Source organism: Nuphar pumila, chromosome 9 (genome assembly GCF_984573655.1).
Source record: "Nuphar pumila chromosome 9, dmNupPumi1.hap1.1, whole genome shotgun sequence".
Taxonomy (NCBI): Eukaryota; Viridiplantae; Streptophyta; class Magnoliopsida; order Nymphaeales; family Nymphaeaceae; genus Nuphar; species Nuphar pumila.
Window position 1 is genome coordinate 6,697,416 of NC_143257.1, and position 72,089 is coordinate 6,769,504.

The following is a 72,089-nucleotide window of genomic DNA, read 5'->3' on the forward strand; positions in this document are numbered from 1 at the left end:
CAGAATAAAAAAGGGGTTCAGGTAGGTGTGTCAACGGGTCGGGTTTAGCCGGACTCGATCCGAACCAAACCCTATAGGGTCCAAATATGGTGACAAAGAAGAAGACCTGATTAAGACCCGGGTCCTGACCCGAAGGTCCGATTGATACATGGACCCGGGTATAGTTTGTGAAATTTTATACCAAACTTGGGCCCACCCGAGTTCTGATTAAGACATGCAATTTTTCAATGTAAAAATGATAAAAAATAATATTTTAACAGGTATGGTCCGGTCTGGTTCATATAGTTCTTATCGGGTCTGAATATGGTTTCTCTTATAGTAGACCTGATTAGACTCGGGTCTAGACCCGATACCATATCCAAAAATCTGGTCCAAGTCTGGTTCCACCTGGGTCCAAACCAAACCCGACCCGTTGGCACCCCTAGGTTCATGTCGGGTTCGAGTCAGTTCGGGTTTACAATATGGAGAACCATTTGGGTCGTGTAAAAAAGAGTCAGGTCCAATTGGGTTCGGTCTTCATTTGTAATACCCAAGACCCAACTTATTTTCATTACATGTGTATATTTTGAACTTGACCCGAACCCATGAGTCTACTAAAATCAGATGGGGTCAAGTATATCAGTTTGGGATGTTGGGTCAGGTCAAATATACTCCAATTACACTCTTATTAACTATGATAACAAAAGCAGCATACATACACCATAACTACTTGAAGCAATGTTGTCAATATGGTCTTGGACCTAGAATCGTTTTCCAAACAATTCATGTGAATCGGGCAATACCAATTTGGAGGTGAATCTGATGCGTTCCTAGGCTCAGGTTTAAGAATTTTGGGCAGGGGTAAGCCTAGTTAGGTAAAGGTTTAGATCAAAAGGTCAAAATGGGTGAACAAGGTGCAGGTACAAGGTTTGGTAGAAAAATCAGTGCCCAAACGGCATTACAGAAAAATCTCAAATTTTAAGAGATGATTCAGAGCAACTTGAACTAGGTATGGTTGAAATTTTAGGGGCAGTCAACACAGGAACAAGGGGATGACTCAGACAAGTGGCGAGATAAATAGGACAGGACATGGACAAACTGGGTTTTGAGAACAGACAAGCTAACTTGTAAAATCGAGTTTTCTTTGCATAGAGCTCAATAAATCTTGATTTTAGGTTAAGAGAAAGGCTTAGGGTGAGTTACTGAAGTTGGGTGACTCAACTAAGGTCTGCTACAGAAGCTGGTTTAGCTGGGAGAGGCAAGGGCTTTATGGGATCAACTTAGGACATGTGAGACCGCAGGGACTCGGGTTCGAACTACCAAATGGAGGTGGGCCTTGGCTACAACCTTGGTTCATTGAAGTGAGCTGGCCCACTAGGGATCAATTACACCAAATGAGGGTAGGGGCTAACCCTTGAGAGAGAGAGAGAGAGAGAAAGAGAGAGAGACGAGTCAAGGGGTAGGAACCTATGAGAAAGAAAGAATTGAGTCAAGAGAGAGGAACTCGAGCTAAAGAGAGAGATGAGCTTGAAAGGGATCAAGTTCTAATTTATTTTTTAATTTCATAATTCTCAAGCTCAAACAAGACCTCTATATATATAGGCCAAAGAGGGACACTTATTGCTTTACACAATTTCCAAGCAAACCATAAATGAAAACATAAAACTCGATAAAACCTAAATAGCCAAAAACTAAATTTAGATAAACCTATTTTGACCAAGCCAAAATTAGGGTCATCATCTCTAAAAATAGATTTGTCTTTTGACTTCCCTTTTCCTTTCTTAGAGAGGCCTTCAAAGCCCCTTGCATTTTTTTTAGGAGACTCCAGAGACAGGGAAAGACACTCCCATAGTGGGTCCCACTTGGCTCCTCTATAATTCTAGATCTCTCATTTTTAGAGACACCAAAAAATGGAGTCTTCCCTTGATTTCTCTTGACTACTTTTAAACAGAGCCTTCAAGAGGGGTACATGACTTTCATAGAGCTCTATTTATGGAGGATATGTCCCACAGGTGGATTCCACTTGCTCTTCAAAATTGGGCTGATGAGGTGGCACCTCAGGGAAGGGTCCCACAAGCTCAAGTATTTGGAGCATTGGATCAAAATTTGTGTTTTCAAAATTTAGATCTGCACCAGAATCAATCTGAATTGCGTAACTTTTATCCAAAGAAAGACATGTCAAAAATTATTAAAATAATATTTTAAAAAATACTGCAAAGCTATTTTGACCATTTTTTACTTTTTTTAAAATTGACTGGTTCAGGTTATTTTTGTTTCAATTTTTCGCCAATATTACACATATTGGGCAATTCAGCCTGATTTAGGGTGATACTGACAACATTAACTTGAAGCCTTGAAAGCACATTTGTCAAGAAGTTGAATGGGAAGCATGATCTACAAGCTTCTTTCGGGATTTTGAAGTATTAGTAAAAACCATGCCTTAAAAAAACAAAATGAGACAAAAATCTTATTTTTCTCATAAGAAAACAAACTTACCTTATATATGATAATGTCGCTTTGTAAAAAGAAACATGTTTTTAAACAGAAAATGATTGTGATGTCCTTGCAAAAATGACACGCTTCTCAAAATACCTACCAATTTGCCAAAATCTCCTGAATATCCAAAATCTCTTATTCTTGACATTTTGGATATTTTTTTCCTTCGCACATGCAAACCTGCTGAGGTTCACGCGATATATTAGTATGTTGTAGGAAGTTCGCAACCTTTTAACAAATAGAGGATTCACATAATCATTCTAAGAACCTCATGAATTTTGCATAAACAAATTTGTGAACCTAGCTAACTTTCATCTCAACAAAGGAGATTCATATATCAAGTGCACACATCTTCTCAGGTTCGCAACTGCCATTGTGAACCTTTTCTAATTGAAAGGTTCTAGCTTGTCAGGTTCGCCTCATGCATTTATAGCAGTCCCAAAATTCGTGTGTACGTTATGCGAACCTCTGTTAACTGAAAGCCCGATAACCTCAGCAAATATAATATGACATTCACAAATATAGTACGATATTTGCAAATATTCCTTGCAAACCTCTGTTAAGTAAATACTCTTCAAGGAGCTTCACAAATTTGTGTTGACATTCGCAGTCACATATTAAGAATGTCCCTGATGTTTGCACTGTAATTCGATCTTCATAAATATAGTACTACATGCCCAAATATAGTATGACCTTCGTGAAGAAACCTATGAACCTCCTTTAACTAAATACTCCTCACGTACATTCACAAATTTTTGTTGCAAATGTTCATACCTTTGCATGCTTTCAAGGCACCCCAACCATCTCCGGCTGCAGCACAACCAACCCCTACTTGGCGCCATCCCTAGCAGACTTGGCAGCCAGTCTATCCACCTTGAAGCACCTCCTTCAAGAGCTCTTCCAACATCTCCACGGCAAGATCGAGTAGCTTCAACTACCCCATCCATCTCCACCTCCAGCCTCACCCTCACAAGAGCTGCAATCTTCAAACTCCAGCATAGCAGCAGTCCTGACCATGTTCCCTCTCTCATTTGTGGTGATTTATTTGAAATCATCTGACAACATTCTGTCGAAGTTGTGACATCCTTTTGGTCAATTTATCTGTATTCCGCTTAGATCGAAAGCAAGTTTCATATATATATATATATATATATATATATATATAATACATCCTTGTAGTACTTGTGTTTGGTTGTTGTCATGGATGATTTATGAACATTTGCTTGTATTTTATTTAATATTTGGTACCAAATTTCTGTTTGAGGTTTTTTTTCATGAAAATATATTTGTCAGTATTGTAGATGATCTATGATTGTTTTCTTGCCATTTATTATCATGAATGATTTATGCATGTTTCTTTGTATTTTATTTAATATTTGATACCAAATTTTCTATTTAGGGTTTTTTTATATATATATATATATTGGTGTTGTAGATGATTTATGTTTGTTTTTTATCTTTTATTTTGATATTTGGTGGTTTTGTCTTGGGGTAATGGGGTTAGGCTTGACTCTGTACAAGTATCCAATTAGTGTGATGGAGTTGGGGTTGATTCTGCCCAAACATTCATTAGGGATTAGGTTTTTATATGTAGGTTTTTAGAGTAGTTATTGTAGGTAGGTATGTTAATTGAATGTATAAAGGATATATGGATGACCTTTTTGTCATATGTTATTTTTATTAGATGAATGATATGTTGTATGGTTAGTGTAGGTAATTAATGATGGCCTCTGAAAGGGTTAAAGTATAATAATGTAGTATTGATTACTCTAATTGGAGATCTATATTGGTCTTCTGAAATATTAGCTATAAAATATTTATGGTTTTGATTTTTCATAAAAACCGGATATACAACAGAGTTATTGAGCCTTCGGTATAGTTATTCTCCAAACGTAGATAGCGAACAAATATGGATAGATGTTTTGGACGAAATATAGAATCAATGTGATTTAGTGGTGATGTTTACTTGGATGCTTGCAAAGCTAAACAAAGAGCAGTTGAAAGTGATGTACAAAAATCAGTTCATAATAAAAATGATGGGAATCCTATGAAGAATGTGCATCTATTTCAGGTGTCATTTATTGAGCTCAGTCCTTTGGCGAACATCCAATTGTTTCAAATCGTGGACGATATTGATATTCTTAACATGCATGAGAAAGACATGCAATTGTTCGAACCAATTAGGGATATAAATGTTTAACATGCAAACAATAAAGAACTTTTATAAACAATTGATGTTTTACATGACCAGAGGATCATTGCAGAGGATATGAAACTACATCAACAAACTAATGTTAGCAATCTTCACTGTAGTAATTTGGATAAAATCCAGCCTTCCAAAGCATATGACATAACTAGGTACAAGTTGATAGACTTTATAATTTATGCTTGAGATATATGTGTGATGATGAATGTGTTATTTTTATGGTTAATCTTGAAAGTTTAAAATGCACAAATGATATATGCATGGAAGCAAATGAAGAGATAAATAATATAACATTTGATTTAGTTTATACATCTAAACAATCAATTAGTGGTAGGAGTGATCATGTAAAGAGTGGAGAATTGGATGATGATGATGATTATACCATCTCAGATGAGGATGACACAAAAACAATAAGAAATGACTAAGACACTAATGACATGGGTCAATTAATGGTGGATTCAAATGCATGATGCACAAATGAAAATTAGAAAGTTGAACCCTTAGTATGTTGTACAAGCTGTATGAGCATTTATTGGGCAATAGAATTATTTTTTATTTTTATACTAATGAGACATGATTGAATATGTTATCGTTTAATGGATTCAAGCAATTAAAAATCATTGAAGCAAAGGCATCTTAGTTGATTGATGAGTTGCGTAACGAAAAACTTAATGATCATGAATCTTTTCAGTGGCTAACAACAAGCTCAAATGATGGAGACATTATTGTCAGCCAAAGGTTTAATGATCTAAAGTATTGTCATGAGTTTTTGAGAGACCATGTGATTATGAATAACTATAAAACAAAATTCTTGATGAGCAACAATAATAGAGTGACTATCATATACATAAAAAAAAAACTCACAAACTATGAGGTATTTCTCCTAAAACATTTATTGCATAAAAGTACGTGGAGCAACATTCTTTCAAAAGAAAAAGTATGAAAGAGAGCATATATGTGGTAGATCATTAAAAAAAAAACTTTGAATGAAAAAACACATGCTATGTGAATGGAATGTATTATTTATAAATGCCTGCATAATAACCTAAAGATGTCTCAAAAAAAAAATCAATAATGGCATTAGTCGTGAGAAAGGTATGGAGATTAGTTACAAACAAGCATGGCGTGAACATGAATACATGAAAAAGGGCTATATGGTTTATATAAAGACTCCTTCAAGATGATTTCTACATATTTGGATCATCTGATAGCTTCAAACCCAGGAACATCAAGGTTCATTAAGATTGATAAGAGAGATCGATTTAAGTACATGTGTTTATCCTTTTATGTCTGTGCATCAATGGCTTTTTAAAAGGGCACCCTTCAGTTTTTATGGCAGATGATACATTCCTAAAAGGAAAATACATGGGTATATTATTGATCCTTGTGATTGACTATTTTTTGTAGCATTTACAATTGTAGATAAGGAATCCAAGGAGTCATGGGCATGGTTTTTGGAGTGTTTGAATAATGAATTTATACACTTTAATGAGTTTGAGAGAACCGAATTGACTATTATCTCATACAAAAAACAAGGGTTATTATATGTCACCCCCTACACTTTTCTATATGTCATGTTGGATATTACATAAAGCACTTGATAGAGAAATTTTCTAAAAAATTTAATTCACAACTCAGTGCACTTTGGTGGAGCGTAACTTAAGCAACTACAAACCACAATACACATATTTTCTTTAGAAAATCCGAAAGCAAGATATAACTATATATGATTATATTATCACCAACGTGAAACTACAGTTTTAGGCTACATCTCACTTTTTAGGAAAAAGATATGGGTGCTTGACATCTAATATATCAGAGTGCTTTAATTTATGGATTCTCACTTTTTAGGAAAAAGAACCCTTGCTCTCCTTTTTTGACTGCGGACCATCAACATCAATCTTCACCTCAATATCTTCACCTTTTATCTTCTCCATAATTTCTTTTACTTCAACTTTGGCATCCTCCTCTTGCTGAGGTACCTCCTTTGCTCTTCCCACCCTCACGATATTCATACTCTCCCTTTTCACCTCACCACTGCCACTGCAGTTGGCCACATCTTCTGCTTTCTCTAACTGCTCATTGAGGTTAGCAACAACCTTAGATTTAGTTAATGGCTCTTTAAACTTCTTCACCATTGACTGCACACATGAATCCCCTTCTTTAGATGCTTTCGAGATATGAGACATGATTTTGGAAACTACTCTCTCAACCTTTTGTGCAACATCAAGAACTCTTCTTGTTGTCATTGTAGGTGTTTGTTGCTTCTTATTTGAATATAATTTTCTCATCTTTCACTTAGTGGTGATATATTTTTTATAGAATATGTTAGAAATCCATGCTTTTGGCCATGTAGAAGGTTGCCTTACTATTCACGTGTCAGGCCTATTCTGCACTTCATAGTAGGATTGATCAACTAATGAGTAATGTTTCACTTGCTTTTCTTACTCTTTTTCATTAATAAGTAATTGTGTAGGTGTTGTTGCCTCCATAACAGTCTCTTTAATCATCATTTTGTAATAAATAAATGAATAATTTTTTACAAAAATAAAATAAAGAAATTGGTGATCCATATAAAATTCATGTTCACAATGAAGCAAGAATTTTCTACAGGCATAAACCATTTACAATGAAGTAAGCACAATTATTCATGTTTTACAAAAAAGTTATACTTTGTAACATAATATATGGCCATAGTGATGAAATTGGTATTGGTAAGCAAGAGTAGTTTTAAAAAATGATTGAATCATACTAAAAATTTCAAAAAATAGTTGATTTCATGGTTAAAGATGTGCTTACCAGAATCTCTCACTATCGATGATGTCCTCAATATTTAAAAAGTCATTAATAAAGTACAACCACACGACAAAGAGCAAGCATTGGCATCCTTCACCTTAACCTTGGCATCCTCCTATTGCTGAGGTACCTCTTTAGCCCTTCCTACCCTCACGATGTTTATACTCTCCCTTTTCATCTCACCATTGCCATTGTAGTTGGCCATGTCTTTTGCTTCCTCTAACTGCTCGTTAAGGTTAGCAATAACTTCAGATTCAGCTAATGGCTCTTTCAACTTCTTTATCACTGAATGTATACATAAATCTCTCTCCTTAGATGCTTTTGGGATATGAGACATGATTTTGGAAACAACCCCCTCAACCTTTTGTGCAACATCAACAACTTTTCTTGTTGTCATTGTAGGTGTTTGTTGCTTCTTATTTGAATGCAATTTTCTCATTTTTCCCTTAGTGATGCTGCATTTTTTTTAGAATATGTTAGAAATCCATGATTTTGTCCATGGAGAAGGTTTTCTTACTATCCACATGTCCAGCCTACTTTGTACTTCATAGTAGGATTGATCAATTAATTGCTAATGTTTTGCTTGCTCTTTTCTATCCATATATATTTGTTTAGATGTCATTGCCTTCATGGCAGTCTCTTCAATCATCATTTTATAATAAATAAATAAATATTTTTTTTACAAAAATAAAATAAAGAAATTGGTGATCCATTTAGAATTCATGTTTACAATGAAGAAAGAATTTCCTAGAGACAAGAACCATTCACAACGAACCAAGAGTAATTATTCAGATTTCACAAAAAAGTTGCACTTCATAACATAATATATGGCCACAATGATGAAATTGGTACTTGTAAGCAAGAGTAGTTTTAAAAAATGACTGCATCGTACTAAAAACTTCAAAAAATAACTGATTTTATGGTTAAAGATGTGATTACCAGGATCTCTCATTGCCAATGATGTTATGAACACTCAAAAAGTCACTGATTAATGAAGAGAAAGCAATAGTGTTGAAGATTCAGGCTAAAATTTTGCCCGGAGAAACTTGTTGGAGACCATAAGTTGGGGACCACAAAAACCTTAGTTTATGCGAAAATAGCCCTCAAATGCGAACAATGTCGTTTGAAATACCAAAGCATTGCATTTAATGCTTGTACGAAGATTCACAACAAGATGAGGAGATTCACACTAACGTGAGGAAAAAAATTATGAATCTCATATCAATTCTGAGAATGTTTGGCATATTCACAAATGTGTGACAACATCGACATGTGAAGGTCAAGACATTCACACTCTAGTTATATTTAGTTAAATGAGGTGCACATAGTTTGAGGACATTCACACACATTATTTGTGAAGGTCATACTGTATTTGCAAAAGCATTTCATAAAATATAGATAATGGAGGTTCCCACAGTTTGGGGACATTCACACATTATTTGTAAAGGTCATACTATATTTGCATACATACTTCATGAAATGTATTTAACAAAGGTTCATACATTTTGGATGACATTCGCAAAAATGATGTGTGAAAGTCATGGTATATTTGCGGATCTACATCGAGTGTTTAGCTAAAGGAGGTTCACACAGGTTGTGAATATTCACACACATTATTTGCGAAGGTTGTATTATATTTGCGGATGTACTTTGTGAAATATTGTTAATGAAAGTTCGGACAATTTGGGTGACATTTGCAAAATTGATGTGTAAAGATCATACTATATTTGCAGATGTACGATGAGAGTATATAGTTAAAAGAGTTTCACACATTTTGGGTGATAATCACAAAAATGATTTGTGACAATCATACCATATTTGTGAAAGGGCAAAAGTATCCAAAAAAATTAGGAATCAGAGATTTTTGAATATGCAAGCATCTCGGGAAGCATGCCATTTTGCAATGACAATACAGTCTTTTTTAGTTTTTTAAATGGTTTAAAGTTTATTAAAGTAAAAAAACATAGATTTTGACTATATTTTATGTTGTTTCCTACTTATTTACATTGTTGTTACTTATTCTACCTTTGTTGCGGAAGTGCATTCCACGTGAAACATACTCTCCCATGAAAATGTGTTTTCATATTGGATTGGGAGTTTTCTTATCTTCCTACATGCTTCGTGTTTCGCCCATAGTACCAAAAAATGAAATGGATACCAGAAGCGATGTGTGAAGCAAAAGTGGAGAAGCGAGTGTGAAAAACCAATATGAATCATAATGCAAGATACAATTATAAAGCGATTATGAAAGTTCATGACAAAAATGAAAAGACAATATGAAGCACGACAAGAAGCAAATAAGAAATGATGTGAATATAAATACAAAACAATTTAAAATCAACATGCACGCTTGTTATAAAAAAATTATAATTTTCTAATATAAAAACATAGGAAGTGAGTGAGAAGTAACAAGAAGCAAGAGGAAAACTTTGAAGAAGCAAAAGTAAATTGATTTGAAAACAAAGAGGAAACAGGCTTCTCATTAAAAGGAATCAAGTTTTCCATATTTTTGAAATGGGTTTCCCAAAAGCATTTCCTCCTTTTGGAGAAGCGTTTTCTGTTTTCAAAGTGAACTTCAGGAGAAACGAGTTTCCCTGTATAGCAAGAATCTTCTGGTAACTATGATTTGTTGAGCTATGGTGCAATTAAGCATCAAAAAACCCTTCATCAACTAAAGAGTATCGAACTCTCTACTTCTAACTTGCTTCTTCTAAGCCAATCCACTTAGCTAAAGTCTTGGATAGGAAAGGAAAATAGCAATAAGGAATGGTCTCTCAATTTTTTTTACAAAAACATGCCTAACTTTTGGTCTATTTACAGACACATGCTTAACTTTTGAAATATTATAAATACAAGCCTAACTTTTGAGAATTGCTTTGTTGATTTTGCGTGTAGGGGTGGGCATCAGGCCGGGCCAACCTAGCCCGTTTCCTAATGAAATGAGTTTTGGCCTTGTTCTTAACTGATTCGGGTTTTAAGAGAAGCCCATATGCCCAATGGGACAATGTGAAGCTTGGGTCCTTCTCAAACCCATTTATTTATTTATTTTCATGATACGACAAGAAAACCTAATTTTTAATTAGTATAACTAATTAGGTAAATAATAATAATTAACGAACAACAAGTTCTCATGCAACTAATTAGGTAAATAGTAATAGTTATCCAAGTTACTATGTAATAATTAATTTTTAAAAAAATTATATTATTAAAAAATTTAATAAATAACTCATGACCATCAAGCCAGCAGCCAGCAGGCCGGCCTGGGCTCGGCCCACGTATGTAACGGGCTGGGTTTTTGCCCAATACCTAACGGACCCGACCCTAAAATCATGGCTCTAAACCCGGCTCATGACTGGCCGGTGGCTGCCCGGCAAGTTGCCCACCCCTATTTGGGTAAATTCATAATATTTCAAAAGTTAGATGTATGTCTATTAATAGGTCAAAAGTTGGGCTTGTTTTTATAAATATTTTTTTAAAGAAAAAAAGGTGAGAAAAGGGAATTAATACCAAGGCTAAGAAGAGAAAGGCCATGACTATTTTATTATTATTTTATAATAAAAAATTCACTGAAAATCAGGTCTGGGCATGCTTCCCTGCCAAGTAAAACTCTCGATTGAGAACACGACCACCTAGCCTTGGTCAGGGGTTCGGCCAATGCCGTTCTTGCTGCAACTAACGGCATGCAACGACCATGGTTATGATCGATGCCGTCCATTTAGACCATCAACGGTTCTGAAAATGTTTGTAGGTCCCACTGACGGTATTGCCGCCCCACCTGAAGAGCATATCAAGTGATCTGCCAAATCATTAAAAAAAGTAATTTAGCATCCTCACCGTCCACAATGTACACAAGGACCAGGAGGTCCTTGTGAGATGAAGCAATGGACGGTGAAGATGACAGTTCACATGATCTGCTCTCCCGCACCTGATCTTCTCTCGCCCGGGGAAGGATCGGCACTTTGAACAGAGAAAGAATTTATTTAAAAAAGAAAAGAAAAAAAGGTGGGACCCATTTACGCTGCCGGCCTTTTTGAATCGAGTCGTGTCTTGTTGTGCTGGTGGGCCCCACTGATGAGCACTGAAGCAAGTGGAGAGGCTAGAGAGAGAATAAACTCGGTAGAACAACCGAATACGGAAACTATTCCCTCACTTCTGATCGATCGCGAGAGCTCTCTCTCTCTGTCCATCTCAGATGGCTGCAGAAATCTCCCGCATTCTACACCAGAGCTTCTCCTTCCCAATGCCTGATGTAAAGCATCGCAGCAAGGTCTCTCTCTCTCTCTCTGTTTCTCTCTCTCATGTGCTTCGATCTTTATGAGGGGTTTTCTCGCAGATGAGGTCGATAATTAGGGCTTCTGCATCAGTTAATGACTCAGCGGCGAACTACATACCTGCGTCTCCCATCGTCCTCCCCGAAGGCCCTTGGAAACAGGTCGAAGGATCTCTCCTCTTCTTCGTTGCTCGAGTTTCGTCGCGAATTTTGATGTGTATGCGGTTTTCTTAGATATAATTTTGTCTATTGTGGATCGATCTTGTTGTTACGGGAAGTACGAGAGGAATGTGATTCGGTAAATCGTGTTCAAGGAGTTTGGACGTGTTTCTGAGCTTCTTTGAATGTAAAACGTGAGGAATTTTAGCTATGGAGTGCTGCGGACTAGATCAGGCTGCATTGTGCTTCGTACCTGGCAATTGTGTTTGAAACCTTGAATTTTTCAATCGGTTTGGATTGATTTTGGTGTCTGGATGAATCTGATCGAGTCGATATCGAGGGAAATGGTTGAAAACCATTAAGCTTTGACTTTACGGCAATTCGGAGCTCTTTCTGTGATGCTCGAGTCTTCCTCTGAATTGGTATATGGACGATTTGAATTGATGCAAATCCGCATCATGAATGCTGCTTGGTTGTTGCAGATTCCCGGAGGAGTCACTGCGGCAAAGGGATTCAAAGCCGCCGGCATATATGGTGGCCTGCGAGCTAAAGGAGAGAAGCCGGATCTTGCTCTGGTCACCTGCGACGTCGATTCAGTCGCCGCAGGTGCATACATGTTTGAGTTTACTGTCCTTATACGCACGACTACTGAAAAAACTGAAACATGCCACAAGATTTTGTGCACTCTTAATGCAATAACGTGATAGTGGGTAAATGATGGAGTTCTTTTCTTTTCTCTTTTCTCCTCACCAGGTGCATTCACGACGAATGTTGTTGCAGCAGCACCTGTTCTGTACTCTCGACATATTTTGAATAATTCAAGAACTGTATGTCAGTTATTCAGCTTATTTGTGTCCTTATGCTTTTTTTCGCTCCCTTCCTTTTCCTCATGCAATTTCCTTTGCTTTCTCACTAATACTGGCCAACACAATTTTCTGTCAAATGTTATGTTGAGAGACAACTATTAACTTATTAAGTACACCAAATGACAATGATGCAGGCCCGTGCTGTATTGATAAATGCTGGCCAAGCGAATGCTGCAACGGTAATCATCAGACTATGGTTTGTTGAATCATCATGTTCAGGATGCTTCATATTTCAATACTTATAATTTACTCATGCCTGATTCTTGATCTGACGGTTATTGTCGTTTTGTTCATATATCGATAGCTGTTTTTGTTGTTGATGATGATATAAAACTAGTGTAGATTAAGGTGTGGTACTACGGCTGCTAAAATAAGCTTCCATTAAATCTCAGGGTGATGCAGGTTACCAGGATGTCATAGAATGTGCTGCAGCAGTTGCTAAGGTATTATTTCCAACGAGTGTAGAACCCTCAATTTTTGTTAGTTTGAGAGGACGACCATGGACTTCACTTCATGCTTGAGCATTGAATTTGGGTTGATTTTGCAGCTTCTCCAAGTTAAACCAGAAGAAGTGTTGATTGAGTCAACTGGTGTAATTGGTCAAAGGATAAAGAAGGTATTCAAAATAAATGATAAATTCCCATATTTCATGTTGCACCTATGAAGGATATTCTGGATCAATAAATAATCTATTTCACCTAATTATAGCCAAATTACCTTTTCCAGAATTCTGCCACTTCAAAAACTTTTAACCTTGGTTAACATAAATTTCACCACATATTTATCATACACAGATACACTCTAAGAACGTGACATTGCTTGAACCCCCCCCCCCCCCTTCCCCCACCCACATCTAAATTTATCTTTCTGTGCAGGAAGCGCTTTTGAAGTCACTTCCAAAGCTGGTCAGTTCAGTGTCATCAACTATAAAGGGGTAATTAACTCACATATGTTTGTGACTATTGATTAGAAAGTTTATGTTGCTATTTCTTCCTTAAAAAACATTCTTTGGTTGCCAAGAGATTATACCGTACAATGGCGCAGCTGTAGGCCATAATTTAGTTTTGATTTTGCTTTATTTTCATTCTTTCTTCAGGCCTTGGAATTATATGCAAAGAAATATACATCTGTATTGGCTACTTTTCTTTTTTCTTTTCTCCTCCTAGGGTATGGAAACAGGAGGAGATCACAACAGTGGCGTTCTAACCCAAGATCCCTTGGTCAAGATGCCACAGATCTGGCCATTTTTCATCAAATTCAACCTAACCTAACTGCTTCCTTTGCCCAAATACAATTGATGTTTTGAAATATGTTAATCTACCTACACCTGAGTATTGATGATTCATGTTAACATTCTATATTTCCTGTTATGTTTCTTAAATATACACTGCTAAAATCCTGTTTATCCATTCAGTGGAGATTCTGCTGCTGTGGCCATTACAACAACTGACCTTGTGAGCAAGAGTGTGGCTATGGAAACAGAGGTGTAGATATTGATTATTGTCTCTGCTACGTGAGATTCTTTTAGGTTATTTATATATTAGCAATTGAAATAAAGGAACAAGAGTCATTCTTTTCAGGCTTGATAATTTATCTGTTTTGCATCTTGTGGCTTACGGAATTTGTTTTGTTGAATTATGTTATTGTTCCAATAGATTGGAGGGGCCTGTATCAAGATTGGGGGAATGGCCAAAGGTTCTGGAATGATTCATCCCAATATGGCAACCTTGCTTGGTGTAAGCATCAACAAATCTTTTCACTCTCCTATACTTGTTTTACAGAGATCAGCTTTTTTGTGTAACTTATTAGTTGTATGTTAAGCTATTGATGCTTCAATGGTTCATGATTCCAGGTTATAACAACTGATGCGCTGGTTGCAAGTGATGTTTGGAAAAAAATGGTACAACTTGCAGTCAATAGGAGTTTCAACCAAATAACGGTAAGGATATATTTGGCATGGTATTGCATACATTAAAGTTAAACATTTGAATATTTGGAGGTACCACTCTGGTGCACTACTAGGGGAAAATATCCTCTAGTTGCAGCTGCATATTGGCGATAATAAATAGATGTCTGGAAAAGTGGTTGCTGCCTACCACTTTTTTGGCTTACCGCCAGCCTACTGCAAGAGATTGGATGTTTTCAGGTTGTTTTTTCTCAAATCTGAGCCTTTAGGTGTGTTCGGCATGGTCGATTTACTAGGAAATAATATTTGGATCATGCTTTTACATGAATTTTTGAGTCTTGAATATTTATGGAAATCTTAGACCGTTGATTTTGAAACCTTATAAAAACCTACCTGTGTCGGAATCAGACGATCCAAAAGTTAAATCCTATAAAATCAAGCATATAAAACACATCTGTATGGTCAGATTTGATGAAATCATAGGAAAACCCTTCAAAAGCCCGGTAGGCTGGTGGTGGGACAGAAAAGTGATAGGCTGCTACCACTTACTCATAGATGTCTACTCATATTAGATAGAGTTGACATACTGTAAAGGAGAAAAGAAAGATGAAAATAGTCCAATGCCCTAGAGAAGTATGATATGATTATCTATCTACGGGTTTCAGAATCAAGAGGGACCTGGATTGAGATCAATCATCAGACAGCTGGACCCACTGCCTTGATTTTCGAATAGACCAGCAAAAATAAAGCATGATCCGGAAGCAAGTAAATCAAAGATTTGATTCCAAACAAATCTTGGGATTTGTCAAACATGTACATCAGAGCTACTACTACTATTCTAACTTCACAAGAAATCTCCCTGTGTCTTAAAGTTAAAATTCAATCTGTTATTGGGACGAGAAGAAGAGAAACCAAAAAACTATAGAAAAGTTCTACCCTATATTTTGTAGATTTAGTTGAACGCACAATTGTGTAGTGATTTGCTCTTAGATGCTGTCAGTGACTGTTAAAGCTCTTGGTTTACATGTCCATTTATGCCTAAAAGTAAAAATTCAGTCTATAATTGAAACCAGAAGAAAAGAAACAAGAAAACTTAAAAAACAAATGGTCCATCCTATATATCATGCCAGTTAGATCTAGTTTAATGCACATTTATACAGCAATTTGCTCTTAGATACTGATTGGTTCCTGTTAAATCTCTGGGTTTGTATATCTAGAGTGGTCTAAATGCAATTCATGTTCCAGGAAAACTAAATCCATAAGAAAATGGATCCCAAAAGGATGAGCCAACCACACTGCCCCTCCTAGTCTCATTCTCTTTGTTATCTTTTAGAACACAAATACCCATCCTCGCACACCCTTGGGATGCATATCCTAGGACATGAATGCTTATCCATCTGAACACACCCTTGGGAATCCATTTTTTATCCTTAGAGCCTTTTGGTAAAATTTGGCTTGAGATTGTTCAGTTAAAATCCTAGATGGTGCGGTCTTGATTTGGCATGGTTCAGTCTAGACTCATCATAATATATATATATATATATATATATATATATATATATATATATATATATATATAATTGAAACTTCCTGTGAATTGTTTGACTCACATATATAATTTGAAACAACGAAATCCGGCATTTTACATAGAGGAAAAGTTTCCTCTATTATTGACACCATTGTGGAGCTAACTATAGAGGAAAATAGGCTTAAGAAGAATACTCCAAAGAATGAAGACGATTCCAATATAGTCGTATCTAGACCGGAAATTTATATGTGAGCTTATAAACCGCCTCATTTTGGTAGACAAATTAATGATAATGATAAAAGAAAAGTCATTTGCCACCATTGTCATGAACCGGGACATTATAGACCTGAGTGTCCTAAATTAAAGATAAGAGAATAAAAGAAGGTTGCATACATTGGTTCATCACAAGAATCAAAAGATCAGATCAATCAAGATGCACCTGTATTCATGACTCAATTAATGAAAATCCTTCAACATCTTCTCAAATGAGCATCTTCCCCAACTAAAGCCTTAACCGAAACTAATATCTCATCTTTCTCCGATCCCGATAACTTTCCTTGGCTCCTTGACTCTGGTGTTTCTTTTCATATGACTCTAAACATCAATAATTTGTCTGAATGTCTTAACAATAACTCAAGTGTGTCAAATGTTTTCACAGTTGATGGTATATCTCTTGAAATAAAAGAACTAGGAAATTTTGAAAATCTTCGAAATTTTTTTTTATTCCAAAAGTTAGATATATTCCCAAACTAAATCTAAATCTAAATCTAAATCTTTTATCTGTCTTTCAAATATCTGATTATAGGTGTAACATCTCCTCTTTTCATGGTTGTTGGGTATAGGATTGTCAGTCAGGGAAGCTGATTGGGGAAGGCCATTGAGAAGGACTCTATTATATGGATTTTTTGAAATTACCCAAGAATGCCTTTTGTTATAATGTTCAAAAACTAGAGTTGAATCTATAATACAAAAGACTTGGCCATTCTCGTATATCTAAAATCCAACACTTTTCAAGTTTAGAAAAAATTTGTAATTCTGAAAGTTTTGCTTGTAAAGATTATATTCTTGGTAAAATGAAAAGATTATCATTTCATGATAGAACTTTTGTTTTATCTAGATCACTTGAGTTAATACATTCGGATGTTTGGGGTCTTGCACCGGTCATGTCAAAAGGCGGATATGCATATTATGTAATTTTTGTTGATAACTTTTTTAGGCATACTTGGATTTACTTAAGCATAAATCTGAGGTTTTTTCATATTTTCAAACATTTCACAAAATGGCTAAAAACAAATTTCAAAATGATATTTCTATTTTTCACACTGATTCAGGGAAAGAATTTATGTCAAAAGAATTTAAAGACTATCTCAATTTACATGGCATCATACATCAAAGATCTTGTCCACACACACCACAAAAAAATGGTTTGGCCAAATGAAAATATCGATACATTATGAAAACCACTAAGACTTTATTAATAGCAAATCAAGTTTCAAAAGAGTTTTGGGCAGAAGCAGTCTTAATGCTACCTATTTCATTAAGCGAATGCCATCTTCTTCTTTGAAGAATATAACTCCAATTGAAAAACTTGTCAAATTATTTCCTAATTACTCTAGATTAAGAGTTTTTGGTTGCAAATGTTTTGTTTTCACCAACAAAAATGACAAATTCTCCTCCCCTCCCCGTGCCATTCCTTGTGCCTTATTAGGTTATGCAAATAATCAAAACGGCTATAGGTGTTTTGATTTTTAAAATGGAAAATTGTATGTATCAAGAAATGCATCCTTATTGGAACAAGATTTTTTTTTTTGAAAAAAACAAGTAACCGAATATTCTTTTTTAATAGCTTTGACTTTGAAATATGATGAATGTGACCATGAATACGATTTAGACGATGGTCAAGGTACTATTGATTCTGAACATAATGTTGCTAGTGAAGAGCAAACCCATAGGGACACTAGTTTACAATACTCATGACGTAGAAAATATAATCTTCTATGTGCATTGAAAAAATATTCTGAAGCACAAACGAGAAGGTTATCCAGAATTTCTAAACCTCCCCAAAAAATTGTCATTTTCACCCACATATAAAGCATTTATTGCATCAATACACTCATATGTAGAACCTTCATCCTATACTCAAGCCAAAAACCATACAGAATGGGTAGAAGTAATCAAGGCAGAATTGGAAGCATTAGAAAAGGTTAACACTTGGACTATTCAAGATATTCCACAAGGAAAGAAACCTATAGGTTGTAGGTGGGTTTATAAAGTTAAAACCAAGAGTGACAAAACTCTTGAAAGGTATAAAGTCATATTAGTGGCCAAGGGGTATTCTCAAGAGTATGGCATCGATTACGAAGAAACTTTTGCTCCAGTTGCCTGGATGACCACCGTCAGGACACTAATAGCCTTAGCCTCTATTAGAAAATGACTCATATTTGAAATGGATGTCAAGAATGTTTTTCTCAATGGAAACCTAGTTGAAGAAGTTCATATATAAGCACCACCTTGTATTAGTATTCCTAAGGGTAAAACTCTTCGTTTAGAAAAGGCTCTTTACAGTCTTAAACAAGCACCAAAAGCCTAGTATGATTAGTCGTATTATGCTTGATATTGAATTTAGAACTTGTTTGATTGACACTGCTTTATTTATTAAGATTTATGATGCAAGGATTCTTCTTCTTCTTCTTTATGTGGATGACATGATCATCACCGGAGGCGACAAACAAGGAGTTAAAAACATTAAAAAGCTTCTTAAAAATCATTTTGAAATGATTGATATATTTTTTAGGAATTGAAGTTGCTTATTTCTCTCAAAGATATTTATTATCTCAATCTAAATTTGCTTTTGATATTATTTCTAGGTCTGAAATTGCATATGATAAGAAAGTGGATACTCCAAAAGTTTTTAACATCAAAATGAGAATCGACAATGGAGAACCTCTTGATGATCTCACTCCTTATAGATAGCTTATTGGAGTACTTTCCTATATTTTCATTATTAGACCTGATATAGCACACACTGTACACACAACTAGCAACTAGTTTGTTTCAGCACACTCCCACTTCTGTTCACATGGGAGCAGTTTTGCATAGTGTTAGATGCATTAAGTCCACCCTCTCACGAGGCCTCTTATTGTCGCTTCATCTTCATTAGATTTAATTGTTTATACTGATGTTGACTGGGGAGGTGATCCCAATAACAAGCACTCAACCACTAGTGTTTTCTTAAGTGAATCCTTGATTTCGTAGCAGTGCAAAAAGTAGTAGAAGGTTTCTCTTTCATCCACCGAAGCTGAATATCGAGTCATGACCACCACAACAATGGAGGTAGTTTGGCTCAAACAACTGATGGCTGACATGGGAGTTGAAATGTCACAAGCTTCACACATGTGCTATGACAACAAGAGTGTGATCTATATTGTCAGCAATCAAATATTTTATGAATGCACCAAACATATTAAAATGGATCGTCACTATGTCAAAGTGGAATATCTACATGGAACCATTGATCTGCCGTATGTGTCGTATGTTACATCAGAATATCAATTAGCAAATTTCTTCACCAAACCTCTTGTTGCTCCTAGATATCATTTCCTCTTAAACAAATTTTCGCTCATTGTACCGTAAGTTTGAGGAAGAGTGTTAAAAATATAAAAATGTAATTATATATAATATAATAATATAATATTTTATTTATTTATTTATTTATTTATTTATTTTGTTTTTGTTTTTTTTTTGTTTTTGTTTTTTTATTTTTGTCTAATTCGATTTGAACTAGACTTTTAAACTAGTCAAGATCCAACTAGATCTTGACTAGTTGTATAGCCGTTGGAGCTAGTCCAATGGCTACAAATAGAACCGTTGGACTAGCTCCAACGACTCCCTATGTGAGCTCCTTAAGAGCTCTTCTCTCCCACTCTCTCCTTGTATATAAATAGGGGTGATCCCCTCTCCTTTGTATCAATGCTTCTTAAGCATTTTCATATGAAATAAAAGTTTATTATTTTATCTTTGTGTTATTCTTTTTATACCCTTTCGTGGGTTATGATTGTAGTGTCTTTAATAGACATGGAGTTCTTCTTAAAGATTCAATGCCATATCGACAACTGATCGAATCTCTAACCTATTTATCAATTATAAAGTTGAATATAGCTCATGTCGTTAATTTAGCAAGCCAATTTCAACATGCACCGACAACAATGCATATAAGTATAGTTTTAAGGATCATCAGATATATTAAAAATTCAATTACTATGGGGCTTTTTTTATTGTCCTTTTCTTTGGAATTAATTGCTTATATTGATACAGACGGGAGAGGAAATCCTAATGATAGCCAACTATTGGTTTTTGTGTATTTTTAGGTCTCTCATTTCTTGAAAGTGAAAGAAGCAACAAAAGGTCTCTTCTTCAACGGAAGCGGAATATTGTGTCATGACAACGACAACTATAGAGATCATCTAGTTGAGAAGCCTTCTCAAAGATATGAGAGTCATCATCTCCAATCGTTCGAAGATGTATTGCGACAATAAAAGTATTATCTACGTTGCTAGCAACCACATTTTCCATGAATGAACAAAACATATAGAGATAGACTGTCACTATATTAGAGAAAAGTATTTGAGAGAAACGGTAGAGTTGCCTGTGTCTTCCGAATATAAACTTTCAGATATTTTCACTAAGGCCTTGCCCTCACTTCGGTTCATTTTTCTCCTTAACAAACTTTCAGTTATCACACCGTAAGTTTGAGGGGGAGTGTTAAAATATATGGTTTTTGTATTCGTGTATATATATATATATATATATATATATATATATATATAGTTTGTAAACTAGGGTTGTTATGGATGTAATTTTTCTTTTTCTCTTTGTATTTATTATTATTTTTATTTTGTAATGAGCCATGCCCATTAGGGGCATTTTTGTATATTTTCCTTTTTTATTTATACCTAGTCCCAACGGCTAGTTGTGCTAGCCCTCTTCCTCTCTCACTCTTGTATATATATGGGATCTCTCCCATATTTTATGTATGCTTTTCTTAAGCATTTTTATATTTTGTGCTTGCCCATTAGTGGCTATTGTGAGTATGTTTTGGACTCTTATATTTTCCCTCAAGTGGCTTGTGTATGGACCTATAATGGGTTACTGTGTGTGCACATTGTTGTCTTTTGATTGCCTTTAGTGGTCATGTTATTGTATTCTTCTTTGTTTCATTATAGATATTTCTTATTTTATATGTTCTAAGTATTTATTTTATTCTTTGCGTTTTATATTTTAAAAAAATCTATTTATTATATGTTTTTATTTCTTTCCTTTTTTATATTCCAAAAACTTTTCTAACTGTTTCTTTATATTTTATAAGTAAATAATAATAAAACCTATTATTAATTTTTTTTTCTTTTTTTTAAATTTTTTTTAAAACTTCCAATATTTTTCCAAGGAAAACCACTTTTTAGAAAAAGTCTCAAGAATAACCCTAATTGAGAACGATATTATCTGTGATTGTGTTCATTGCAAATTTTAGTCTAAGGATCAATTCCTTTAATTAAACTCTCCAGCTATATCAGCATGATCGATCAATTGAGCTAATACTATGTTTCATGTTTGTTTTTTATTCTTGTAAAGATGACTCGCTTGTCATGAATGGAATTGTTGCAGGTAGATGGTGACACAAGTACTAACGATGGTGTAATTGCACTAGCTAGTGGGATATCTGGACCAGCTGAAATTTCTTCGATGGACATATCTGAGGCTCGACAACTGCAAGCTTGTCTTGACACGGTCAGTTTTCTCCTACCAAATCACACTGTCCTATCCTATGTACAAACCAGTCATTTCAACATGGTAATATAATCCAAATCTTGATGTGCATGTAGAAGTAATTCTTCTCTAGTTAGAATTTGTTAACTTTATTTTGCATCAATTAGCAAAAAATTAGAAAAAAAGTGATAGGGTCTTTAGTTAGTTTAACTGCACTTCTTAGTCTAGTTCTGACTGCCAGTCAGGACATCCTTTGGCAGATAGAGGGTGTATGGGTTATTTGGGTTTGATTTTACTTTTGGATTGGAGCTGGACCCAAACCCAGGACCTATAAGGATCAAGTTAACTTTGCACCCAACTTCTAGAATGCTATTATGTACTGATGCATCTAACTCATAGATTTTGATGTTAAACTTTATCTGTTGTTTGATACTTCACGCTGGTGAAAATTGGATTTTACTTGGGGTAGTTTGGAACTTTGGAGGACATGTAGAAAAACCTAGTTTTGATAAAATCTGGTGATGAGAAAAATATGGAGTAAAACCTAGTTTCTGACAACTCTGAAAACTTGGTGTACTGTTTAGATACAAGCAGTTAAGAAACTGTTTAACCTAGTTTCTCATCATTGCTGTTTGGATGACAATTAACTGGGCTTCAAAATTCTCACGAGGATATTTTTTAAGTAATCAAATTAAGTTCTCATGTAAATTAATCTCTCTCTCTCAATGAAATAAATCACTCAACTGGGAATCCAAAGATTAAGGACCAAACTCCAACTCTACATGAGCCAATCCAAGAGCAATCAATACCTGGGCAAACAATGGCCACCCAACTGCAGATTTCCTTTCAATGTTGGTAAGCATAAAAAAATAAACAATGATACTCTTCATTTCTAGAAATTTCCTTGTTCCTTTGAAGCCATAAAATCCACCACTACAAAAAAGCCCACCCTTATACCATTTCTTGCCTTTTACTTGTATCCATCTGACAAGAATGAAGACAAGCTAATCAATGATATGGGGAGTTAAAATGTTAAAAATTCTCATTCATCCAACTAAATTAAAGAGATTCCCATTGGCAGTGGAAGAACACAAGAAGACCCTCATTTCGTCACTAAGAAAACACAATAAGCATCAGTTAACAAGATGACTACCTCTACATTCAAGATGCTTTATGATGTGACGCTTAGGAAAATAGAAAATCACCTTAAACATTTCAAAAAGAAAACTCCCAACTATATTCCGCAATAAAACCTGCCATCATACACTGTGACAAAGCAAGCAGTAATCAGTTACCAGCCTGAAAAAGGCCTGCTAGTGACCCTTTTCCTTCCACACATACATATACAGATGCCAGAAAAATTATATTTGATCAATTTGGAGGGCACCATTTGGCCATCTATGTAACGCGGACTCTTCTAACAGGGCACCGCACCCCGACACTTGGGCATGGCTTCCTCTCCTTTGTGTCAGGTAAAATCAACCACATTGAGGTCCATTTCTGTCCAAAAGTAGATTCAGTTTGTTAGAATGTGGGTTATATATATATATATATATATATATATGACATTTGTAATATGTATTACCCTACAGTGGTATTTTTGTCTTTTTGACCTATGTAATTTTTGTAATAGGTGTCGCCCAATAGGGGCCCTTTTTGACCTAGAAATCTAGTCGTTGGGAGCTCTAACAGCTATATTGGGGAGCCTCTCACTCCCCTTTGTGCCTATAAATATGGGGCTTAGACCCCTTGTAATGTAATGCATTTTGTGTGCATTTGATCATTAATAAAGACAATATTTTTATATTGTGTATTCATTTCTTTAAGCCCATAAGTGGCTAGTGTGCTTGTGCTTTTGCCCTTTTGTGTGGCTTTGTATTTGCTTCTTGTTTGAGGTGAGTAGAAAGTTCGCGATTTCATTATACAGTTAACCCTAATCAAGTCCAGTTTTATATATATTACATACATACATACATACATACATACATACATACATACATACATAAGTAGTGCGTTCCTCCTGCCCACCTTCTCGTTCTGACCCCTCAAAAAATGTCGTTTTTAGGTTTTTTTCTCACATATAACACCATAGATGTAATCTATAAGTTTTGTTTAGTGGGGACCAGCTTTTGGATCACTAGAATCCGACCTGTATACAGGTTTTTCCGGTGATCCAAAATCAATGGCTATGAAGGTACCAATTTTTCCTGGCTCATAAAATCATGTTTTTCCGTCGAAAAAACATGATCCAAGAGATGATTCTCACTAAATCGAGCATGCTAAACACATATCTAACGGTTCAGATCTATCACAAAACACTTCAAAACTATATGGCAGAACGAAAAATGGGACCTAATATGTTCAGTTCTCTCTCTCCCTCTCTTTATATATATATATATATATATATATATATATATATATATATATATATATATATATATATATATATATCCGCACCTCCTCACCAGTGTGGTGTTATTTTTTATTTATAAGGAATAGCAATTGTAGATTGCTAATTTGATTTATTGCATGAATTTGTGCATGATGAATTGGTGATATGATACTTGTTTTTATTTCATTAGTGTTAACTTAAAACTGTTAAAAATTATATATGTACCCTCCCCGCACCCAAGTTTTTAAAGTGCTGCATCGTCGCATCTGCACCTATGTGACATAGCTGGCCATTGTCCAACCGGCAGTCAGGTCAAAAAGAGGGGAAGATGGAGACAAATAAGAGTGGGTGGAATAGGGTTAGGAAAGACACAAGGGGGGAAAGGGGTGTGAGGGTCAACCCTGATAAATGGGGTTTGCCTCCTGAAAAACCTAGCCTCTCCAGATTTTTCAAAATGGCCCTAAACTCTGGGTTTCTTGTAACCCAGGTTAGGAAACCAAACGTCTAAACCTAGTTTTCAGCTGTAAGCCAGGTTGACATGAAAAACACTGTCATCCAATCGCCCTCTTAGAATTAAACAAGTATAACAGTTTTCATCTTTGTATCTAGTATGTGTCTAATTGGTCAATTCTATCATCACATAAATGTGTAAATGTCCAGCAGCAGCATCTTAAAGTACCAACATTGATAGAGTATGAGCATTTTGAAGTACCCATGTTACATGGTCATTAGGTTCTTGCGGCCATAGCACCATAGGTGGATGACATAAATTCTAACATTGAGGTCGTTGCAGTAGATAATCTCTTGCCATAACCAACCAACAGTTTTTGTGCTGGACAATCATAATGACAGTTGATAAAAGGGATAACCCATCCACAATGTAAAGGTGTGTAAAGGTGGAGCTCACTAGGCTTCAAACCTTCCAAGTTAACGAAGTGCAGTTATGCATCAAACAATAATGAATAACCACCACTATCCTTGACTTCTGAACCCCAGGACTTGGGACTAGAGTATGATGCCAAGAAACTGATGCCTACCAATTATTTCCAATTTCACAAACAATTATAACTGAGACAAGAAGAGTGGTGTAAGTGATATTAGCATGTCTAACATCACTCATCATAATGCTATCTTGAGCTGATGAAGTGCTGAATTTGAGCAATTTTAAGAGGATTCTAAGATGTTAATCATGGAACTAGTCCAGTCACTACTTCTGTCTCCCCCAAAAGCCTTCTAGGCCACATCACATCCCTAGCTCTCTTCATCATTGTACTGCACTTAATTTCATTCCTGGAGCATGTAGCAGGCCGTATTCATGGTTGTTATGGCCATTGTGATTCTCTATCAATTTGTTGTACAACTAAAATTTGCAGGTCCGTTTGTTTGTATCATGTTGGCTTACATTTTGAAGATGAGAGAAGGCCTGGGAAAGTTGTGCGTGAAATGGATTGGTCACATCAACCACAGAAATTAGGGATGCAACTCTTTCTTACAGATATCTCTATACTGCTTTCTTTCCAAATTAGTTAAAAAAGAAAATAAGAATCTAAGAGCTATAGAACAGTACTGTTAATACTTAATACTGGTAACCAGAATTGCAAATTTATCTAAAGCACCATATTTTGGTCTATGATCAAATCTCATATTTCTTTCCTTATGATGAAAAAGAGAAATACCTTTAAGGAAGAACAAAATTAGCTTTCTTGGTTTCTTTAATGATAAGCATGCATCTTTAGAATATCTATTTGTTTAGATTAACAGTCGATGTAATTTTCTTGTGGAGGAAATAATCCATTGGAGATATTGCAATTATATATGGTGCATCTGCATTTTGAGTGGAACTCATGGTTTCCTCTTCTCTTCTTTAAGGTTATGCAAGGACTAGCGAAATCAATTGCATCAGATGGTGAAGGTGCAACATGCTTGATTGAGGTTTGTTCATCTTATTCATTGCTTGATATATCTTTTCTAAGATTTGTGCAATTTGACAAGTAGAATCTAGTAGAATTTAGCATAACTGACTATGATTTTCCTCTTTAATATTATTTGGAATAAATTTTACATGTTGAGAAATTTGACTTCTTCATCAACTAACATGTGACTGCATCATTGAATGTTCATAACGTGCATCATGTTAAAATATATATATATATATATATATATATATATATATATATATATATATATATATTATTTGTGTATGTATTTGTGTCTTATGTATATAAGTATATATATACATCTATATGTATATATAATATACTTTTTTTGGTAATGTAATAGGTAATGCCCTCTAGAGGCATTTTTGTCTTTTCCTCTTGTAATAGGTTCTGTCCTCTAGGGACAGATTTTTGTTTTTCTTTATTTTTTATTGTTTTGGTCTTTTCACTAAAGACCAAGGGCAATATGGACGTTAGTCCATAGAGTCGTTGAGATACATCCCAATGGCTATATTTAAATCCATTGAGAGCTCCCAGTGACTCTATGGGAGCTTTTTTAGGCCCCATTTGTTGTGTATAAGGGACATCCTGTCCCCTCTAAATGTTATGCTTTCCTTAAGTATTTATAAAATATTTACTTTTTATATTTGTGCTCTCTTTCCCTCTTTGTGAGTGGTTTGTGTTAGACCTTTGTGGCTTATTGTATTTTGCCCATTAGAGGCATCCCTTTTGTGGACATTTTGATTTCATTACATGGTATCAGAGTCCTTTGGTGCTCTCACTCTTGGACCTTGATTGATCATGCTTCTCACATGTTCAAAGTGCTTGTGGAGGTCGTGTTGGTGGTGATCATGTACTTCTTCCTCATCTTTCCACATTTTTTCTTCTCTCTCTTCTACTTTATTCGTTATGGACAAGAATGATGCAAAGATTGATCTCTCCTTCAAATTAAATGGCTCCAATTATTTGATGTGGGTGGCCGCCATGAAAAACCACTTCAAAGGCAAAAAACTTTGGGGTTATGTTTGTGGCACCGTACCTAAGCCACAACTTAAACTTACCAAAAAAGAGGGAGATCAAGAAAAGACTCTTAATAAAGAAGAAAAGGAACATGCCATCTAAGAATACCAAACAAAAGTAGAAGATTAAAAAGTGAACATGCTAAAATTTTGGCATGGTTCATGAGCAATCTTGAGCTCAAGATTTGGGCCAACCTTGCTAAATTTAGAAAGGCCAATAGAGCTTGGATTTTCATGAAGGTATTGAAAAGACATTGTCATTCACGACTGGGTCCCAATTCACTTTATTTAAACACATGCTCATTAATGGCATGTTGTAATTTTAACATATCATGTAATGGGTATTTTCGTACCCTAACTATTGTATCTGTGTATATTTAATCAGTGAAGCAAAATTGAATACCCTGATTAGGGATTTTTGCAGCAACCACGTTCTCTCTTCCCATTTTGTGTAGTTGCTTGTGGATGAATGAAGGAACCCATGATTTCTATCATGGTATCAGAGCCATGTTCAATATTGAAGATCGGTTCCTCCTATGACTGCTTTGACTTCTTCTAAGGTACCTATTTCCTTATTGTCTTTATCGATTTCCCTTTGTCTTCAAATCTACCATCCATCTGAGATCTCTTCTTCCTCCTGTCCCCTTTCTTATTGTTCATTTTGATTTCCCTCTTTATTCAAGCCAACGTGTTTCTCTTATTTCCAAAAATCCAAAACTTGGATTTGGTCACGTTGTCATATTTTCTTCTCTTTTTATTGCCTACTATTCTTTTGTCTGCCTACTACTCTTTCTTTCACATTGTTGCACATGATCTTACCCATCCATAACTAAAATAATCATGCAAGATCAGATTTTGATCTATGTGTGATTTCAAGAGTTGAAAAGGATCACACCAAACTCATTTGCATATTGACGTCAGATCAGATTCTGATATGGACGAGATCCCATATCTGTCTTGATTAACTAATATCATCTTTGAACTCATTTTCATCTATGTTTTTGTACTGTTTGCCTATTTCCTCATAATTCTAAAAGGAAAACACATTATTTTCAAAATAACGTACCTCTTACTGATTGAATTTTATTTAGAACAGATTCTTTACTGCACAGTTTCGATTTTCTGCCTCGGGTTCATCAGTTAAAATTTTAAAAAAAAAGTGGAAGCAGAATTCTTTGATATTAAATTTTTGTTCTGAATTATACTAAAATTCAATAGTGGTTGGGTCTTTGTCGTAAAGTCATTTCCTTATTTCTTATTTCTTATTCCTTCTTGTTTTCGGCTTCAATAGAATATGAACTCATTTCTTCATTCTAAGTCTGTCCTTTCCTCAAACTTTCTCGGTCAACTCGTGTTTGAGAAACTGAACAATTCCAATTTCCTAACTTGGAAGCGACAAATCATACCATTCATTAGAAGTCAGGACCTTTCTGGACATTTGGATGGTTTTGTTCATGTTCCTCCAGAATTCATACCACAAGAAGAAAAGAATGGTGAGGAAGATTTTTCTATTACCTATGTTAGAAATCCTGAGTATGTATCCTGGATGAAGCGAGATCAGGCGTTGGTTCCCTATATCACTTCTACATTGTCACAGGAAGTGCTTGTGGCAATTCCAGATGACTCAGAAACGAGAGAGAGACCTCAGAAACTTAATTAGGTCTAATCTCCTTTAGTTTAAATAGAGATTAGCCAAAAGAGTAAATTTACATTAGGGTCCCTCATTATTTATAAAATACCAAAAACAATCTTAAAAATAAATAAACTTTAAAGTGGTTGACTTATCTTAACACTCCCCCTCAAGTTGGAGCATAGATATCAATCTTGCCACAACATTTTGAGAAACTGAACCTGGCAAGAGGCTTTGTAAAAATATATGCAACTTGGTCATCTGATATTACATGCTTGGTAGAGATATGTCCGACTTGAACCATATCTCTTATGTAGTGGCAGTCAACTTCACTATGTTTTGTCCTCTCATGAAATACCGGATTATTGGTTATATATGTAGCTGCCTTGTTATCACACATCATCACCATAGGAGATGAAACCTTCACTTGAAGATCAGTCAGCATAGTCTGAATCCACATCAATTCAACTGTCGTTTGGGCCATAGCCCTATATTCTGATTCGGCACTCGACCTAGCAACCACGGTTTGCTTCTTGCTTCTCTAAGAAATTAAGTTACCTCCCACAAATACCCAGAATCCTGTGATAGATTTCCTATCCTCTACAGACCCAGTATAATCAACATCAGAGTAAGCAACTACCTCCAGGGTACCCCCTTTCTTGAATAATAACCCTTTTTCAGGAGAAGATTTTAAGTACCTGAGTATCATCATTGTAGCATTCCAGTGTACCTCAGTCGGTTTGTCCATGAATTAGCTAACCTTTCTTACAACCAGAGCAATATCAGGTTTAGTCACTGTCACATATAGTAACTTCCCTATCAATGAGCGATAGTTCCTGTTATCAACAAGTTTTGACCTCTCATCCAATAAATGAACTTTGTGATCCATGAAAATATTTGTTGGTTTAGCTCCTGACATTCTTGTCTCTTTTAATAAATCAAGAACATACTTTCGTTGAGACAGATTCACACCCTCATTGCTCATGGCCACTTCAATGCCCAGAAAGTATCTAAGGGAACCAAGGTCTTTTGTAACAAAATGTTTTTGAAGATGAGCCTTCGTAGCTGCTATCTCCTGTAAGGATGATGTCATCCACATATACTACCATAACAACTATGCCTGAGTTAGTTTTCTTAATAAATAATGTGTGGTTTGACGCTGGCCTATTAAAACCAAACTTTGACATCACTTCAAACAACTTTTGAAACCATGCACGAGGACTTTGCTTTAGACCATATATCGCCTTTCTTAATCTGCACACCTTCTGACACTCCCTCTCAACCTTGAACGTAGGGGGTTGTTGCATATAGACTGTCTCAGACAGATCCCCATATAGGAATGCATTTTTCACATCTAGTTGACACAAACTCCATCCATGGTGAACAACTACGGAGAGAACAAGACGAATGGTGCCCATCCGTGCTACGGGAGAAAATGTCTCAAAGAAATCAACACCATATGTCTGAGTATAACCTTTTGCTACTAACTGGGTCTTGTATCTTTCAATTGAACCATCTGAGTTGTACTTAATGATATATACCCATTTGCATCCAACAATGTCCGCATCCAATGGGGGATCAACAAGGTCCTATGTCTGTTGAGACAGTAAAGCATCAATTTCATCTTGCATAGCCTGCTTCCACCTGCTATCGAGTACTGCCTTTTGATAAGTCAGAGGAATAGTTTCAGCAGATAAGGCTGAAATAAATGCTTTCATTTGATTACCAATTCTAGCATGTGACACAAACTGAGACATAGGATATAAGGTACATTGTCGTGTCCCCTTTCTTAGAGCGATTGGCCTGTTATCATTAACATAAATGTCATTGCTATCAGGAGCACTTACCTCAGGAGAAGAAAAAGATGGAGGCACTGGAGGAGGTGGAGCTCTACGCACATACACCAATGGAGGATTGTGAAACCGTGAGGTAGGAGAAGTTGGATCTGGTAATGGGGGGCACCGATTCCAAGGAAAAAGGAACAGGAAGAGGAAATGAGTCATCTTGATCAGCTTGCATCCTAGCACCAGTATTGGAATAATATGGAAGAGACTCCAAGAAAGATACATCCGCACTGACATACTCCCGATGAGAAATCGGATCATAACATCGATACCCCTTTTGATTTTTTGGATAGCCTATAAACATACACTTAGTGGCTTGAGTTGCTAATTTATCACGGTCAGGTCCAAGTCTGCACAAAACAAACGCACCCAAATACCTTGGGCGAAAGATAGAAGAGAGGTACATTAGGATACAAGATTTGCAAAGGAATTTGGTCATCCACGGATGATGAAGGCATGCGGTTGATTAAATAGCAAGTCGTGGTAGCCGCATCACCCCAATATGAAGCAGGAACATTTGATTGAATCATAAAGGTGCGGGCTACATCAAGGAGATGCCTGTGTTTTCGCTCAGCCATCCCATTTTGTTGGGAAGTATAGGCACATGTGATTTGAGGTTGAATGCCATGGTCTCGATAAAATTGCAACAGTGCTTTGGTTTTAAACTCAAGGGCATTATCAGTGCGGATAATCTTGACAACGGATTCGAACTGAGTTTTTATTTCAAATACAATGATTTGAGGATACTAGGAACTTCAGATCTTTCTTTTATGAAGGACACCCAAGACAACTTAGAAAAATCATCGACAATAACAAGATAATAACGGCATTGGGTCCTGGTAGGAATCTTACTAGGACCCCGTACATCCACATGAAGAAGTTCAAAGACTTTATGACTGGACTGACTCTGACTAGAAGGAAACAAACTCCTATGATGCTTGCCTAACTGACATGCTTCACACTGGAATGATGTAGTAGATGGAATTTGAGGAATGACACGACGAACCTTCAATAATGAAGGATGTCCGAGACGACGATGCTACTGAACAGGACTTGAGAAATAATCAGTTGCAACATAAATATTTTCCAGAGGGTGATGTAGATAGTAGACTCCATTTTCTTCATAGCCTCCACCAATCTTCTTCCCCGTCAGCAAATCCTGAAAATGACAACACACAGGATCAAATATCACTCTACAATTTAACTCTTTTGTAAGGCAACTAACTAAGAGTAAACTTTGAGGAAATGAAGGAGCATGAAGGACGTTGTTCAACTGCAAGGAAGGGAATATAGAAACATTTCCCTGACCAATAACCGGGGAGGAACTCCCATCAGCTAATGAGACACCCCGATGTGCAGTAATAGCCTTTAGATCTGAAAAAATTTGAGAGTTTCCGCATAGATGTCTAGATGCACCAGAGTTAATAATCCACTTACTATCATAGGGAGAAAGATGGTCTCCTGTTGAGTAGGCCACACTAGCTACAGGAGAAGAGGAACTTGAAGGACGATGAGCGACTTGTTCATCATATTCTGCACGACTAAGAGTGATACAATCACTGGGAGAATTGGTGTCATTCGCTACCTCTAGTTTTGTAACATTAGCTTTTAGAACATTAGGCTTCAATGGAGAAGAAGCAGACTGTCCATGTTTATCTTAGTAACGATCTTCAAAATGTCCTGATTTTCCGCAAAAGTTTCATTGGAGTTTACCTCTACCTCCCATACCTCTTCCTCTAACATTCAGAGTATTTTCTCGTCCATAACTAGATGGAACAACTAAAGCAGATGACTGAGATGCAAGTTGAGATTATGGAAGAGATGATAAGTCTACTCAATCGATTGTATGCATCAGCAAGAGTAGGAACATCAGACCCGGTCAACATTTGGACTTTAGCAACTGAGAACTCTAAAGATAGGCTTGTGAGGAACCGAGCAACCATAGTCTGTTCTTGATGATCCTTTTGTTTTGAACAACACAGTGGTATATGAGCATTAAGTCTTTCAAAAGCAGCTTTAACGGAGGCATAGTACTTGACCAATGTCTGATCACCTTGCTGCAAATTATATATTTCGTGTTCAACTTGGAGAATACGACTCACATTAGTCTCTTGAGAGTACGTATCTCGAAGATTGCCCCACATCTATTTAGCCGTATTGTAATAAATTAGGCCATCTGCAATATGAGGTTCAATACTATTCATGATCCATGACATAACAATGTCATTATCTTCTTCCCAAGTAATGTATTTTCTTGTTTTATCATTTGGTTCAGATTCCAACAGAATATGCTTTCTACGATGTCCAGACACCGACATCATAAACGTTCTGGACCACCTTGCATAGTTTGTTTCATTTAATTTCACAAAAGAGCCATAGGAGAAAGGATTTGCGAAAGCTTTATATTCCCCAATAGCCTCATTCTTGTAATCAGATTTCAGAACTTCACCCATAGTGAATAACACTAACTCAGTAGTCACAGTTTGTAAATCTGGTAGAGGTCTGCTCCACACTATGCAGATCCACTATGGTGATGACTCTTCACCACGACACCAAATCTGCGATCAGATCTGAACTAACCAGAACAAATGATCAGATCTGGAAAAAAAATTGCAGATCCACGACTATTTAATATAATTTTTTCTTCACGACAACCAGATATGAACGAACCAAAACAAAAGTATGCAGGTCCAGGACTGAAAAGTATATTTAATCTTCACCACACTTAGATCTGTGATCAGATCTCTAAAAAAAAAGTGCAGATCCACGACTATTTAATATAAATTTTTCTTCATGACAACCAAATATGAACGAACCAAAACAAAAGTATGCAGGTCCACGATTGAAAAGTATATTTAATCTTCACCACACTCAGATCTGTGATCAGATCTGAACCAACCAGAGCAAACGATCAGATTAAAAAAAATGCAGATCCACGACAATACTCTGCATTTAATCTTCACACAAAAAAAAACGACTGTCAAATCTGACCGTCACCCACTTCACGACTTCAACACAGCACTCATACCTGTATCCACCCGATCTGGTCGACAGAGACCCATAGTTCCACGTGACTTTTAGATATGATTACAGAGCTAAGTCATGACTCTTGTCAGACCTCAAATCTGTACCACTCGTTCTACAAAAAAAATTAAATCGGACACACCTTTTTAATCTGATCCTCTTCACGTGATCTAATACCCTTCACTCGAGCTTTGGCGCAAAACTAGAGATCACGCTCCCAAGGTCGACGACTCTAATACCATGTAGAAGAAAAACTAATAGAATACTCAGAAATGAGAGAGAAAGACCTCAGAAACTTAATTAGGTCTAATCTCCTTTAGTTTAAATAGAGATTAGCCAAAAGAGTAAATTTACATTAGGGTCCCTCATTATTTATAAAATACCAAAAACAACCTTAAGAATAAATAAACTTTAAAGTGGTTGACTTATCTTAACAACATCGACTGGTTCAGACATATTCTCAAGTTTCTCAGGACAGAGTATTATTTTTCAAGAAAGAGTTTCAAATGTTGAGGAAGGACTCCATGATTATTATGAAGTACTTGAACAAAATGAAGACTATTACAGATCAATTGGCCATTGTGGGATGTGCAGTTAGTGACAAAGATATGGTGCAACAAACTTTGAGTGAGCTGGGATCGGATTATCATATGATGGTTACTTCTTTATTGTGTTTGCTAGATTTACCTACATTTGAAGATCTTCGTGCCAAGCTTTTACAGTATGAGATGACCTTTAAGGGATTTTTTGAAGATACTCATGCTCATGTTGGAGCACACGATGTTCTTGCCACAGGAGTTGCCTATGGGCGAGGACGTGGTAGGTATGATTTTCGAGAAAAAGGGGGTCAAGAAAGAAATGGACAAAAAAGTCGTGGAATATTACCTACACCCAATATTCCTCCCAATGGGCAAAGGCAAATGACAATACCTACTTGCTTTCTCTGCAACAAAAGGGGGCACATAAAGGCAAATTGTTGGTTTAACCCGCAAAATAGAGGAAAGCAATTGGAGACAAGAAAGGGAACAGATACATTGAAAAATAGTGGAGAAGTCAAATAGTGGTTATTATCTGCTTTGGCTGAAATGAATATCAAGGCACTTGGTATGTTGATTCGGGTGCAGCCACTCATGTCACTGGTGATGGTGGTAAGCTCCTAAATTTTGTTCTTTATGTTGGTAGAAATAGTATAGTCACTGGAGATGGGTCTCACTACTATATTTCGCACATGAGAAATTCTGTAATTCATATGTCCAACTCTTCTCTTGCTCTTTTAAATGTCATTCATGCTCCTAATATCAAAAAAATATTGTTTGTCTCTAAACTTGTAGATGACATTAATGTTTCAATTGAGTTTACTCCTTTTTTTGTTTGTGTTAAGGACCTTCACACGAGGAAAACGTTCGCTGAAGGAAAACGTCAAGGGAATATGTACGTGTTCCAAGAGAATCCTTCCTCTCGTGTTCAACCTGTTGATTCCATCTTGAAGCTTACATCATCATCTTCAGTTCCTCCTGAGAGTGTTTTTAATCTTTCTGAATGTATTGAGTCAAATCTTTGGCATGGTCGTCTGGGTCATTGTAGTAGTCGCTTTATTGATAAGTTTGTTTCAAGTAGTCTTATTCCCAAGTCAAGTCTAAATTTAAGTGTCGATAATAAAAAATGTTCTAGTTGTCTTCAGTGTAAGAGTCATGTTCTTCCTTTTCATTTCATCAATAAAAGAGCTTCAAGACCATTTGAAATTATATGTTCTGATGTTTGAGGTTCGACTCCAGTTCCTTCAATGTCTGGCACTAGATATTACCTCATCTTTGTTGATAGTTATTCTCGATATACATGGATCTTCTTTATGAAAAGTAAATCTAAAACCTTAAGTTCTTTCGGAATTTTCATTCCTTTGTTCAAAATCAATTCTCTGAGAATATTATTTGTTTCCAATGTGATGGAGGGGGTGAATTCTCTTCAAATGACTTTATTAATTTCCTCCAGACAAATGAAATAAGTAGACAAGTATCTTGCCCTCATACACCTCAACAGAATGGGATTGTTAAACAGAAGCATCGCCATATTGTCGAGAGTGCAATGAGCATGATGCATGATAGTAATCTTCCGGTTACTTTCTGGGCAAAGACTTTTCATACAACAGTCTATGTCATAAATCGATTGCCCATAAACATCTTGAAAAACAAATCACCCTATTTCTCTTTGCATGGTGTACATCCAAATTATCATGATTTGCGTGTATTCGGGTGTGTATGTTATGTTCATGTTGACAGTTCAATGCAGCACAAGTTTCAGGATAAAGCCTTAAAGTGCAGATTTGTGGGGTATGCTGATGATTAGAAGGGGCTACTGATGCTATAATCCTGTGAGCAAGCGCATCAAGATATCCAGAAATGTTGTGTTTGACGAAACAAATTTTTGTGTTTGTTCTTCTGAATGTAATCAAAGAAATTAGGGATTTGTATCTACTGTTGCGCAAAAGACTCAGGAAAGTGTGATTTTTAAACCACTATTGGCCCCCGCAAGGTATAAAGGCATTGTTTACTCTCGACATGAGAAGGAGATACCTCTCGGCTTTAATCAAGAGAAGAATTCTCCTTCTGTTTCCATTCAATCACCAACTCACAGAAGGTCTACCCGATCTCGACATCCTATTGATAGGTGGGTTAGTTATGAGAACTTCACGATGAATTTTCAACTCTTCTTAACCTCTTTGGGCAAGGAAGATCAACCCACAACATTTTATCAAGCAATAAATTATAAGAGATGGATTGAAGCTATGAACGAAGAAATGGAGGCTCTTCGTGAGTGTGGCACTTGGGATATTGTTCCCAGACCACAATCGAAATGTGGTTGGGTCAAAGTGGGTCTATAAGATAAAGTATAAGCCAAATGGTACTATCGAGCGATACAAGGCAAGGTTGGTTGCCAAAGGATTCACACAGGAGCAAGGACAAGACTATGATGAGACCTTCAGTCCGGTCGTGAAAATGGGCACTATCTGCATCGTACTAGCATTGGTTGTTGAGCACCAGAGGACTCTCAACCAACTGGATGTGAAAAATGTGTTTCTACATGGAACTCTGAAGGAAGAAATATACATGGAGCAGCCCACTAGGTATACAAAAAGGAACTCTAAAGAATACGTGTGCAGGTTAAAGAGAGCTATATATGGTCTGAAGCAGGCATCTCGATCTTGGTTTGACAGTTTCTCTCTTAAAGTGGAAAATATGGCTTTAGTCGGTCTCTTCTTGACCATTCTCTTTTCATATTCAAATGCAAAAATATAGTTAGCCTGTTATTGATATATATTGATGACATTGTCATTACAGGTAACTCTAATGAACATATTGAACAGGTTAAAGAACTTTTGAACCATAGATTCAAGATGAAGGATCTTGGTAAACTGCGATACTTTCTTGGAGTAGAAGTTGACAGGACTCCTGAAGGCATGACGCTTACTCAACATAAGTATATCGTTGATGTTCTTAGCAAGGTAGGTACGACAGATTGCAAGCCTCTAAGCACACCCGGTGTACTTCATCAGAAACTTAGTTCCCAAGATGGAGATTTGTACGAGGATCCTGTATGATATCATAGGATAGTAGGAATGCTTCAGTATCTTACCTTCACTCGGCCTGACATTGTCTATTTTGTCAATCAGGTATCTCAGTTCATGCATGAACCACATATTGGGCATATGGAAGTTGTTAAACGCATTCTTCGATATTTGAAGGGAACTATTGGAGATGGTCTTCTGTACAGAAAGAGTATGCATGGTCATCACATGCATGAACTTCTTACTTACACAGATGCAGATTGGGCGGGAGATTCAGATGAGCGTAGGTCAGTCTCAGGATACTGTGTTTTCATTGAGCTAAATCTTGTCTCCTGGAGCAATAGAAAACAAAAGACCATAGCCAGGTCGAACACAGAAGTTGAATATAGATCAATGGCAGTTGCTACAGCCGAAGTAACATGGATCAAACATGTTGACAGAAATAGGAGAATCGATTAATAAAACATTCTCTTGTGTGACAATCAAAGTGCTATCAACATGTCATTCAATCCTATCTACCACAGTCATGCCAAACATATTGAAATTGATTAACATTTCGTAAGACAGAAGGTCGAAGAGAATGAAATTGAACCAAAATACGTACGAACCGTTGATCAAGTTGCTGACTTGTTTACAAAGGGACTTATCAATGACAGATTTTGGATGTTAAAAGGTAAGTTGTTCATGGTCCAAAACCATGTACAACTTGAGGGAGGGTGAAAAGACACTTTCATTCACAAATCCAGATCCAATTCACTTTATTTAAACACATGCTCATTAATGGCATGTAATTTTAACATATCATGTAATGGGTATTTTCGTACCCTAACTATTGTATCTGTGTATATTTAATCAGAGAAGCAAAACCGAATACCCTGATTAGGGATTTTTGCAGCAGCCACGTTCTCTCTCTCCATTCTGTGCAGTTGCTTGTGGATGAATGAAGGAACCCATGATTTCTATCAGGTATGTACACCCAAAAAGATCTTGCAAGACAATATTATTTGTAAAAGAAGGTGAGATCAACCAAATAAAGAGATATGAATGTGCATGATTACTATAACACACTTTCACCTTTTGGGATGAGCTTGCTCTCCTTGAGCCCCAATGGAAGTGAAAGACTATTGAGTTAAGACATCATCAAATTAAGAAGAAACACTTTTTTCAATTCCTTCGTAGTCTTCTCCCAAAATTTGAGCAAATTTGGTCATCCTTCATAGGACTTCCCCACCTCCTCTAAATGAAGCTTTTGTCAAGCTATGTCAAGAAGAGACCCACTTGTCCATATCCAAAGAGGTTGATGAAGTTCATGTCATTTCAAGACCGGAAAATAACTTGAAGACATATAAACCTCCTCATTTTGGGAGGTATAACAATAGAGGATCTAGGAAAATCGTGTGCCACTTTTGTACTGAGCCGCGACATATCAAACTCGATTGTCCCAAGCTTAAGAAAAATGTAGCTTCCGTTAGAGAAAAGCTAACAAAAGCATATGAAGAGCCAAAGAAGGATTGAAACATTAAAGAATCTATTGCTCAATTGATGGAAGTTCCCCAACTTTTGAAATCCAACTCCAACTCTACTCCATCCACATCTGATGTCGTGGTCTCATCCTCTCTCGATATGTCTTCTTGGATTCTTGACTTGGGTGTTTCTTTTCACGACTCTTAATGCCTCCATTTTATTCGAACAATGCACCAACTCATTTAAATATTTTATTTCTTTCGTTGATGGTACATCCTTAGAAGTCAAGGGAATTAGAAACTTAGAAAAAGTTTTAAGCAAATCAAAAGAATTTTATGTTCCCAAAATTAGAGTTATTCCAAAATTAAATTTAAACCTTTTTTCGGTTTCCCAAATTTTCGATCATGTTTATATAGTCTCTTTTTCACCTATGAATTGTTCTGTGTAGGATCTCTGGTCTGGGAAGTTAATTGGGCAAGGCCATAGGAGAGGAGACCTCTGCTATATGGATTTTTTGTCTTTACTATCCAAATATTTTTGTAATCATGTTCAATTTAAGAATGGTATCACTTAGCACAAAAGAATTGGTCACCCAAGTGCCTTCAAAGTGTGTTGCTTTCCATTTTTGGAAAAAAATTGTAATGAAAAGAATTTCATTTGCAATGATTGTATTATTTGAAAAATGCATTCCCTTCCCTTTTTTAATAGTAATTTTATTTCCAAAAAGCTTTTGAGTTTGTGCACTCGGTTGGATGGGGACTAGCATCGGTCATGTTAAAGGGGGGATACTCCTATTATCATTTTTGTTGATGATTGTACTAGATACACTTGGGTATATTTTTTTAAGTTTAAATTGGATGTTTTCTCCATTTTTAAAGAATTTTACATCTTATTAAAAATCAATTTCAAACTAATATTATCTATCTTTCAATCAAATTTGGGTGGTGCTTATATGTCAAATGATTTTCAAAATTATTTTAAACAAAATGAAAGTATCCATCAAAGATATTACCCAAAAACTCTTCAACAAAATGGTCTTGTCGAGAGAAAACATAAGCTTATTATCGAAACAACTAGAACCTTATTTTCAAGAATGTTCCCAAATGTTTTTGGGCCGAAGTAATGCTTACCGCCATATATATTGTTAATAGAATGCCTTCTTCTCTCAAGAATATTTCTCCATTTGAAAATTTATTCAAAATATCTCCGGATTTTAAAAGGTTGACAGTTTTTTGTTGCAAATGTTTTATTCTTTTTCATGGAAATGATAAACTTTCACCAAAAACCATGGAGTGTGCCTTCATTGGATATGGTGAAAACAAAAAGGATATAGATGTCATGATTTAAAAAATAACAAGTTATATATTTCAAGAAATGTGACTTTCTTGGAAGATCAAAATGGATTTGAATTTTGACCAAAGAGAACTTAAGGAGGAAGTAGATTACTCTTTTCTTTTTGATCTGTTGACAAGGAAAGATACCAAAGTAACAATTAATTATAATAATGATTGTGTGGATGTTATGATCTCTATTGATAGGGATGATTCCCTTAATGATAGAGATAACTCCCTTAATTAGAACTCTAACGAGGGTGAATTGTATACTTGGCGTGAGGGAGAAATTCGTTAAAGTGATTTTGAAAAATATTCACAAGGTTTACCATTGGAAGAACTCATAGTAGAACCATCAATTAGGATGACTCAAAGGATCTCTAGGCCTCCCAATAAATTTGTATCCTACGAATCCTTTTCCCCACAATATAGGGCTTGCCTAATGATGATCCATGCCTACCATGAACCTTTCAATTTCAATGAAGCTAAACAACATTCTCATTAAATAGAAGTCATGAACTTAGAATTAGATGCTCTTCATAAAGCTAAAACGTGGGAAGTTGTAAGATTACCCATAGGAAAAAAAAAACTATTAGTTGTAAATGGATCTTTAAAGTCAAAACAAAAAGTGATAGAACTTTTGAGATATATAAAGCTAGATTAGTTGCTAAGAGGTACTCACAGGAGTATAGTATTGACTATAAAAATACATTTGCCCATGTCACTTGGAGGATTAGTGTTAGGACCTTGATTGTTGTAACATCCATCAAACGATGACCTATCTATCAGTTAGATGTCAAAAATGTGTTTTTAAATGGTGACCTTTGTAAAGAAGTCTATATGGATCTTTCGCTTGGGTGTAACATTGAAAAAGATAAAGTCCTTAAACTTAGAAATGTTTTATATGGTCTTAAACATGCTCCAAAAACTTGGTATGACCTATTTAGTAGAGTTGTTATTGATAGTGGTTTTGTTTCTTGTTATATTGACACTGCTCTTTTTGTGAAAAGTTCATGAAACAATATACTTATGTTATTATTATATGTTGATGATATGATCATCACCGGGAGTGATAAAAAAAGGCATTGAAAAAATTAAAAACATTCTTAAAAGAAATTTTGATATGTCTGACATTGGTTGTCTGAGGTATTTTTTAGTTTGAAGTTGCATATTCCCCCAAGGAATATGTGCTTTCCCAAATGAAGCTTGCATAAGATATAATTGCAAAATCCAGTCTAACAGACGAAAAGATAGTGGATACTCCAGAGGTGATCAATGCAAATGTGAGGGCTAACGATGGAACTTTATTAGAGGATCCCACTCCCTATCATTAGTTGATTGGATCTCTTATTTATCCATCACCAAGCCGGATATAGTACATGTTGTTCGCAGTGCAAGTCAATTTAAGCATGCACCTACTACTGTTCACGTGACAGCAGTCATGCAAATTGTCAGATATCTAAAAGGTACAGTGACAAAAGGGTTTTTTTATCTTCATCTCTTGATTTAATTGCTTATACTGACTCTGATTGGGGTGACAACCCCAATGATCGTATTTCTACTAAAAGATATTATGTATTTCTTAGTAAATCACTTATATCATGGAGATATAAGAAACAACAGAAAGTGTCTCTATTTTTCATTAAAGTTGAATACACAAGGCGATGGCGACAACTACTAAAATTGTTTGGCTAAGAAATCTACTCAAAGATATGGGGGTCATTATTTCTACTCCTTGGAAGATGTGATGTGACAAGAGTGCAATCTATATTATCATCAACCACACCTTTCGTTAACACACCAAGCAGGGGTGGGGGTACGACACTTTAAAAAAACTTGGGTGCGGGGGTGCGGCAATATATATATATATATATATATATATATATATATATATATATATATATAGTCCAAAAGTTGGACATAAATGACCCTGGGTGCGGTCAACGCACCCAAGGTCAGGTTGACCGCACCGGGTGCCGCACCCGCGTCGCGTCGACTCGAGGTGGGTGTGGCACCCACGTCGCATCGCGTTGACTCGACGCTGGTGCGGCACCCACTTTGCTGAGTCCCTGTGACCGCACATTTCTTTTGTATAAAGAATCAAGTATTTTTCCTAGATATATATTTGCTACATTCATTTGTATGTACAAACGACTTAGCAGTTGCTTTTTTTCACCTTAAAAGTAGGACCGGCCTCATGGATGTGATTTACATGCTCCATTTAGTGGGGATCAGCATCCGGATCATCGGATTCTGACACAGGAGCAGGTTTTCCGGCGGTTGAATAATCAATGTCTGTCTGTAAATGAATGAAATTTTCCAGACTCAAGAAACGTGATTTTTCAATCAAGAAAACATGGTCTAAGGGTTGATTCCTACTAAATCGAGTATGTTGAACACATGTATGACATCAAATTGAGTCAAAACAACTTGTATCATCATATCTCAACTAGATTGTACATATAAATGACTAGCAAATATATATCCATTTTCCTGCTAAAGATTGCACTCTATTCATTTTAACCAAATGGAAATTTGATATTTGTAATTCTCCGACTATACATTTTTATATTTCTCTCCAACTTGTTCCACATAGAAGAAAAAAAGGATAATTTCCTGTTCCATATAGAAGAAGAAAAGGAGAATTTCGTGAAACAATAATCATATGAAGATCTAACTACAATCAAGAAAGACCAGAAGGCACAACCATGTCATTCAGATGTATAACCCAAGTAGCTACTGAATGATAAGCATAACTTTGCAGTTTTATTTTCTTCAAGCTACTTCCAGTAATTACCTACGAAAGTCTATGACTGCATATCGGGGCAAACTTTACAAACAAATTTATCTGCAGAAAGTTAGAACACTAACAAAGAGATTCTAAGTTTTGTAAGATCAAGTTAGACAAATGAACTCTAAGCAGGAGATAATTTTAAGAATCTTATACTACAATTGTGTCTTGCCGATTGTTTAGAAAGAAGACCTTCACCAAAATATGGTTATGTCAAAATGTATATGTTTTCACTTCCTGTACACATCCACCCTTGTCATTCATACAAGAACATACAGAAAATACGGGCTTCCAGCACCAATGCATAATCCATAGCCTTCTCTGATGTTATGGGATGTGTCCATTTTGTTCAATTTCTTAAAGATATGCATACTAATAAGTATATTTACAGGTTACTGTAACTGGTGCCAAAAGTGAAGTTGATGCGTCAAAGATAGCACGCTCAGTAGCATCTTCCTCCCTTGTCAAGGTTACTGTAACTTTGAAACAACTTCGTGAAGGATTCTTCTAGCTATCTCTAGGGCTCTCTTATCTTTGTACTGCATTTGTTTTGCTCAGGCAGCAGTATATGGGAGAGATCCAAACTGGGGACGTATTGCTTGTGCAGTAGGCTATTCTGGGATCCTGTTCAACCCCTATGAGCTTCGTATATCTCTGGGAGAAATTCTGCTGATGGAAGGAGGACAGCCTCTGCCATTTGACAGGTCAAAACTTTCAATAATTCTGAATATATTAAAATACCAGCTGTGAATACCAAGCCTGAATCTTCATGCTTGTGTTCATCTCCTGGTCGTCATAAAAAGTACCTATTTGCTACTAAATTCAATAGTTTCCATGCTTCCTAACAATCAAGTTGATCTTCTACCAGGGCAGCAGCTAGTGCATACCTTAAGCACGCAGGAGACACACATGGGACAGTTCATGTTCACGTATCCATTGGTATGTCTTGTAGAAAATACAGTCAGCTTGTTTGCTTCAGATGATTTTCATAGGAAAATGCCAGTCAGGCAGGTGTTTCCCACCTTGGGTGAATGAAACAAACACCCAAGCAAACAGATGGGAAAGCACCATGCTGGCAAGTGTGGGCCTCGGTGTTTCCCACTTCTTCGTTTTATGTGAATCCCTTCATACCTTCCCCATACGGAAAGAACTTCCATGAGAAAGCTAAGCTGGCAGAAGTTTTTAGAAACTCAGTGCCCCTTCCATGGAAATGAAGCAAACGAGCCCTAAAAGAGAAATAAACAAACAGTATGTACGTGCATGGATCTGTTAATTTTTACGTAGTATTGTAATTTTTATGCCGTGCTGTTACAGGAAAAGGTCAAGGCAGTGGTCGAGCATGGGGCTGCGATCTCAGCTACGATTACGTCAAAATAAATGCAGAGTACACAACGTGAAGCTCGACTTGGGCAAATTCTCAACGAGATTTCATAGCAAGGTGGCAAATTACATGCATTGAAAGAGGAAAAGCATTTTCAGATCACAGCGTCCACCAACTCTTTTTTTCCTTTTTGATATGAGCACTATTTTCTTCATGTAAGCTTTGCGCCAGCCGATTGTGTAGCTCAATAACCAAAAATGGACATGCATTCTGTGTGAACATAGATAAACGGCTATGCCCAGATGTATGGCAACTCTCTCTCTCCCTCTCTCTCTCTCTCTCTCTCTCTCTCTCTCTCTTTCTCTCTCTCTCTCTCAGGGAAGTTAATTTCATTAAAAATGGAGAATATAATTAAGCAAGTTTGGTTTTTTTGTGAATATCTTGTAGATATTTATGACTGCTCTTATACTAGTTGGCCCCTGTAAGTTCATTAAAAATGGTGATTCTAGTTTAGTTTTTACGAATATGGCAAAACATTGCCAATATTTGTAACTACGCTCTTATAATGTCGGCCCCTCTTAACAAAGGGGTGAACAACAAAAGTGATTTTTAACTATACAAATTTTAAGCAAAAATAAAATGTTGTTATGGCATGTTTAGGTAAGTCAAATTTAACTAAACTTTTTATGAGAATTTTCTCTTATGTGCATTATACTCCTTAAAAGCATTTCAGCACTCTTAATGCGAAAAACAAAACGATATAACATTTTTTGTAACAAAATTTTCACTAAACTACCTCTGCATACTAATTGTTCTGATATTTAACTGAGGGGAAGCCCTGGTGGGGCCCAAGAAAGAATGGCGCCTACCTACAGACTGACTAGAGGTTAAAGCCCCTCGGCTCCTTGTCCACCAAGAAGGTTGACCCATCTAGCCAGGTGTACAGAGCCCTTGTGGGCAACTTTAATAACTTTGCTACTCTGTCTGTTTTGGTCAAACCACTTTTGGAAAAAAAACCACAGAAGGGAACATTTGTAAATTTTATCGTTAAACTAGTTGTATTGCCCAACTTGCTCTAACAATTTAGTTTTCTTAAAAGTTAAATCACACTTTTAACTATATATAAATTAATTCCCAAAATTAGGATAATAAAAAGGTCCGTCTTTTTTCCCCCGTGCAACCACATTTTTTTGCATGTGAACACTTCTTAAAAAGGTGGAATACTTAATTAAGATTATGGTTAAGCAACGAACAGTACATTCATCTAACGACATGTAATCCCTAGCAAAATTTTCAAAATTTATGAAAACCCAAAACTAAAACATCAGGACTCTCCTCAAGAGTGCGCAAGTAAATCTTCTCTCTATTTTTGTAATAATACCAAAAAGATGTGTAACCTTAAGCCCAACCTATGGGGAGACGACACTCATGCAATACATAACCATGTGCATCATATTTTTTTTTATGACGAGGAACCCTTGACGAAGCGAGAAGAAAACCCCGGGTGAAGGGTGGGGCTCCACGACCACCCTGACTTACATGGCCCACCTCTGAAAGCTACAGACACCTGTGGGTCAGCTGTGTTTGATCCAGGGGTCTTCAACTCAAAGGTGGTGGTGCAGCTTTTCACCTAAAGCATCATGATACTCCAAAATTTCCAGCACTTAGAAACCCTAACAGTGCCAACACTGATCCACAATATATTTCAAAATGAGAGACTAGAGTGCATTCATAAAGCAAAAACATGTCCCGGTGTTCAGGCATACAAGTCCCAGATTTCAAAAGCAACAAAACAGACAGCAAATAAAGCAAAGTTCATAGAAGAGTTTGAATATATGCATGCATGACCAGAAGAATGACTTCTCTCAGGTAGCCTCCGTGAATGGAAAATGAACTTTCCCTAATGCCTGCCTCAGGAAGCTGCTTCCACATTTGTCATGGGTAGCAGCAACTGCAAACTCCAATGGATTTGGACCAGTAGAAATGCAGTCGACATAACCAACTACTCTTGGCTCGTCCAACCTGTCCACCAGAATCCCATCCCCAGGAGGTGAGGGTGCAGGGGAATTAGCAGATGAGCGTGCAGGTATGTCTAACCTGTAATGAAAAAAAAAGAAAAAAGAATCATGAACATGTACATGAGGAACTCCAACATTACATCTATTCAATCCATATAAGAATTTAACAAGAGTCTGGAACCTTGAATGCAGAGTGCTTCTCTTGGAATGCTGCTTCCTGCCATTACTACTTTCATGGGTTGACTTTCCTTTGCCATGCTTGTGCTTCTTGTCCTTCTTGGCTTTGGGCCGAGATTGGTTTCTGACAGTATGGGAGACGGACGTTACCGGAGGATCAACAACATCTGCTGACCATGTTACCCGGGGTTTTGATTTTTGAAGAACGCCTTGTTGCTCACGCCCACCTTTCATTGCAGAGACCAGCTTGACAGAAGCCTGAAATTAAATCCCACACGACACACAGCATCAACTTCTGTCAATGTCTGTTTTCTTGGCATTTAAATCGCATATGCTAAAGTAAACATGAAATCATTCTTAACGCAATTGTCATAAAAAGTATGATCATCCATCCCTAACAACAAAGGCGACACGGGTTTCTGACAGAGACATCACAGCATAGTTGTAGTAAGCTGAACAAAATTTAGAAGACAATCTCCACACGTTCCACCAAGACCCAAAGTATTTAAACAGTAATAGACTGTTGATCGTTCTTTCAATGGCTGTTCAGTTGGCTAACTTGGCCCCCTATAATCCACCATGCGCTGCTTCACTGCTTGTTATTCATCAGAGTTCCATGCACTTCATGGTTAGTTTCATTGGTTTTAATTTGGCGCTAAATGTAACTCTCAACCATGTACAATTCCCCTTGACAACACGCATGTATACAAAGGTTAAAACATTAATTGAAGCAAAAGCTGCGCCTTGGACATGGCCACTCCAATACTCAACTCTAGGTCTATGTCATGTGGAAATGGCTAAAAGGACATGGAACATGCTAAATCTCTAGGTTTCTGTGCAGCATTCAGAACCTTAGTTCACAGTATATGAGAATCACAAGGTGGCCAGGCAGCCAGGCCAATCAAATACAACAATCTTGAAATGGTCGAGGAAAAAACAAAATTTCAAAACAATGAGGGAAAAAGAAAATATGGCAGCAAGTATAGAATGTAAAAGAGAGCCTTACTGGCAGCGAGTTTGAACGAGAACACACTGGAACATCTGTTGTTTGGGAGCTTTGACCATGTGCATCATCCTTCTCAATCATATTCATTGCATTCAACTTTTGTGAGCATGGAAATGTTGCAGACCTGCCTAATTCTCTTTGCAGGGTACAAACTGATGCTGACTTTGCATCATGCTCAGTTGCAACAGATGCTTTCTCTGCATGATCTTTGTGCTCACCAGCCATTTCTTCGGTTTGAGAAAGAAATTCATCTTTTGTCATGTGTGCAAAACTTAATCCCTCACTAACATTATCTCCAATGTGCATATTATTAACGACAGATCTAAGATCTTCAAATACCAAATTGTCTTCCCTTATTGCCGATACGACTTCTAGTTCTTCACAAGATTTTCCATCGTAGGTCTCTCCTGCATGGCTGCAAATATGTTCATTCTCACACATACGTGATTTGTTTGAGCCATATTGAACAGTCATGTCTAACTTAGGGCCAAACCCTTCAGAATACGAGGCATTGCAGGATATGAAGGAAGCCATCAACGGCAGCATATACCTACATATAAACAAAAGATATCTAAGAGATGGTGTTTAATTAAGAAGAATAGATACATCAAAAAACCATTCGCACATTCTTAGACTACATCCAGTAGATCTCTAAAAGTCTAACATTTCACTCATAAAAGATGATAAAGTGAAAAATAAGATTTCAAAAGAAAAGGAGAAAAAATGTACCATACCTGATAAAAAAAAAGTAAAAACTACACTCATTTTCACCCACATTCATATCCACTTAGAACCAACACACACACCCCTCACCCAAGAAGTGCCAAATATTTAATGTTGCTTTTTTTGCCTCAAGGCATAATCAAACATAAAATTCCCACAGAATCCTTTTGAACATATGCTGCTGGATCCAAGTTCTCTTGGAGCCTTAATGAAAGTAAAATTCACTACATGCTCAAAAAACACTCAGCATCTTACAAGGCCTTGTCATATGTATTAGCAACATATTCTTGCAGTCCTACAACCATCTTAAGTATCATAATGTATCATATGATGTGTTACTGTATAGGTCCAAACCTGATTGGATACACCCTGAAACTCGGTCCTATATCGTATGTATTATACAATACCAATATGACCGCAGTTACCTATTCCCGATACTTTTTCTTTTATTATTTTTAACAGGTCTGGATAAATTTGGCCAAACCTTTTAGATGCAAAGGGTTTCTTTTTAATCCTCAAACACACCTTAACGTATCTGAGAGGGTTTGTGTGTGAGATTTGAGAGTTTTAAGAGTGGTATTTGGGAGTTTCTCGTGTTTTTCATCTTATAAGGATTTCGTGTCAAAAGAATTTCATTTCCAACCATTGAGTAAAGGAAGATGAACTTCACTAATTTCATGACTTTTTCCTTAGTTTTTAAAACTTTTAGAGTGAGATAGCAATAGTATGATTCTTCAAGATAATGGTTTCTGTCTTTTTAAATCTAAATTTATCAATGGAGGGACAAAGGCAAAGAAACATAAATGAACTCAATATTGATAAGTAGTTCACTACAAAAAGTTTCCAAAATGTCAAGTTTGTTGGTTCAAGGTTCTCAATGGAGTTGGTGGGTTCAATCATTTCAAACAATATAATGTAGGAAGTGACTACTCTGTATGATCATGGGTGTCTTCTTATATTTGAGATTATGTTTGTACTACCAAAAGTACAACCCACATAGCTGCTGCCAGAATCATACTAGGTTTCAAGGATGAAATGGTTGATGAAGGCCCATCATCACTCCAGCAATCAGAGGACATTCCAGATTCTATGAACTTTTAAAATATCTACATCCCAAGATTAAGTAGTTTAGTCTCAAGGTTAGGGTGTTTAGAGTTACATCTCGATAACTAGAAAATTAGGAACTTTTTATATTAGATTAAGCTTTTTTAATATGTCATGAATTATGATCGAGTAGATCAATTTCAGATTGGATTGAACTTTGAATTTTACAATTGTGTTTTAGAATTTTAATTATTTATAATGGACTTTGTTGACTCTATTATGTTGTATATTTACTGCATTATTTAGCTTCTGTTTTTGTTCTTTTAGGATTATGTTATGCAATTTACAATTCCTAGAATACTTTATGATACAATACATTTTTCTTATAATTATGACACCAGTTACTATAAACATTCTACAACCTTGACTACAAAATATATGAATCACTGTCACTGATATCGCTGATATTTTGAAAATATAGAGATATTATCGGCGATTTCAAGGTAGCCGATAGTATCAGGAATATATCACAATATTTTCAAAATATCACCAGAAACAAAATATTACGATAATATTGTGATATTATCGCAATATTTTTTGGAGAAAATTATATTTTTTTATTTGAAGTTTTCATTTATTATTTTTTTGTTTCTTTTATGTTTTAAAAACCTTAGAAACATGTTTATTTATATTTTTTAAAGAAAACTAATGCAAAACTTATTATTTTATTAGTTTTTTCTTGTTATTTATATTTTTTTCAAATTCTTAAACTCCCAATATTTTCCCGAAATTTATCAACTTTTGAAAATCTCTCCCAGAAATACCCTCAACGAGAAATCACCTTTAACGATACAGGTGACTATGATATGAATATATAGATGACCAACAATTCATACACATACAGATCATAGTGTGAAGAATATCACATAACCAAGAAACCTTAACAACAAAAGTGCACCTAAAGTGAACGCCCCATGTCGGCAAGCATGCACAAATAGCTTGTTTTACAGAATCAAGATCTGATTGAACATTACACACAACAATGCCATGAGCAATACATATGTATTGAGGGATGGATATCTGATGATAGAGAATCTTACATGCAGTCAATCTTTGGCTTATGTTCAACTGTCAGTGACTCAAAATGGTGCACAGGGTCCAGAAGAGATGAGTTTCTACACAGATTTAGTTAGTTACAAATTTCATCAGAATTCTTGAGGAGGCTTTGCAACTCAAAAGAAGAATTAAGCAAATCCACAGAAGCTACTTTTTCTACATGCCTCACAATTAAGTTGCCCACTGTCAGCTTTGCAATCAGCATCATGCTGGAAAATAGTGGAAAGGGATTGGAGAGAGGGGATCAAAAAATTACTAATGCTAGTAAATTAATGCATAAAGAACATCTACATCTTAACCTTCCAAGCTCCATAGTGCAATGGTAAGAGGAACTAACGAGCTTTATTTATTTTGTCAATATAAAACACTATTTAAAGGATAGCCCTTTTGGGATCACATAGGTTCAAGTAGTTCAAGCTTTTACAGAGAACTAATGATTACCGTTTTAACAAATAAATTACACTTCCAGCACACAATCAACCCTTTCTTCTCAAGTTCATGCCTCCTACTCCAAACTAGGAGTGGCAAAATTAATGCATAAAAAATATCTACATCTTAACCTTCCAAATTCCATAGTCCAACGGCAAGAGGAATCAATAATATTTATTTCGTTTGTCCATATACAACACTATTTAAAGGACAGTCCTTTCGGGAGCAGATATCTTCCAGTAAATCAAAGCTTTCACACAGAACAAAGGGTTACCATTTTAACAAACAAATTACATTTCCAGCACGCAATTACAACCCTTTTTTCTCAAGATCATGTCTCCTACTCCATATTAAATAACTTCTATCCAAATCCAGGAGTGGCAAAATTGAGATATAAGATCATGAATATAGACAAACACCACATGACTAATTGAGAAATTTGAAGTTGATTACAACACCTAACTATAATGAGTTAATAAACTTTAGAGACGCTAATAAAAAGAAATATAAACATGTAAGCCCCAACCATGAGAAAAGCATGTAAGCAACAGTGTACAAAACTTCAAAGAATTTTCCCCTGTTATTCAGGCTAAGGAAAATACTATCTCGGCATGTCACACAACCGAAAACCAGTTTACAATTGCTTCGGTATCACCGGTGCATAATGAGCGTACCCAAAATGATGCATAATCAAGATCAAGATCCTCCTTGAACGATTTAAGACCACATGACTGATTGTAGCAAGGCCATTCACGTGTTTGAAATAAGCATGATAAATAGCAACAAATAAGAATAAGAGAACGAACCACAACACGTGTCCAAGAAATGCTTAAATTAAACAGAAAAATAAATTAGCTAAAAAATACTTCTACAATTAAAAACTAGAAAAAGGAGAAACCAAATCAAGAGTTCCAAGAATTATAACAACAAAGGAGATCAATAGCACAAACCTCATCACGACGAATGAAATGAATTACAACTAATCATAAAAAAGAAAAAAAGAAACCCTTACTTGGCGAAACTTCCTAGTACTTGCAAGCCCAATGAACAAATCCAAAACTTGCAATGCGAACGGAGAGCAAAAACCCTCGTGACGCCACCACCACGGATCCAAGACCACCAGTATATCCTATAACCTCTGTCGTATATCTCGATATTGTTCGAAATAGCTATCAAAGTATTTGAATATTTAAAAGCTCTATTATATTTTCCATACTTTCACACCAAATATTAACTAAGATTACCACGCCTATTCCACTTCTCGAGATGTTTCAGACGATGAGAGCAAGTACAAGAGTAGAAGGAGGTCGTGGAAGACATGTTCAACGGCCGGCGGACCACATCTCCGGCCACCGCAGACATCGTCTTCGCGTCAAAACAACCCCAGAACCCCGTCGGAAGCCCCGATCTCGAATCTAACGCACCGAAACCCTCTCTCTGAGCAAGAAACCCTGGAAATCGCGTCGCAAGATGGGCCGATCGGCCGGAATCAACCCATCACAGAAGAAATGAATCGATGAGGAGATGAAGTCGATCGGAAATCTCCGGCCAGAAAACCGACGCAGATCGGAGGAAGCGAACACGCCGGAGAAGGATAGAGAGAGGGAGAAGGAGAAGATTATTGCAGACGGCTCTGTGCCGACGAGAGAGACGATTCCGTAGCGTGCAGGAGAAGAAATGATCAGAGGGCTAAAAAAGAAGAGGTATTTATAGGCAAACCGGTCTTGGTGTCGCGTTTCCGGAAGCCGGTTGGCTGTAGAAGGCCTATTCGTTCATGACACGTGTCCCAAAAATTAAGTGAAATACCCTTACATCTTGCGTAAATTACTGAATTTGCCCTCTCACGGGACTTTTTGACCTAGTTGCAAATCCCGTTATTGGGGATTTTCTCGGCAGAAGAAAATATCGGGATAAATTGAATTTATATTTATTTTCGAAAATATAAGTATTTTAAATTTCAAAACTTATAAATAAATACAGATATAATGAAAATTAAAAAATTAAAATTTATTATCGTGGTAATATCATGTTAAATTTTTAAAAAAATAGGCGACATCTAGACATATCACATTTTTACGAGGATTATATCAGTTTTTGAAAATCTAATGGTGAAATCGAGAGATTTTCTAAACATGAACGATATTTATGATTTTTGCGTTTTGGCGGATTAGGAGTGTGGTTAGTGGGTCGGATAGAGGAAGCTCGACCCGGGCACTTGTAGTGGGAGATGGAAAGGTTTTCAATTAGTAAATGGGTTTTGACTGTTGTGGGGTGTCCATTGTAATTAATTGAATATATCATCCGGTTTGGATTCATGAGGTAGGGTGCACTAATGGGATATGGCAGTTAGATCCGATAAGAACCAGTTGACCCAAATTGGATCGATGACGGGATCCAACCTGTTGACAGCCTTATGTCGCTTGCAACCACCATTGAGCAGTTGAAAACAAAAACGATTCATACTAAGAAGCTATTGTAACGATTCATAGTCGACCCTTCTTCCATTTTTGTTGTCTTCTTTCTTAATAAAACTTGTTTTACAAGTTTTGTAAGTTATATTACATAGCAAGTTCTAGTTTTTGTTATAAATTCCATCCTAAGCCCTCTAAAATTGAAAAGAAAATGTTATTTTTGTGATTTTTCCATAAACAAACCTAAATAATGAATTTTTGCTATCATCAGCAGTTTGATTGTTGTTTCATTCAGAAACCGACTCTTATGTTTTTGAAAATTATAGAATAGTGTTTGTAATTTTCTGTTAAACCAGAGAGTTTTTATTTTTTGCGAATTAAAATCTTTACTTCCAATATTTTGTTCTGAGAGGGCTCAAACTATTCTGATATTACAGAAAAGGGTCTAACTTTTCTGTTTAACTTAAAAGTTATCAGATAAGTGGTTCTGCTTTGTAGAAAACAACCCAAGTGTGTTACTTGCTTAGGTTAGCAAAAATTTAAGTTTCTGAGCATATTTTTTAAACATGTTATGATTTTGTTGCATGCTTAAACTAGAATAGTGATAAAAAAATTAAATATGTTTATTTTTATAGAATAAATTGTTATAAATTGCTAGTTGATAAATACTTAATCACTGGTATTTTTCTATTTTAGTCAAAATAGCAAACAAAATAATTATAGTTGAGTTATCCAAAATTGAGAAATTAAATAGCATAAATTTTTAAATGCTGAGGAGGAAGACAGAATATCGGTTAACCCACGATAAAACCTTACATATATTGAACAATGTAAAACCTTTACTAACTAGCAAATCTAGTGAAGAGGAAAAGTGATATATAACAAGTTCATTGATGATGATCAACTCGCTCGAATAACTCTCCTCATATTTATGCAAGAAAATGATGGAGGTTGTTAAGAAGAAGTATAATATGACTTCATAAACTCATATCTGAATTTTGTTGAAGCAGTACAATTCATCCATGATGAAGGAGTCTGACAATGTTGTTGACCATGTAAATTGCATGTTTGTTATGACTAAGGATCTGGCCATAGCTGAGAATGATATCTCAAAAATGATGCAAATCTCTACCATCCTAAGTAGCCTCTTTTCATCATGAAAAATTGTTGTAATTGTCATGAAGAGCTTCACCCTAACTGAGCTTCTCCTGCAATTAGCTCTTTAGCAAAACCATATAAATAAAGATAAATGAGGAGAAGTCATGAATACACAAGTCAGCTTCCATGAACCTACTCAAAGGATAAAGCATAAGGGTCCATGCTTCAAGAAATTTAGAAAGAATTTTAAGGGGCGTCGAGTGCAAAATAAGAACCCAAGAGTAGCCATTAAGGGTTCTTGCTTTTCTTATGGAAAATCAAGGCATTTAAGAAAAATTGTGCAAACAAATAAATAAAAGAAAATTTAGGAAAGCAGGTTGCAGAAAAACATTAAGTTGTATGTACAGTATCTGAGTCTCTAATCATTGATGGTGACCTCCTAAGATGGTGGATAGACTCAGGGAAGACGCAACAATCAAAGACAAAAGTGAGACTTATGTAATTGAATGAGCTTAATCTTGGTGATCATAAGATATATATGGATAATAATACCTACTATGAGAGATCAGAATTGGAACTTATAGGCTTCAATTAAGAGAGATCAGTTTGTTATTGACAAATGTATTATATGTACTTTCTATGAAAATGAATCTATTTTTTGTAGCAAACTTTGTCAAAAAGAACTTCGAAGTCCGTTTTCATGACAATACGGTCACAATTGAAAAATATGGAAATGTGAAGTTGAGGGGTCACTATGATGTAGACCATGGTCTTTTTCGCTTTAATGTAACACCTTTAAAGAATAATGCAATGATTATTTCTAGTTATATTGATTGTGCAATGATTGTAGATGCATATTTATGACATTTTAAGGTAAGGGCATGCGAACATAAATAAAATTAAAAGGATATGGGTTACTACCTTCACTCAAAAATCTAGATTTTGATCAATATGAACCATGCATATCTAGAAAACTTTTTTCTAAGAAAAGTAGGGCATCTAAACTGTTTGTTGTAGTACATATTGATATATGTGGGCTCTTAACAGTAAAAATGCATGAAAAAATTATATTTTATCACATTCATGGATGACTATTTTAGGTATGGTTATATCTACCTAATTTATAGAAATTCTGAAACTCTAGAAATGTTTAAGACATATAAATATAAAGTTGAAGGGTTATTAGGAAGAAAGATCTAAACAATTAGATCTGATAGAGGTGGTGAATATAACTCTGATGAGTTTAAATCTTACTGCACGGATAATACTATAACTCCTCATACAACTATGTCTTATACACCACAACAAAATGGTATAGCAGTGAGAAGGAATAGAACTCTAATGGATATGACAAGATCCATGTTGGCACATGCAAACGTTCCTAAGAAGATTGGGGAGAAGTCATAAGCATTGTTATGTAAATTCTCAATAAAGTTCTTTTTAAGAATATAGAACTTATACCTCGCGAGTTGTAAACTGACAGGAAGTCAGATTTAAGTCATTTACGAATGTAGGGGTCACTTGCACATGTATTGCTTCCTAGTTAAATGAGGGGCAAGTTAAATAGCAATTGACTATTAAGTGTATTTTTCTAAGATACCTAAAAGAATCAAAGGGTTATAGACTATATAATCTTGAAAAAATATTTATAGAAACTAGGAAAGTAGAATTCCTAAAAAGTATAGAAGGTGGGTTTGATCCTGAGGATGATAGTGTCCCTCTTGATATCATAGATGATTCTGGGGTACCTAATCAAGAGTTTGAGCATATTGAATCAATTGTAAATGACCAACAATCTTTACAACCAAAAATTGGGTAGAAAAGGTCGAGAACTTCTCTCTCATATCTTAGTAATTACTACATTTTCTTGAACAAAGAACTATAATACTCCATGAATTTGGATGAAACCCTTGATAATTTAAGTTTTAATGATGCAATTGCTTCTAATAAATCTTAGCATTTGATGAAATCAATGAAAGATGAGTTAAATTTCATAGAAATGAATAGAGTTTGGGAGCTAACTACTTTGCTTAAAGGTTGCAAAGCAATTGGTAGTAAGTAGGTTTAAAAAAAAAATAAGGTTGATGAAACTATTGATAAGTTCAAGGCAAAATTAGTTGCAAAAGCTTATTCTCAACATGAGGGTATAGATTATAAAGAAACGTATTCTCCTCTAGCAAAATTAGCTTATATTCACATTATTTTGGCACTGGTGGCTTATTTTGATCTTGACCTATATCAAATAGACGTGAAAATAACTTTCTTAAATGGTGAACTAAAAGAAACTATATTTATGCAACAACCAGAAGGCTTTGAAATTGAAGGTCAAGAAGGTAAATGGTACAAGTTGAATAAATCCTTGTATGGACTTAAGAAGTCACCTAGGCAGTGATACTTAACTTTTCATAAGGTCATAACCAAGTTGGGTTATGAGGCAAATAATTTAGATCATTGCATATATGCCAAAAAAAGTGAGAGTAAGTTTACTATTTTGTTCATCTACGTTGATGTCATACTAATTACAATAAATGATATAGACATGATAAATGAGACTAAGTATGCGTTAAGTTCTCAATTTGAAATAAAGGATATGAGTGAAGCCTCATATATCCTTAGAATCAAAACTTAAATAGATAAAAAATCAAGGTTTTTATGTCTAAGTCAAAAAATATATCTTAATTATATTCTAAAGAGATTTAGAATGAAAAGCATAAAGGCAAAGGGTGCTCATGAAGTTAAAGACTTAAGACTAAGCAAAAAATATTGTCCAAAAGATAAACAATAGAGGTTAGATGTTCCTTATGCTAAGGTAATTAATTGGAAGTCTGGTGTATGCAATGCTTTGCACTAGACAAGATCTAAGTTTTGTTGTGAGTCTAGTAAGTAGATAACAGAGCAATCATGGACTTTTTCATTGGGAAGCAGTGAAAAGAATCTTTAGATATCTAAAAGAATCTAAGGAACTCAAGTTATGCTATCAAGCAGATAGGCTAAGGCTCATGAGTTATACTGATGCAGATTTTGTTGGTGATAGAGATTAAGCAAAATCCACCTATGGTTATGTATTTACTTTAGGAGGTGGAGCAATTGTATGGTCGTGCAAAAAGCAAGGGTGTGTGGCACAATATACCCAAAAAGTTGAATATATAACCTATAATATGATAGCCACATTTGGTGTCAAGAGTGTATAGCACAACATATCCAAAAAGCTGAATATATAACCTATAACATGATAACCACATTTAGTGCATGGATAAATCGCTTCCTAAATGTTTTGAAATTAGATATTGTAAAAGATCTAATTCAAATTTATTGTAATAACAAAGTTATTATTCATACAGAATTTTATAGCTCTAAGAGTAAGCATATTGAAGTTAAATACCAATAATATGTTTATAATATGCTTATGAATAATGAAATAGCAATTGGTTATATTTCTTCAGGTGACATGATAGCCGATCCTCTAACCAAGTCAGTTACTAAGAAAGTTTTTACTAGACATGTGAGTCAAATGCGACTTAAATATGTCTAATTGATGAGTATCTAAATCCACAATAAAATTTGTGTGAATAATATAATTCAAGAATGTGTTTCGATGTTAAGACCTAATAAGTGAATAAGCTTTAAACACTAGTGGCCCCTTTATGGCTAAGTGAAAGATGTAGGATCATGTGGCTATAAACAACCGTTCGAATGGCCACTCCAACGTTTGTGACTCTTATAAGTTAAAAGTCATGTGTTATGTAACAGTTAAACAAGAAAAAGTAAACTAATTAAGATATAAGACATAAAATAGTGTATATGAAGAGACATCTCTTGAGATTGAAGGGGCATTTCTCCTTTGGGCACAACCCATCTAGCACCCTTTGATGAATTTATATATGGACTTAGAGGTCACTTTTATACACACAAAAAAATTGGGAATGCAGAACATAACAAAGAACAAGAGGTTGTGATTTATAGCAAGTGACCTTGGTGATCTATAGCGTAACAATGCACACTCTTCAATCTTACCGTCGTCGCTTTTGCCTGTGCTATTAGGGTCTTACAACTCTATCACAAGGGGGTGGAAACAGTTAGATATAGGTCAAATCATGTCAGATCCAAACCCAAAACTACATTACAAATAGTGGACTCAAGAGTGAAGTAGAATTGAATCCAAATTCAAAATATGTGCTAATACTGGATCCAGTAAGAAAAAACCAAAAACAAGATCTTTACATGCATAAAGTTGCAATCATATTGGATTTTGCTTTGAATCCAAATTGGCTCTAATATAAATCCAATTTAAATATAGAAATAATATGATTTTCCTTCAATTTTAATTGGATTGTTTACAATACACACTACATGATAAATAATTAGATTTTGAATTTGGAAGATAACTTTACATCTGAATCCAAACAATAGTTTCCATAAACAGGTACGGGTATGCGATACTAGTACATGTATGATAGGGTTTAAAATGTTTTAGGTACATTTTTATTTGAAATGCGTATTGAAACCGTTCTAAAAAATATCAATATGAGTTTCTAATATACATTGATATTGTTTCTAAAAGAAATGGTATGAGTCTCTCAAAAGTTGATACGAAGTATATATCTTTATTCAAACACCTATAAATAAAATGGTTAAACATGATATGTAAATAAATCATTATTGTAAAATGATTTTTGTAAATTATAATATTTATTCTTCTTAATACAAATAGTGTCTCTATAAAATGAAATTGTTGTTTGTATGAAAAAATGATAATAGAAATGAACTTGATACTTATTTATAATATGATAAAAACATGTTTCTATGTAAAATGGTAGACGTTTCTCAAGAAATTTAGATAGTTTTTTAAACATTTAATACTTCATTTTATGGTTTTGGAGGCGAGTTTTGTACATGTATCTGGTTCCGGTACACTTGATATGTGATTAGGGGTGGCAATCGGGTCGGGTTGGCGGGTTGGCGTGTCAGCATACCTCAACCCGAACCCGACCCGTTTATTAAACGGGTCGGCGGTGGCAAACACTAACCCAACCCATTTAATAAACGGGTAACCCGACATGACCCGCCAACCCGTTTAATAAATGGGTTGGGTCGGGAAAACGGGTTGGCGGGTAGCGGGCGGGTTGGTGGGCGGGTCGACGGGTTGGGTTAGCGGGTTGACCCGCCCGCCTAACCCGTTTATTAAACCGGTCAGCCGGGTTGGTGGGTTGGCATACCCCCAACCCGAACCTGACCCGTTTAATAAACGGGTTAGGCGGGTTGACCCGTTTATTAAACGGGTTGGCTTAAGCCCAACCCGAACCCGCCTAAGAGGCGGGTTGGCGGGTCGTGTCAGGTTTTGCCACCCCTATATGTGATACACTAGGATGTATAGAATATCAATGCAGCTATGATCCAAAACTAAATATGAATCTCATGGATATCCATCAATGAGGTCGCATGTAAAAGGCATATATGAGCTAGATGCATCTCAATATGCTTGTAACAAATTTTTTTATTCCGAATCTAAATTTAACTCTAAATTTGATTAGGTAGGATTTTGACAATGCATATATTAGAACCAAATCCGATGGGGGGATTTAGGATCGGGGTTGTGCGCAGTGAGGGAGGAGAACTACATAAAAAGAGAAGGAAGAATAATGAATTGGGAACTTGGAAATCCCAAATTTAATGTATTTTTATTATATTTCAATGTATGCGTTTTTGTTCTCCTCTGAGTTAGAGCCCACTATTAGCCACATTGAATCCATTATATATCAATATCCAACATCTGACCCATTCACAACCCTATAAAAGATTGACCATTGGTGCCTTTTGGTTAGGGTTGTGCAGCAAGCTGAGCTTATTGTGAGAAGCTAAGTTTCCCTTTGAGTTCGAACAGACTGGATCGGGTATGACACTTTTATAATTTTTAGTTGTTCCAACTTGATCTGAATCTAACCTTCCTATGTATTTAGCTGACATGGATTAGATCTGTTAATTTGCAACCCTAACTCATTTTTACTAAACAAATCAAACTTAAGCCTAATCATAGGCTCATTTAGTCAAACAAGCCGAACTTGAGCATTGAGCTTTTGGTCCGACCAAGAAAGGCATGGGAGTGGAGTTATGAGGCTCCATAATCGGGATGAGTCTTGCGTAGGGGTGTCAATGGGTTGGGTTTACCCATACCAAACCCAATAGGGTCCGGGTGTTGTAACAAATAAGAACCGATTAAGACCTTTGTCGAGACCTGAAGGTCCGATTAATACATGGATCTAGGTATAGTTTGTGAAATTTTATACTATACCCTAGCCCAAGCCCGACCCAAGTTCCAATGAAGACTCACAAATTTTCAATGTAAAAGTAATAAAAAATATCATTTACAAGGTGTGTGGTCCGGGTTTGGTTCATGTAGTTTTTATCGGGTTCGAGTATGTTTTCTCTTATAGTAGATCCTATTAGACCTAGGACCGGAGCTGATACCATATTCAAAAATATGGTCCAAGTCTGATTCCAATTGGGTCCGAACCAAACCCGACCCGTTGACACCCTTAGTCTTGGGTTTGAGAGAGAGATAGAGGAAAAGACATTCTCTGACCATGGGGAAACCCTTATTTTTGTTGTTGACAAAAGAATAGATCTTTCCTTTGTAGTTCTTTAATGTTTATTGAAATTTAATTGCTTTTTAGTGTTATCATAAAAAAAATGTTTATCATTGATTAAAAAATCGTGTCCTCGTGTCATATTTAAAAACAAATCATACTTTCAAGTCGAATCTCTGTCACGCGTCCTTGTGACATGGCTTGATAGTTATGGCCAAGGACTTATCCGGTCCACGTGAATTAATTGCCAAGTCTGACCAAGTTAGTGACAGGTCTTATCAAAGCCTGGCCTTGACCTATTCCAAATCAAGTCTGCGGCTAAAACACGGTTTGGACTTTTACCAGTTTAACTGAAAGCGATTTATAGTCATGCCCAAGTAGGGGCGTCAATGTGTCAGATCTGGTTTGGACTCAGATGGGACCCAACCCGAATCTGATTTAAGGTACTGGTACCGGGTCTGATTTTGAGTCTAATGGGACTCTTTATAAGAGAAACCATACTCGGGTCCTATAAAAACTACATGAACTAGACCCGAACCATACTTTATAAAATAATAATTTTTTTCTTTTTTACTATGAAAAATTGCAGATCTTAATTAGAACTCGAGTTGGGCTCAGGTATGAAATGAAATTTCACAAACCATACCAGACTCCATATATTAATAGGACTTTTTGAGTTCTACCCAAATTGTAATAAGACATCACCAAATCCTAACGGCCTATAGGGTTTGTTACTGGTCGGGTCTAGGTAAAACCCGGTGGACACCCCTAGGTTCAAGCCTAAGGATGGCAATGGACTAGGGCGAGGGCGGGGGACAAGGTCTCCACCCCTGCGCCGTCTCAAAACCCAAACCTCTATCCCTGGCTCTATCCTTGTGCAGGGATGAATTTTAACCTCCATCCCCGTTTCATGTCCTCCATTCCCGGTGCAAATGGGAGCGAGACAGAGCGGGGTCCCGTTTTCCCTCGGTCTATTGTTATCCCTTAGAAGGATTGGGGATGGGGCAGTGCGGGCAAGGCGGAGATCGGGATGGAGCATGACGGGAGAAAGCGTAAGTCCATCCCCGCTTCCATCCCTGCATGGGGTTGGATTTTAACCTTCATCCCTGTCTCCATCCCCGCTTCCATCCCTGCATGGGGTTGGATTTTAACCTTCATCCCTGTCTCCATCCCCGTTTCATGCCCTTCATCCCCGATCCAAACCGGGCGAGGCGGGGGCGGGGCAGGGCCCCATTTTCCCCGGGTTCACTGCCATCCCTACCCAAGCCCTGCTAGCTCCATCTTGGTTGTTGTTTGTCATTTTTCCTTTGTGGGCCCGTCTCAATTCTATGGGCGTGAAAGACGGGGTGAGTCCGCGTTTGCATTGCTATGGTGGGGCCTGTGAAAATAAATTGGGATTTGTGCATTTCCATCTCAGCCTTGCACGGCGCGCAAATGCGTTATGGGGGAAAACGACCACTTTCATATGAAAATGGGTCAGTTCCCTTTCAAATTCAATGCAAAATAGGGTCCGGTATGAATGGAAAAACACAGCTCAGCACGACGTTGGATCCATTGCTGGCCGTAGTAATAAAAACTATTTTTTTAACATCAGCATTTTTATTTTTAATATTAATGTTTTGCCAAAAAATGTGAGAAATAAAAAAATTCAATTTCTTATGAGAAAAAGGATGTTTTTTTTTTTTATCTTTTTAAACGTTTTGTCCCTATGGCTAGCAACACTCTAGCCTAGTCGTTCATGATTCTTGTAGATAGATCTAATAACAACATTAGGACTCATGATGTCAAAGGCTTCAGCTAGGTCAACGTGGTCAAGGTTTGTAATCAAACCACAATTAGTCCCTAAGTAGGCCTGGATCTAAAACAATGTGGTCTAACCTTATCTTATGGGTCCAATTGGGAGAGGTCCAACCCAATTGGGTCAGGTCAGATGGGTTAGACCCACTTGCACCAATGCATGCTACATGGTTGAGTGACTTTTATGATTCTTGAAGCCTCCAAGTCTTTTCCGGATTGACTTAATAGACCATCAGGAATCAAGTCAAGGGCTTGACCTTGGTCAGCCTGGTCAAGGTCTGTAGTCTAACCAATTAGTCCCTAACTAGGTCTGGGTCTAAAACAATGTGGATCGAACCCAATCTCATAGTGACCAAATTGGGTGAGGTCCAACATGATTGAATTGGGTCAGATCAGCCAGACCCATTTAGACCAATGCACACTAGCCCCTACCAATTGATCCAATTCAATCAAGCTAGTGAGTCCACCTAGTACACAACCAAGTGAATCAATTATTGTGCACCTGGTGCTGCTGTTTGGGATGTGAACCTGTTTGACTTGGGTCTGATCGGGTCAGACATAATCTGATATAGTGTACTCGAATTTGGATTCAGAGTTTGATGCAAAAATTATTGGTAATACCAGGACCGAACCCAGCTTGATTAACTAACCAGATCCAAATCCGATTCTGGCACAGTAAAGTTACCGAGCAGTTGATGAATGACAAAAAGGGGAGTCCCAGCAATATGTAACCCCTCTGTGTAGAGCAGGTCCCCATTTGGATAGGGTGCTTGAGGCGCTGTCACAAAGACACGAGGACACTTGACTCAGGTTTGACTTAGAGTTGGATAACTTTTGTAAAAGAGAACATAAGGACACAATTTTTTTTAAATTTTTTAATCAATACAAACTATTTTTAACTTTTATATTAAAAATTAAACCTGTTTCATGGGGCTCATGTTGCTTTATCATGGTTAGAGCAGGTAAGGTTGGGTGGTCGTGTCTTCAATCCGGAGTTTTTTCTTGCAGGGAGGCAGGCCCATTAAGTGATCCGGTTAGTCATAAATTTTTTTTTATAAAAATACATTTTTAAATAATATTTAAAATATAAAAACTATTATTAAAATATTGTCCGTAATGTCATTGTTTGTATCCACGTGTCACTGGGGATGCACCACCAAAGTAGCGTGTCCCTGTGACATAACTGAGGGGCAGTCTGATACCCGACCCGGGTCCATGTTTGGCAGACTCTGCAGCTTGATCACAATAAGAATCAGGCCCAACCCGATAGTAAACAGGTTGGGATCAGGTAGGGCCAAAATAAAGCTTCGATAGAGCCCAGCCCAGCCTGGTCCGTTTATGGTTGGGCTTAAAGGGTGGACATGACCCACCTAGGCCTGAGCCCCATAAGATTCTGATATGGTCCGAACCTGACAAGAGTTGGGTCAGGCTTCGACAGGCCTGGGTCCATAGGGCTCTAACAGAGCTCAGCCATCTGGCCCCATGCCCCTAAAAGAGCTCATCATACTAGACCATAAAGAAGTTCCATTGAGATAGGTAGCCTTGACAAAATTGGTTCAAAGCAAGCCCTTTTCTAGAATTGACCCTCCCAAGAAACCTAGATTCTCTGAATTCCATTCACTTAGACCTTGTTTGTTTGATTCTCAAGTGAAGGAAATGCTTTACCTGATAATGAGCACTGATTTCTAAAAAGTACTGTCAGCTCAGCTCATGTGAAAGTTTTCCAGGTGAAAGGATGAAAAAAAACTGCAACGCACTTTACCATGATGATTTGATTGTTTTATTCATGGTGGGAAAGGATTACATCAGGGTTTCTAGCTAAACAATTTTCCATGTAAGTTGCATGAAACAAACTAAGCCTTATTTGCATAGGCTTTCCATGCCATTTACCTTGTTGTTGTGTTCTTAAATCTCAACTACTACACAGCCACCCTCATTATCTGGTTCATCAAGTGAGCATTATCTGCAAAGTGGGTCCCAATACACCAAGGTCAATGACAACCCCTAGATTGGAAGCATTCAACATCTTTCCATATAAGTCCACTACTCTATATGCTTATATGTTACTGTTTATATGAATAGTTTCAATTTTAAGGAAGGTCATATGTGGGGATGTAAACGGTTTGGTTTCGGGTTGGATGTGGCGATATCAGATCTAACTAATCAGATATTGGCTAAAAAAACTCAGATTCAGATTTGAATGGTGAAAAGCTCACTCCAAATCTGTTTTTTTTACATGTAATTGGATTCGAATAACTCTCAAAATAGGATATTCATCGGATTTGGTAGCAAAAAATCAAATCCATATCCACACCTGATTATAGTTGGATATGGTTTTGGCTTACCGAATCCTACTAGGCAGAATCAGATTTAGTTGGATATTGGATAAAATATGATCCATTGACATCCCAGGCATATAAACATTATTATGGTAAGGTAGATATGACCAACGAGTTTATCTTGTTAATCTAGAGCCACTGTTATAATGTTAGTAGGAAACTAAGCATATGTATGGGTTCATATTTGGTACTAATGAAGGTACATAATTATTGAGCTGGAAATATTAGGTTAAAATTGTATCAACTCAATCTCACTACATAGATGTATTCAACACTGTTTGTTTTCTTAGGATCCAAACTTGGATTGTGTTTTTTTAATATAAAAAAAATATTTTTTTGAGTCGCAAAATTTTGGTACATTGTGGCCAGTTAATCTTTAAAACCCTTAAAAAACTTGCTTACATGTCACGATCACACTAATCAAAACTCAATTTTTAGTAAACGAACCTTGTAGATCACATCCATAGGACCGATCTACAAGAAAAATAAAATATATAAAACGAATGTGATTTCTACTCAATAGTTATGTACATTCATTAGCACCAAATATTAATCGCATATGTATACATACATTATTGTTTGTGGCATATATATCAAACCACGCAAGAGCAGCTGGCTTAATCTACTCCCAACTGAAGAAGACTTGACATGGCTGAAGAAGATATATTTCTGGTTATGATAAGTGGGCGCATCCAAATATTCAAAGACTTTTTTGCTCCTTTTTTATTTTATTTTTCTTGATAACCAAGATTGTGAATACATAAGCTTCTATAGGATACCAATTACAGATATTTCTTCTTATAGTTTACATGATTTTATTTTTTTTAGTTATTATCTGATGTACATTACATAGCATATATTACAGTGATATATATATATATACATATATATATATATATATATATATATATATATATATATATATATATTACAGTGGTACATATATATATATATATATTTGTGCTAAATGAAATATGCTAAAATGGGTTTTCGGTATTTTTTTTTCGCAGTTTCTATCACATAAATGTGTTGGGCATGGTCTATTTTCTAGGAATCCACACCTAGATAATGTGTTTTAGAAGAAAAAATCAATATTTGTAGCCTCAAAAATTTTGAAAGGTTGATTATTTGAATCTTACAAAAACCCACACCCATGTGTCAGAATCGAATGCTTCAAGAGCTGATCCTTATAAAAGCAAGAACATAGATCACACATTCCAAAACAAGTCGTGTTAGTGGCCTTAAGACACATCTGCCACCAGATGAGTCCCACTGTAGACACATCTGCCACCAAAAAAGACACAAAGATGAGTCCCTTTATAGATGTCTTTGAACAGACAACTCAAATCAAACAATTGAAATTCAAGCTTCAGACTTGCACCATCGGTTATACAGTAATGATATCTGATAAAAAAGATTTTCCAGCACCTTTGTCTACCAACCCCTCCTCCCACTAAAAAGATTGCCTACAAAATTACACACTCTGCAAGGTAAAGCCTCTGGCATGAAGTCATCTATGGATAGACATGATAATATTCATTTAATGCTATTGCTGTTTCTTACATTCTAGTTAACATTTTTTGCTTTCTTAGCACTCTTTTGGATCAATTTTCTCTTGGCCGCTTGATTTAAAGCCACAAAAAGTGCAAGTTTTTTTTTCCACAATCCAGCTATCTCATTTGATGCTGCCTATGAATCATAGATTATTACTGCATATATTTCTAACAAACCCGTAAAGACAGAGCATCGTCACTAAGATAAAAAAAAAAGATGCTATATGGAACAGTGGAGAACAGTTATGTGCATAAACAGCAAAGGTATGCAACAAGTTACTAGACAAAACTAATAATAGGTACAGTGAACAGTTAAAAAAATGATTTAGATTACATCCATCAATGAAATACATTCTTTTTCCTTTCTGATTTTGTGCAACTCGAACTAGGATGGCTTGCTGCTGAATGAAGCCATTGATTACTGCGATAACTCAGTTACAGTAGGATGAATAAAGCATGCAGTCACCTCCTAATCTTTGCCTGTTTTTGTCTTTTCCATGGCTTATTACTGCATTTCCTTACACCATTCATGACATGTTGCCCTTCTGATTTTCACCCTCATTAGGTATCAGGTGAGTCTATATGATTCTAGGCTGCGACCCCCTAAAAGTTTTGGAATGGTCGTGTCTCGAAGGACCTTAATTTTTTGCTACCAGCAAAGGCTTGGATAGAGTGGCAAATGATGTAATGTAGCAAGCATGAACAATGCTGCAGAAAAAGGAAACATAATATTAATCATACAGATTAAAAGAAATAAGTCGAAGTATGATTAAAGATTAAAAAAATAATAAAGGAAATCACGTGGAAAAAGTGAATCATGTAGAAGTTTTTTATTCAAATAGATCAATAAATTAAAAACTTATAAGACTAATCAGACGTTCACACAGAAACGACAGCCAAAAACATCTAAAACCTATGACTGTTACTACCCAAAGAACCGAAATCCTCTAAATAAAACCAGACAGAAAAGCATAAACCTTCTCTCCATGATGTCAACCACCATCATATCTCAAATCAAAAGGAAGGATTTCCTGAATGAAGAGTGGGAGGAGCATTACTTGAATGAAGAAGCCCTTTGAATCGCAGAGAAGGAGAGGTTGCGCGGCCGAGAGGCTCTTTTTGTTGAGGAGGGGCCTCGACCACGAAGATGCAACATCAACAAGGAGGTCCATGTTGGATCGTTTTTTGGATCACGCAGTTTCACAATCAACATCATGACATAAAGCAGGAAATGCAGCAGTATTGAAATCATAATTGACAGTCAATCGAAACAATAACAGGGAGCAAGCATGACGGTTTCCGCATAAAATCAAAATCCAGACAACAACATATGCACAAACAGATGCACAGAACACAATAAAAACAAGAAAAACATGTTAATACTGTGTAAAAGGCTAAGGCGTACGAAAGTACTCCCCTTAGAGAAGATTTGCCCCCATATACAATGCAAAAAGGGTTCGCGTCCTTCCCCCAGGATACAATAGCCTCAACGATCAGAACGGTGCACTCTGACGGATCGTCCTTCGAAAACAACCTCTACGAACCGAAGTTGCAGAAAAATCCCTTTTCGGGATAACTTAAAAGAGAGAAAGAACAACAGAGAAAGAGAAAACGCAGAGCCTTTCTTCCTCAGAATTATGCGTAAAGCATCTAAGTAACCCCAACCCTAACCACGCTTTTATAACCTACGAACGGTTACAAAACGTGGTAGGAGCCCGTTACGAAATTTGATGGGTCGAGGTCTGTTAACGGACTTCGAAGAGTCAAGATCCGTAACGAAATTTGAAGAGACAAGACTCTTTAATGAACACGGACTACGAGGAGTCGTGACCCATTGTCATTTCTCTTAATCCATTAAAGCATCCAAATACACACAGAAACTTTAGGCAAAAAGGTACTTTGGTCTTGATTTGATATGGCCCTAAAGGGCCAATTACCTGAACCTGAGCCCGAGCCCGGCTCGGCACGACACGACGGGCGCGCTCACGCATGCGCATGTGTGTGGTAGTCATCTCAACCTCTTGTTCTTATGAACAAGTATAAGAGTTTACATGTAGGTTATAAAGCCTATAACGAACTCAAACACCGTCAATATGGGACTATTCCACGTCATCAAGTCCAACCTTTTCCAAACAGCCCATGTTTTCATATTTGAATTCTCTCACCTCCTTTTTTTACATCCAACATTCCCCCACAAATTCAAAGAATGAAAACGGAAGGAAACCAAGATGCAAAATGGGATAATCTGCAACATGACATATCATGCTTTCAACAATGGTACCTTCCGGTTTGAACCACTACCTTAGTTGACTAACTTTACCCCCACAGGAACGAAGTGAACTGAAGTCTTGAGCTTGAACCTTTGGCGTAGGAGTGTCCATTAGCAACAACACGATAAAGGTTCTGATTGTAATATTTAGGGGCGGCGCGTTAAAGGTCATGCGCCCGAATCCTGTTTCATGAGTGACTTCAGGAATAACTAATTCCTTAAACTGCGGGCACACGGTCACACTCACATAAGTGAGCTTCTCTAGAGATGCCCTGCTAACATCTCGCCTAGAAGGCTTTGAACTCATTCAGAGTTTTAACTCTTTCTTAACTTGCAACTACAACATCTTTCTAGAGTAATTAGGGAAACAAACACAGATACATAATATCTCATAAATAAGGTGCTATCCAGTTCACCCTACAACTTGTTATTACCACATTGAACCTACTTTATGGGATCTCCACTCAGATAGGTTGGGTTGCTACTGTAGATGAACTATTGATGGGTTTCAGTCCGATCCTCTCTCTGGATTTTAGGACTAATGACTTATCTTGTCCTTTCGTTAATGAACCAGTTGTGTTTTCTTTGGATCCAACATAGTCCACAACAACCACTAACTGAGACACTAGTTCCCTTATAGATTTTATTCTGACTTGGATGTGTCTTCTCTGTTTTTTGTTATATTTTGTGCTTTTAATCTTTGCAATAGTGGCTATATTGTCACAATGCACAGATATCGCAGGAATTGGTTTGCCCATTAAAGGAAGTTTCTCAAGAAATCCCTTTAACCATTCAGCTTCCAATCATTTCTCTTAACCTATTAAAGCATCCAAATACACACAGAAACTTTGGGCAAAAAGGTACTTTGGTCTTGATTTGATATGGCCCTAAAGGGCCAATTACCTGAACCCGAACCCGAGTTCGGCCCGGCCTGGCATGGCACGGCACGGCACGGCGTGCGTGCGCGTGTGTGGTAGTCATCCCAACCTCTTGTTCTTATGAACAAGTATAAGAGTTTACATGTAGGTTATAAAGCCTACAACAAACTCAAACATCGTCAATATGGGACTATTCCACGTCATTAATTCCAACCTTTTCCAAACAGCCCATGTTTTCATATTTGAATTCTCTCACCTCTTTTTACATCCAACAGTCCATGAGGTGGCAATGGCTGCTCAGGAGGAGCAGACGCCTGGTCCAGGAGAAGACATGTTGGGTTTAGGGTTTGGGAAAAAAAGGAACTGAAAAAAATGCGCTTTAAAATTTGAGGTATTTACTGGCGCAGGTCAGTTTTGGCCAGGAAAGTTTTTTTTTTGTGGCACAAGCTGGAGTTGCGCCAGCCAAAGTAAAGTTATTTGCACCAAACAAAAATTCTTTTCAATGACAACAAAAACTCTTATCGTGGTGCCACATACCCTTAGATGCCATGGTCCATGCAACGTTGCTCGATGTTCTTCTCAGCCTATCGATGCCCACGATGAGCACATGCCTTCAAGTTGATGGTGAGGACGACCCTAAACCAAAATAAAAATTATGAAAACACGCAATAGGCTTTAGCTGCTCTCATTATTCAACCAAGCTCCATATTTATAGTGGGGGATAAAGGGTGGTTATAGAATGTAAACTGTTCAGATTCTCGTAACCTCTACCCCACTAAATCCTACTAATTACTCGCTAATTACTCACTAACTCCTTGTTAGTAACAAACTAGGTCACACTATGGGTTGGACTCAAACCCAAATATCCAACATGGTTGAGAGAGAAAGAGAGTCAAAGGTTGGCACTGCCACCTAATCCTTCTTTCATTGTTGCCCACCCTTGACCTGGGCCACTGGTTTGGACAACCAGATATAAAAAAAATAAGAAAAGTTGGGAAATTGCATGATGAAGCAAAATTTTCAACGTATCCTACTTGGCTCTATTTGAGAGCCGGTGTTGATGAGGAGATGAGAATGGTGATGAGAGTTGAAATGAAAATGAAGATGAGGCTGGTGAGAATATAGTTAAAAATTGCCTATCTCCACTCTCAACACCAACATCATCTCCCAAAATATGGTTCCTAAACAAGTTGAGGTAGGTGGTATTAATTATATCCACATTAAATATCATCTTCACTCCTATCTTTGGCTCCCAAACAGAGCTTAAGTGGACGCATGCAGAGTAACGCCCTATAAATATTGGATTTTCTTAGCTTCCAGTGATTACAAGTCACAATTATACAACACATTTTCAAGTTTAGTGAAATATGTGAGGTGAAGTTGTGATTGTGATTCTTCTTCTTTGAATCCTGTGAAAGCAGGTCGCGAATAATGGATAATAAAGCTTTTAAATCACTTGAGATCTGATCCTCTATGTGACATAGCCTTGAGTGGGGCCTGCATTTTGTTGTTGTGGGACCAATAAAATGTTGTCATGTGATTTGGTTGATGGCATATAAGCGGTCAGTTTAAGTGATTCCTGGTTCTACTTTTGAATTCTCAATTGTGATTGTTCATCTCACAGCTGGTAGTGAGCAACCAATTTTAAAAACAGATGGCTTTTGCTTTCTCAAATCCCCAAGCTCCCTCCAATTCACAAATTGCAAACAAAGCCCAAGTCCAATGGGTTGGTTATGATATGATCCTAACCTATAGGACTTGGGCTGGTTATGATATGATCCTAACCTATAGCGGATCAGGTTCAGTAACATAGGCCAGAGGCGGAGCTGGGGGGGGGGGGGGGGGGGCAGGACTGGGCTCCCGAAACAGTTAATTTTTTTTTTTTAAAAGCCCAGTCCTAGCCCAACCCTGATTCCATATGAAATAGATTTTTATCCATTTTTTTAGCCTAGCTCTGACTGCAGCAAACAGTTTGATTTGTCCATATGAAATAGATTTTTATTAATAATTCTAGCCATTTTTAAATTTATCTCAAAAAAAAATTCGGGGATGTTGTCCCCGAACCCCCGACTATCACACCATTTTTTTTTTGTTACACCCTTGTTTGCACCCCCCCCCCCCCCAACACACACACACACATGAATCCTAGCTACGCCACTGTCCAATTTGATCCGGGTATGTGATGCAAACCCAAATCGGATTTGTAGAAAAAAATCTAACCAAACTAGGAATTAACTAAAAAAAGCAGAAAATTAAAAAAATTTACTGAAAATAAATAAAAATTAGAGTAATAGCAAGAATTTAAATAAATTGAAAATAAAACAAAAATTTATCTCAATCTTTCAAGCTTCCTATTTACATCT

The 72,089-nt window shown here is 36.4% G+C and overlaps 2 protein-coding genes across 4 annotated transcripts; one reads left to right on the top strand and one right to left on the bottom strand.

The window, feature by feature from the left end:
* Positions 1-11,591: 11,591 nt before the first annotated feature.
* LOC149828330 (arginine biosynthesis bifunctional protein ArgJ, chloroplastic-like) lies at positions 11,592-44,721 on the top strand. The gene is made up of 17 exons (XM_090017518.1): positions 11,592-11,744; positions 11,811-11,909; positions 12,389-12,512; positions 12,660-12,733; positions 12,907-12,951; positions 13,165-13,215; positions 13,320-13,388; positions 13,648-13,706; positions 14,187-14,256; positions 14,428-14,508; positions 14,625-14,711; positions 21,868-21,990; positions 26,231-26,293; positions 43,355-43,432; positions 43,522-43,667; positions 43,832-43,902; positions 44,278-44,721. Exons 1-17 carry the CDS (start codon positions 11,670-11,672, stop codon positions 44,358-44,360), a joined length of 1,398 nt encoding a protein of 465 aa, XP_089873644.1. The 5' UTR covers positions 11,592-11,669; the 3' UTR covers positions 44,361-44,721.
* A 1,266-nt stretch (positions 44,722-45,987) lies between these two features.
* On the bottom strand, positions 45,988-52,480 carry LOC149828331 (uncharacterized). 3 transcript variants are annotated; one of them, XM_090017519.1, is made up of 6 exons: positions 51,810-52,474; positions 50,533-50,577; positions 50,353-50,427; positions 47,486-48,035; positions 46,484-46,737; positions 45,988-46,381 (listed from the first exon to the last, which is right to left on the bottom strand). In XM_090017519.1, the coding sequence occupies exons 2-6, from the start codon at positions 50,574-50,576 to the stop codon at positions 46,150-46,152; spliced, it is 1,155 nt and encodes a 384-aa protein (XP_089873645.1). In that variant the 5' UTR covers position 50,577; positions 51,810-52,474; the 3' UTR covers positions 45,988-46,149. The 3 variants fall into 3 exon arrangements, with proteins under 3 accessions (XP_089873645.1, XP_089873646.1, XP_089873647.1); XM_090017520.1 differs by lacking the exon at positions 50,533-50,577 and having other exon boundaries at positions 51,810-52,472; XM_090017521.1 differs by lacking the exons at positions 50,353-50,427; positions 50,533-50,577 and having other exon boundaries at positions 51,810-52,480.
* Between the last annotated feature and the right edge of the window lie 19,609 nt (positions 52,481-72,089).

What these genes read in the sequence shown, in the direction of transcription:
- LOC149828330 (XM_090017518.1), top strand. Translation starts at nt 11,670, where the DNA reads ATGGCTGCAGAAATCTCCCGCATTCTACACCAGAGCTTCTCCTTCCCA. An exon ending in TTGGTCAAAGGATAAAGAAG is followed by an intron (nt 13,389 to 13,647) that starts GTATTCAAAATA and finishes CTTTCTGTGCAG; the next exon opens with GAAGCGCTTTTGAAGTCACT. An exon ending in TGCAAGCTTGTCTTGACACG is followed by an intron (nt 21,991 to 26,230) that starts GTCAGTTTTCTC and finishes CTCTTCTTTAAG; the next exon opens with GTTATGCAAGGACTAGCGAA.
- LOC149828331 (XM_090017519.1), bottom strand. Translation starts at nt 50,576, where the DNA reads ATGATGCTGATTGCAAAGCTGACAGTGGGCAACTTAATTGTGAG. An exon ending in GTGGGCAACTTAATTGTGAG is followed by an intron (nt 50,428 to 50,532) that starts GCATGTAGAAAA and finishes AAATCTGTGTAG; the next exon opens with AAACTCATCTCTTCTGGACC. An exon ending in CTCGTTCAAACTCGCTGCCA is followed by an intron (nt 46,738 to 47,485) that starts GTAAGGCTCTCT and finishes ATTTAATTTCAG; the next exon opens with GCTTCTGTCAAGCTGGTCTC.